General features: G+C 41.9%; 5 protein-coding genes across 6 annotated transcripts; 2 read left to right on the top strand and 3 right to left on the bottom strand.

Moving 5' to 3' along the window:
* The first annotated feature begins 1,299 nt into the window (after positions 1-1,299).
* LOC119723448 lies at positions 1,300-40,441 on the top strand. 2 transcript variants are annotated; one of them, XM_038194111.1, is made up of 4 exons: positions 1,300-1,540; positions 25,100-25,175; positions 36,292-36,405; positions 39,754-40,441. In XM_038194111.1, the coding sequence occupies exons 3-4, from the start codon at positions 36,292-36,294 to the stop codon at positions 40,414-40,416; spliced, it is 777 nt and encodes a 258-aa protein (XP_038050039.1). In that variant the 5' UTR covers positions 1,300-1,540; positions 25,100-25,175; the 3' UTR covers positions 40,417-40,441. The 2 variants fall into 2 exon arrangements, with proteins under 2 accessions (XP_038050039.1, XP_038050040.1); XM_038194112.1 differs by lacking the exon at positions 1,300-1,540 and adding an exon at positions 24,629-24,717.
* A 533-nt stretch (positions 40,442-40,974) lies between these two features.
* On the bottom strand, positions 40,975-45,707 carry LOC119723447 (UDP-glucuronosyltransferase 2B20-like). Its single transcript, XM_038194110.1, has 4 exons — positions 44,602-45,707; positions 44,113-44,335; positions 43,439-43,658; positions 40,975-42,703 (listed from the first exon to the last, which is right to left on the bottom strand). The coding sequence occupies exons 1-4, from the start codon at positions 45,541-45,543 to the stop codon at positions 42,445-42,447; spliced, it is 1,644 nt and encodes a 547-aa protein (XP_038050038.1). The 5' UTR covers positions 45,544-45,707; the 3' UTR covers positions 40,975-42,444.
* Positions 45,708-49,339: 3,632 nt separating this feature from the next.
* On the bottom strand, positions 49,340-54,378 carry LOC119723446 (UDP-glucuronosyltransferase 2C1-like). Its single transcript, XM_038194108.1, has 4 exons — positions 53,292-54,378; positions 52,803-53,025; positions 51,906-52,125; positions 49,340-51,147 (listed from the first exon to the last, which is right to left on the bottom strand). Exons 1-4 carry the CDS (start codon positions 54,231-54,233, stop codon positions 50,889-50,891), a joined length of 1,644 nt encoding a protein of 547 aa, XP_038050036.1. The 5' UTR covers positions 54,234-54,378; the 3' UTR covers positions 49,340-50,888.
* Positions 54,379-58,268: 3,890 nt separating this feature from the next.
* On the top strand, positions 58,269-62,695 carry LOC119723449 (UDP-glucuronosyltransferase 2C1-like). Its single transcript, XM_038194113.1, has 4 exons — positions 58,269-59,412; positions 59,953-60,175; positions 60,670-60,889; positions 61,362-62,695. The coding sequence occupies exons 1-4, from the start codon at positions 58,471-58,473 to the stop codon at positions 61,639-61,641; spliced, it is 1,665 nt and encodes a 554-aa protein (XP_038050041.1). The 5' UTR covers positions 58,269-58,470; the 3' UTR covers positions 61,642-62,695.
* Positions 62,696-66,551: 3,856 nt separating this feature from the next.
* LOC119723450 (beta-4C adrenergic receptor-like) lies at positions 66,552-68,324 on the bottom strand. The gene is given in 2 exon segments (XM_038194114.1): positions 66,552-67,851; positions 67,854-68,324. Coding segments are annotated over 2 exon segments (1,011 nt in total). The 5' UTR covers positions 68,172-68,324; the 3' UTR covers positions 66,552-67,158.
* Positions 68,325-71,690: the final 3,366 nt, after the last annotated feature.

Below are 71,690 nucleotides of genomic sequence, written 5' to 3' on the forward strand. Positions count from 1 at the left end.
AAAACGAGACATCCTATACCCGTGTTTGCGTTAATAACGAAAGTCGACTCTTCTTGTCAACATTTTTGACAGAAATGTCTTGTTTCTATTTTCATTCCCTCTTGAAAAGAATGTCTTCCAAGCTGTCAATTGATTGGTAAAGCCCTGGCAAATATTTCCCCAGTTGTTATGGTAACCATGTACACCTTTAGGCGTACAAGTTTTTTTGATTGTAAGATGCTCCGTGTGAGTTGTCAAAGGATTACGTTGGTATAGGATGAGGGTGAGTGAAATGCTCGAGTAGACGACTGTTTCGTGTTGTGTGAAATAAAGTACAGGTGCACCAGAAGTCTATTTTGTGTCACAACATTTTATGCTAGTTCTACCTCAGCAAATGTCCCAACAACACGGACATGCTCTGTTACGCAAACGTTTTGGTTTGTGGCACTGACAGTACTTGCATAGCGTCCAATTTGCGGGGTACTCCGAGGGCCGGGCCACATTCCATTTTGTTTTTTAAACATTTAAAGCTAGATTTTGCTTCCCAACAAGTTTTGAGCGGGGTGGTGGAAGGGGTGCTTGTGGGCCATGAGGGCGACATGTGGCACAGGCCTAAAACAGGGGCGTGACCCAAGCCCCATGCCCCCTAATGTTACCCTTATGTTCCCTCCAAAACTGTGCTAAAACCACCCAATGAATGATTCCTCCTGTTCGTGCGAATCAACTTATGTGATTTCCGTGTGATTTCAAAACCTCGTAATAAATGGTCCTTGATTAATTTTGGAAAATATTTGCAATAGTGAAAGCGATCGGAAAATGGCGTCACTATCCGGGTTACACTAGTATTCACATACGATTATGCCACTCGATCACAGTTGTGTCTTCCCTATCATGTGAAAGAAATATTATACAGGTAGAGAAATTTTTGACGTTTGTATAATGCATCAATTTCAATTATACCAGTGCGGATGTAAATTTCACGAATTTAAAAATTCGTATGCGCCATTTAATTTTTTTTAAATTTAGTTCGTTTTATCTTTATATGTTCAAACAAAATTTGTTCTCACGGCGATTGCAAAACCATGACTTGACATAAATTCGGAATAGAAAGCTCATTTCAGCTAATCCCGTCAAAAAAATGCAACAGTACCCGTAGGTGGCGCATCCGTCTCCGACCGACCGCACAGTAAGCAGTCGTCGGTAGCCGGACGGATTGTTCGCACCACCGCCAGGTGACGTCCTTGCCGCGCGTCGCGCGCGCCCGCCCCCAGTTGTCGCCGAGCCTCGCCAAAGCCGAACGTCTCATAAGGGCCTCTGCGTGCATTGCTTCAGCTCAGACTGGGAGGCAAACCTCTTTGCGCACGGACGAACTCATTCTCCAGTGTTGTGCCACTTTGAAAAGCAGTCGAGCCGTAAATCGGTGTTCACCAACTGCCTTCCCAGCCAAGTGGAAGAAATCGCTGGCTTTGGAAGTTTCACTGCGGGTGCGGTTTTGTGTTATTCTTTTGCAAGCGGAAGACATAGTTTTTTGGCTGTATTACATACAAGTACGTCACTGAAGGTAAGTGCAACAAACACCCATTACACTGTTTTCCATGATGCAATATTAACACACCCACCTTTACTAAGTCTTATGGAGACCAGGTAAAGATGCACGGTCGAGTCACCTTTTCCTTGTATAGATTAAGTCACAATGCCACATGGATTGGCATTGTTGGTCTTCTTGTAGACATTACAGAGGTTTTAGATGTGTTTCCCCTCAAGAGAGGGCTCATTGTGGAACTTGACCAACAATTTAAGTTCTTGTGTATGCGCGATACCTAAACCATCGCTTGGTATAAGCCTTAGGTTGCACACACTTTTTGTTAGCTTGGTATGTGGCATCTTGTAGAGTTTATTCTAGACATTGATCATGAGGTTCAGCGAATTGGATGACGAGACAGACTCCTCCGGGGAAAACGATCACGATTAAAGTTTGGATCAAGATAGAGGCATCGGCCATCCCTTATTCACACTTTGTTCATTTTCAATCGATGTCTTTCGTTCAGATTATCGGATAGAATGTTTTAACGTAAAACGAAACCAATTTTGTGTAATTGCCGACGGCTGGACGGTCATTGTAAATGCTGATTTGTGCAAAGAAACCCTCAGAGAATTAATAAGTGGGAAAATCCACATTGCCACTAATCGTTACGAGCTAAAAACTGAGTGTTAAGAGCATCTTTGAAGAGATGTTGAATAGGGTACATCATAAAATGTCCGTAATACAACACCCCTGTAAAATGTGAGTGACACTTGCAAATTGGCAGCCGTGTATAACTGATCACTATAATGTAGGCATTTTTCAGTTTATTTCCATATAATTGAAACTTAATCTTTCCTGCCAATTGTGAAAAGGGTATTTGCGACACGAAAGGGGCTATCAAATAGCACGTAAACCCCATATGATGAAAACAGACATATCCCAGAGATACGGAGAAATTATTGTCATTACCCCGTTGCCTAGGTAACTTAACGCATCAGGCATTTCATTGCCTTTGGCGAGTTGCAAATTCTGTGCCATTTTCACGGTTTTTTTTTATTTGGTCCTCAACGGCCCTCGTGATATACCGCCTTTTAAAGGGCCGGGGAAAAAAGGCGTCCCTCTTTCTCTCTCTCTCTCTCTTTAACACACATTTTCTGCACCAATTCGCCCGAGATGTAATTTCATTGAAGATGCTGCAGCCACACAATTTAAGCAGAGACTGGTATAGAATTGAAATATGAAGTCAGTAATTGTGGTCGGTGACCGCAATAATGTCTGACTCCACCCACGTTTTGGAAACCGTATACAAGCGAAACCCGCACAAAGCGACTTTTGATAGCCACCGTCGGTTTTCCATCACACACCGGGGTGCTAAATTGTCATAAAATCGCACCGAACATCGCACAAAATGGGCTTTTAGATTCAGTTACAATTTACCCATCAGAAGAGGCTGTAGAATTACTCGCATCCTGGCGCGAAGTGGGATCATATCATCGAGGCGATTCAGCGCGATATTGTCCAGGAAATTGAATACTGCGGCCAAAGGTGGGCATAGCAATATGCATATTGTGCCATCAGAAGTAATAATCGCATATAGGGAACCTGTAGCTTTTCATAATTGGATCCGTGCTTGTCGAGGGTCGCTTGATAATCGTTCACTTCTTCGAAGTACCTCAGGGGACTGATTGTCGTTCTTAAATCAATCCAAAAAAATAATTTGCACCGATGATATTTTTCTAGACCCCCGTGAGCCTTAGGGCCACACACCACCGCCACGTTGTTTTTCTTTTTTTTTTCACGGCGTCAATTTATTCATAGAAACAGGTAACTTGGTGTCAAATAATTATTTTTTTCTATCAAGCTATATACACAATGTCTTATGGGTACACGGATGAGATGATGATTCTAAAATTAATGAAATGCCTACAAGCATTGTTGTACATGATTGCGATAGGATTACAGAAAATATCGTAAATGTCATGCCCCGAGCAAAACGTTTTGGGTTCATATTGTGTCTCATCAACGAGCTATACCAGAAAATAAAACAATATTATTGATGTGCATTGTGGAGCTGTATCATTAGGTTAATAGAAATTATTGTCAGAGGTTATCGACAAAGTTAAACTATTATTGTCTCAAAGGTAAACACAGTGTCACCACATGCAGTAATTATTTTTCCAAAGCTCCTTTGAGGATTAATATATGAAAAGACATCATCTTCGTTTTTGGTGTAAATTTATCTAGGTTTCCTTATCCATCTGGAAAAAAAAGGAAAAGATGCAAAAAAGAAAAAGAAAAGATGGTTCAATTCAGGTGGAATTGTAATGATCTGTTCTCGATGTGTGATTTTGTAGTTATGCTTTGCAGTGCGATGTATTCTTACCAAAGAAATGAGTTGAGATACTTGGAATTTATATGTACCGATAGAAGGGAGGGAGCCATAACGGACAGAGACTCTATTTGTTTTCTCCGGTTGCAATTAAACAAAATGCAAGGCCATTATACAGCGCTGTGCTAACGAGGCATTTTATAATGCACAGGCCTTCGCGCGCGCGCGCTCTTTTCTTTTGTGTTTGGCGATCAATGAAGTAAAGAGTGAATGGTGCGCGAAGTATTTTTTATATTAATGAGAAAAATTTGAGTTGTTCTTTTCGCAGCGATTGCGATATGCACGAATGAAGAATTCCCTTGGAGCCGTTTAATTAGCAATACATGTCAATTTCCATATTTTCTTTTGAAATTTAGTGATTTTTTTTTTTTTTTACAGAAGCCTTTGCAAATTTCTCTAAACACCAACTTTCATACGAAACCGCGTTTAAAAAATACGACCTTTATAGTTATGCTTTCGTTTTCGCTGTTAAAGCAAAATAAAGCAATTTTCCAACTTTCCACTGTAGTTTATCATGAATAGAAAAAACTGAGTTTTTTTCTTGATTAGAAAAAAAAAAGATTTTTTTTGTGATTTAAACCTTCAATGGAATCACATTACGGTACTTTTTTCAGTGTTCGACAATTTTATCTAAAAAAAATCACGCATGAAAAAATGACAGTTTCACATGAAAATCCAAAGACTGCTTCGAGCAGTTTATGCTTTGGCAATTGACAAATAAAAAAATATACCCACAGATTTAGCCGACTCGGTGAAAAAGTGGCAAATCAAATTATATCCAATGGTCTTTGTCTCCGTCGAGAGCTAATTTCATTTTCATATTTTTAAGAAAATGTCACGCGTAGACGAAAATAATAGACAAGATTTGAACATTATTTCCCCAAGGTACTGCCTCACCTTCTCCAGTACTGATTAATAAAATTAAGGTATTTATATACGGTGGCCTATGTGACAAGTTTAACTCCAGTTGATGACTGCAAAAAAAAATATCGTAAATTGCGACCGTTTTGTATGACAGAACTGTCAGTGCTAACGATCATTTAATAAAATCGTTGAAAATGTCGCAGGTTAAGAGACGGAGCTTGGGTTGCGACACAGATTCGCTCTTGTTTATAGATAAGAGAATTTTTTTCCAGAAAATTAGTTAAATTCCTGAATATATTATATGATAGTTGATTTTCCGACGGTTGATTAATTTAGAAAATTGTAGTAAATGTAGTTCCTAATTCAGTCAGTTGTTTTTAGAAGATTTTCTATTCTTTTTTAGGAAAATGAATTATGTGATATTTTATTTGCAGCGTTTTGTACAAGGTCGTTCCTTTTGTTGGTAAGGTCATCTGTCTTTTCCTGAATTTGTTATGTAAGAAAATGCATATTTTTTCAAGATTAAATGGGAAGTGGTCATATGAGCTGTTTGCAACAGTTAGTGATATGACATTTACAAAACTATCCCCACAATTAAAGGCCTTCTTGCACGAGTTCAGCCAATTTTCATTATGTGGTATTTATGACAAAAATATGGCAAATCTAGTTAGATTTAATGAAAACGAAAACATAGCAGCATTTACTGTGCGGCTCACTTCCCGTTAATCAAAATGATGTTTTAGCTGAACGAAGTGGAAGCCACTGAGACGTTAATCAAAGGCAAAGGGACACTTAATATAACCCGAGGACTGAATCTCTGAGATACAATCGCGGGTTTGAAAGGCCTTTCTTGTAAAGTACAATGACATGCTTTCAACTATACCTCAACAGAGGTGTATGGAATCGAAGAGGGATTTGATTGGTTGTGTAAAAATAAGTAACGAGGAACAAAGATAGTGAAATCTTACACAACGCGGACCAAAATAATCTCCCTGAAAGTGTTTTCATTGGAAGTGATTGCAACACGATACGGGGAGACTAGCCGAGTTATACAGTTTGTCACTAGTAGAAATTGGTCAAGCCAGACACCGCGATAGAAAAACAAAGTCGATGTCGATAGTGCTTGAGGCTCGTGTCACGAATCCGATATGAAGTGTGCGTCCCCAAGAAGTTTACCTCTGGTGCACCCGAAGTCGTTTCTCTTCGGCTACGATTTGTTTTCTCGAATGTTGCCTTCGAAGCGTTTGGAGATACCTTGGCCTACACGGGAGAGGGGGTAAGCTATACTCGCAATAGTCTCAAGGGAGACAGAAAAGCAGAAGATATATCTTGTTGACGGGAGCTTTTAGTGGTTTGTTTGAGGTTCAAAGCAAAGTTTTTACCGAAAAAAAAATCACTGGTTTCGTCTTGAACGTGTACCGCAAATGATTTCTTTTAAAGCTGAATGGTTGTCACATGTATTTTGAACGTCTTGGTAGATTGTTAGGGAGTATCCGGTTTGATTCACCATTGCAAACCAAATGCTGTGCAGCGTCAAACCATAATTAACCCTGAGAAACGATCCCACGATCTCAAAAAGAACAAGGATGAATAGGAAATGTAATCCCAGACCTCTTCTTCAATAAACAAAAAGAGGTGAGATTTAGAGCTATAATTTTATTGCTTCCGGCCATATAATGCTCCAATATGCCCTGCAGGAAAATATCCTCAGACCGCAAGCTATACAACTTATACAAGTATCCCTTTCTCACAATTCAAGTGCTAGGTATCGAGTTTCTTTTCTTGGTTGACTGTCCCGAAACTCCCGACTTGCCACCAATATAGCGTTTCATCAAGTTCTTTGATGATGATCGATAGTGCTTGAATGGGTTGTAACAATTGAAAACTAAAAATCCCGATCTTAAGTCTGTTACTAGCTAACATAAATTTCTAAGATTAAAGTATGTTATTTTGTATACGTGTTGTCAGATTATGTGGAGGGGTTAAAATGGCCCCCGTTCCCCCTCCCGTGATCCCCCGTATATACGTCACTTAAAATCCGCAACGTCACTAGATTTGTAAAATGCATGCAATGCGCATAATTTCAATTCATGTGTATACATTCGAATACCGGGGTAGTTTGTATTGGTCAGTATGGAATTGTGCACGTCAGTAAAGATACATCCATCATAACTGGCAGCATTAAATATGCATGTACGTCACTGAATACGGTGTATACGTCACTGAAGTCAAAATGTACTTATTGACGTGAACACCGATTAAAGTCGAACACCTGAACTGGCAGCTTAAGTCACAGTTACCCCCGCATCCCGAGTTTGTCCGACTGACCTCACTTCTTGCGCTTGAAGAACAATTATCTAAGAAACAAAATCTTCCTCTATCGTCACAAGCTGTAGCATTTTAATAAGGAAATTGGAAACAAAGATATGCATTTCCACGATGTTTTGTGAGGAAAATATCGTTTGTTGGTGTCAGCACGAATCGTCAAGTTTGACAGTCTGAAGTGTCGCGTTCTAGCTTTACAACCGTGATTGAAACATACCCTTCCATTAAATGTCAGACGACAATATTGGGTAACAAACACCGTCGGTTTATTCCCTGGCATTCAAGAGAGTATAAACCCTCCATACTTATAGCGAGTTCATCAAGTGACAATTGTGGGACAAAATTGACACGTGTTAATTTTCGCGCGCAATTAGGCAGCGAAACACTATCTGGGAATCTGACAGTTACTAGAAGCACATCTGCATTAGCGCGCCCATTTACAACTCACCCGCAACGAAGTCGCTTCAAGATGTCGACAGACAGCAACACCGCACTGCGCGTTTAGGGTTTCTTCTCCCTATTTGAGCTGTGATCATTAAAACAGAATACAGCTTGCAAGGTTGTTACGAGATCTGTGAGCCCGGGACGTTGCAAAGAAGAGTCATCACTCCATAATTGACGTTCTCATTGACTTTGACTCGTGTTACGTGTTTGCTGATAGTAATGCCATCAGGTTTTTGGAGGGAGTGAGTTAGATGTGTATCCAGTCGATGTTTGCACGGTGCCGTTGAAGATTACGGCGCGCCGAAGGGAAAACATTTCTGATCCGCTGATGAGCTATTACACCCTCGAGGCGTATAGCTTGTCACAATTGTCATCCAGGGAACAGAAAATGGTTTTGTGTCTATACACGAAAGGGGGAGTGTTGACAGATTTGGCGTGCCAGAAATCTGCGCAATTCCCAACGAAGCGCGGCTTACGGTTTGACGGGGATCGGCTCCTGGAAAATTAGCCGAGGGTCGTTGACTGGGTGTCGGCCCTATAGAGCTAGAGGCCACGTTACGTTCCTATCCCTTCCCGTCACCGTTCGGCTTGGTCGTAAGGTTATTCCTCGAAGAAATTGAAAATGAAAATGAAAAAAGGTAGCTTGATGAAGGAAAAATCGAAGCAACATTACTACGTCCTCTGTTTGTCATCCTTGAGGCTAAATGTCACCAATAAGGGCTAAATAACAAACAAGGACGGCTAAATTTAGAAAAAAAATCCAATATCGAAACTCTAGGTTCGCGTTTGTTGAGTTACAAACGCAGAGTGGTCGGGCAGTCAACTTTTTCATAAGACACTGCCCAGTTAAATTATGAATATTTTTATGTCAGAACAAAGGATCGCGAAATGTAACCTTTACAGTACAACCAATTATTTTGTACAAAAAAAATGCATCTATTACGGTATGATAAATTTCAGTATACATTTTAGATACACGTAGAAGTTATTTCCGGTTTGATGACGTCATCAGTCAAAAAAGGGAAGGGAACACTGATTTAGTTCCAGTAGGATACTCATTAAATTAAAATATCATGCCGTCAGAGTAAAATGCACCACTAGGGATGAGGGTCGATATATGTTGAAAGTTACAAGTTCATATCATAAACCGTTCAGGAGAAAACCCGCGGAGACGTATTGTCCAGAAAAAAAAACATAAAGAAAGATTAATCGTAACAACTCCAAAGAGTGGTCGGGTTGTGCCCGACCACTCAATGAAAATTGATCAGAACAATTGTAAACAGTGGTCGAGCTGTGCCCGACCACTCAACAATCGCTGCTACGGTCTCGACATCAGCCTGATCTCGTTTATATTATTATGATACGATGCTACTATTCCAGACTTTAACATTTCGAATCTTGAATCTTTTACATTTCATTCATAGTCAGGTGTGGTGCATTCACGGATCGGTTTTATTGTTGAGTAGTATATTTTGATCTTTCATCCTGTAAATATAACTCATTGCTTTGTAGACAGTAACAATCATCTCAACGATTGAACGCCGTTCACAAGTTGGGCGCCGTTGTCAAACGGCGCCCTGCATGTGATGAATATCATCACGAACTGCATAACAAATAAATCGGACAATTCGTCATGACATATGGAGGATTGGGGAATTACCGTCTAGTGCGGAGTGCCAAAATGGAACAACGTACTTTCGGATGCCCTTGCCAACGTAGTAAAAAAAAGAACAAAAAGAGTGGAGCACAAAATGGGAATCCGAGGCCGCCTTAATGACTGACAAATTGATTGAGTAACGCGCAATACCTTGGGTTCAGAATTACCCAAAGAGAACATAATTGCTTGTTTTGATCTAGAATTACTGATTTTAGAAGAGCCACCTTTCTCCAGTGCAGCAAGGAGCGATCGAATGTAAGTTATCGCAACGGCTGTTTTAAGCGTTATTTCGTGCCATTATGGTTGTTATTTTGTTTTAACTTGTCCAAAAGAGTGTTAAAGTAATTTACGATCCTTCATGTGTTCTTATTCCTCCATGCTCATAGAAGGGGCAAAGTGCCATAGGCATTTACCAGTGCTCAGAAAATATGTCCATGCACGCGCAAGGCCCCTATCCATGCAAAGGCGTAGGCCTACAATCGTTATTTCAAAAGATTTCTTCAGCGTTGAGCTAAACAATATTTGGGAGGGCTCATTTCACGCCTCCCTCGCCTCCCTTGCAGACCTCGCTTGTAATTTGCTGGGGCCAATTTGCGCTCGTTTACCCTTTGCGATCGATTTAATTAAACTGTGGTCGAGAGGCTGGAGCCAAATTGAATCGCAGGATTAGTAGAAGTGGAGAGAAGGGGTAGAGGTACTCCGGAGAAAACGAGATTTTTTTTTCTTTGACCATGGCTGGTGACCTAATAAGAAAAAGAAGGCCTTTTTTTATTGGATTCACAGTGGTGGGAACATTATTGCGTTTGATTTGAGAAAGCTGATTAATTTGAATAGAATTTGAAATGAATAGAATTTTTTGAGCGCTGACACGCGTCTACGTTGGACGACGCCATTTGGTATTCAAAGAGCCTTTCACGAAACCCGGGCTTGAACTGCGGTTACTCTCTAAATTCCAAAGAGTGAAATTAGGGACTAGACGTTTTAGAGTGAAAATCACCCTCATTTTCGATTGAAATAGTCAGAAAAATGAACCACTTCAGTCGAAGCTCGAGTGAAAACTCGATCTTTACGATTGAAGGAATTTCACTCTAAAACGTCTAGTCCCTAGTTTCCGACTATGGTAGTGAATCTTCACTCGAATGGAGTGAATTTTCACGGAATTTAGAGAGTATAGGTTGCATCTTCATCTGTCATTTTTTCGAAGCTATGATGTTAAAACCGAAATCTTCGGTGTCATATACGCAGATATAAATTCATTCAACATGTCGTTTAGAAATGAAAGGTTTACATTGACTGGGTTAGATTGAAACAAGGCGCGCTGGTCAGGGCTGACGTCATTTGAGCTCTCATTGGATAGATTTGCGTGACATGTGACGTAGAACGCGTCACACAAACTAGCTTCCGGTGTCCATCAGGCGTAGCGCGCGCTAGCTGCATGCGAAGGTCAATCTGTACTTCCTTCACAAGATTCTGTGAAGCTCATCAGCCCTTACCAGCGCCCTGTTTGCCCTGTACGAGCGAACGCTGATCTGCGCGTACACTACACACTACTTCCGGCACTGAACGGGAGTAGCTTAACTGAATAACGTTTCCAATCGCAAGAGCGACGGACATAAAACAGATACACTTGACCAAGACCGTGCTTAATTTGGGCATTTTGGGCAATAACGCCCACTTGCCTCGTCAGAGGGAATCCAACCATTGACATGAATCGCGGTTGTCAGTGGACATTTTGCCTGAAGAATCTTCACAATGTCCTGTGCTGTCTATTCGAAATATTCTGTAATCTAAGATTGTGTGGGAAGCAGAAATCTTGTCAGTAAAACAGACATCGATGTGACATTTCCTGCCCTCAATGGTCGAAATTGGCCATTATTTTGTGATTGTTAGCCGTCGAGACACATTCAATCCTTCCTCTTTAGCTCGTCTGCGTCGTTCGGATGCGTGGCTTCGGGCCATCAATCTGAATGGACGCCCGCAATTTGATAGCGTTCATTGATGCCTGAGGAGCCTGTAAAATGTCACAGTCAAAATTGTTCTCCCTCTACTTTGGCATGCCTAATATCTTGAACATTATTGACTTCACGGTAGCCATGGTTATGAGTCCTCAGGAAAGAAATACAGTCTGCAGTTGTTGGAAGATTGTTTGATTTTTTAACAGAAATATCAAAGTTAAGATCAGTAATAGTGCAGAGAACGGAAACCAGATGGCGCGCATTTCAGACGCAAATTTGAGACTTTGATATTGTAAATAATTAGTCCAGGATCACCTTCAGGATTTGGGATTGCTTTTGCACCGTTTGGATAAACATATGTAGGAGCTTTGTGCATTCATTGTTAAATCAAGATAACATAGAGCGCCCTTTGAGGTACCTGCTGTTCACCTCTATCAACCATAACGAAAAAGGGACGAATTGCCGTGTTTATACCTGTCCATTTAGGCGGCTTAGCAACTACCTGTTGGAACTCGCAAGTCACGTCGGCCTTATCAAATAAATCTGGGGCACCAAACTGCGTGATAAGTCTTTGAATATCGCGACTGACATGCCCTGAAGCACTGCGTATCGATTCTACAAAACCACCAAATTCTGTCAATCTCCTCTGGGACGTGTAAGCGTGCACTTTACGCAATATCGTTTGCGCAGAGTACTCGTGTATACCCGAGTATTATTAGGCTAATATCCCAACGGACAGCGCGTATGCATCTTGACCGATGCACGCGTTCAAATCTTACAAAAAAGGAGAGGTCACGCGAACTCAATACTATTATTGCGCGTATGATTTTCTCCATTAAAATTGGAACCGAACGAAGTATAAGCCATGGTTGGAGATAAATTAAAACAGGTTGCCGGCATGATTCCGTCTGTTTTGTAGCCCGAGGGTAGTGCCATTTCCCCTTTTCCTACCCACCTGGCGTTTGATCACCCGATCATCCATCACGCACGCTCGTCCTAACGACACAAGAGCCCCCTTTTTTTGTTGTCGCTGACTTACGACATGCAATATGTCATCGTCTAAAGGAGTCTCAGCCGTCGTAGCTTTTTGTTCCACCTGCCCGCAGTCACATTTTATTGAAAGGTTCGGGAGCACTTTGCTTGTCACCGGTAAGCGTCTGTGAGATACCTCAATCGCAAGACAATAAGGACAACATAAGCAGTGGATAATGGATTTGTATGGTTATGAAGCTTTTTGAAATCGCATTTGAACACTTGCCCCAAAAAACACATGTAGAGCCTGACTTCTGTGTTCAGTGTGTTGCCTATTACACAAGCGTCGTTCTGTCTTCTTTTCCCAGAAGTCGAGAAAAATACTTTACCTAATGCAGCGACACACAACACTGGTAAACATCATTGACGTCATTTTGAGTGATGTTCAATTTTTTTCAACTGGCAATTTTGAACTGTTTTTCAAAACCTCGCTTTGTCTCACACTATGTTGTGATCTCACCTCGAAGTTCTAAACAGAATCAGTGGGAAAGAAAGAAAGATAATACGACCCACCATTCTTGTACCATTTTCAAATATCTCGCAAGTATCTCTAAACGTATTCTCATAACCATCAACTCAGTGGGGCATGTACTTAGATCGACGGAGACAAAAACTATGTCGATTGAAATATATCGAGACAGACAATTGTATGAAAAAGCATGAATAGGTATCAGGCTCTTAAGTGCCCATGTCAGATCCTCTTCCTGCTAAAACCACGAATGACTAATGGAAACCTTCCAAGGATTTGAACAGCCGCTGTTTTATTGGACCGTCTTAGCCTAGCGGGTATCGGATTGTCCACTTAGACCATATGAGAGTAACATCGCATACTTTGGAGAGTTATGAGGCTCTATTCTTAGGGGGAAGATACAAAAGGGGAGATAACATTTACATGGCTTTAAAGACTACGAAATGTATAATTTCATGAAATTGGAGAGAGAGGGATTATTTTACAATTAATATTACTAACAATAGAAAATAAACATAAAAAAAGAATAAAAATGATATTAAAAAAAAATAATATGTTTTTGCGAGGCTCCAACGTCAGCGCAGAAACACGTATACTGCCACTATTTTTATACCATTTTAAAGCTTGGAATCTTAACTTTATCCCTGGCGAGTATTGGTTTGATATTTAAAAGAGTTTAAAATGTTTCGTGTTAAAGGCATGTCGAAAACAAACTCAACCGATTTTAAGGAAAATCGATGATGCGGTACATCAGATGCAAACTCGAGTCAACAAGCTGTTGAAATAACAAAAACAAACAGTTGGTTTATATTAAAAACACATTGAACTCGTTACGAACAATATTGTGAATGTATTTAAGGTGTAGTCTACGTGGATCGAAGAGAAAAGCAAACACAGAAAGTAAAATAATGGCGGTACGTGTTTCCGCGGCGACGCTGGAGCCTCGTAAGAAATGTTGCGGGTATTTTGGGACGCGCTGTAAAATGACTTGGATGAAAATGTTACTATGCAGTATTATAACTCAAGTTAGGTTGCACCTCTGAATGTTTTGTTTTGCCATTTTTTTCCCTTTTAAATATCTATTTGATTCATGACGATTCACAAACAATTGCGAAAGTGCAGGCGATATGGTCAAAGACAGACAACTTTAAGAAGCTTTTGTCCAAAATCTAGTACACTGCTGATGATATCTTTATAACAATTTTGAATTCTCAGTCACACACTAATCCCGAGAAAGCAGGCAAAATACCCGACGCTTCATCTGATGAAAAAAAACAACCCATTAATCTTGATAGCGACATAAGTCCACGTAAGGTACTTTCTTTGAGAACCTACAATTCACCCCGTTGCTTCGTGTCGTTGCGTTCGATAGACACTGGCCTCCCTGAAGGGCCCGACATTTTCAAGATTAGCTGGCACAGTCATCTCCAACTAAAAATATCATCTCTTATACCTTTAGGGAACGGTAAAGACTGCGGAGGCTGATTTCTGTTTCCATATAGAGTCTCAGCACTTCTGATCCTTAGCATTAAGCTCCTGCGCCGTTGGGAGTCGAGAATGGCCCCAGTTAAAGTTCCTCAAAATTTCACGCCCGAAGCAGGGCATTTGACGATCGATCATATCGTCGACCAAGTCACATCCCTCTGATCCGTAGATACGTGGAAAAGACACTGTTGAATACCGACTCGTTCTTCTGGGTTTCAAACCTAAAAATCCGCCGGTGCTGCGTGGGCATGAAGCAACGGACGTCGGTTTAAGATACAGGAGTTTTGGTGGGCTTTGTATGCAGTAAAAACAGGGGGGGGGGGGAAATCTTCTGAATGGCTGCTTTTAGGGCCTTTGACTCCGGATTAGTTGAGGGAAAACATCGATTCGGGTCAGTATTTTTTGTGACAAACCGGTTTATAAAAATGATTTTTCAAACATACGACGCTGTGGAGGGAAACCTTTCCATTTTGAATTACAATTGTGTTGAAATGTCGTCTTCGGAAAAAAAAAATAATTTGAAAGTTTAATGAAATGTCACTTATGAATCAGCTGTCATATTTGTTATTTTCGAGATAGGATGAATGTTAATTGAATCATTTTTGATAAGGTTTTATGTTAATTAAAATGTTTGACGGTTATGTTTTTATCGGATTTGGTTAGTTTGTTGGTTGCATGACAAATAATTTACGGGTGGTTCTTGGTAAAAGTACAAATCGATTAGATTTTGGAAGTGATCCGGATCTGGGTCTGGATTCAGGATTTTTTTAAAGGATTCTCCACCATTTATGCGAGTATTTCTTTTGGGTGTACTGACAATATGGCGGGGAATTGTCTAGCCTTGGCGGAGGTTTGCGCTCTCTGAGTGCTTTCTAGTTCCTTTTGTGTTACGGTCGTTGGAGCTCATGAATATACGAGCTATGAAACTTGGTGTGAACATAGAGTGCTCAATGGTCTGGAATACCTGCCTTTGACTCCGTTCACTTTCTCAAACAAAACAAACATAAATTTTAGGAGACTTCATAGGTTATTTTATAACCTTTTTCACAATTTTCAGAAACTTGTGATGTGGGCGGTGGTAAACGATCTCGGTGCAGCAGTCTGTAATGGCTGGTATCATTAGCAATCAAACAAATGTTCACTGAGCGTTGCGTTATTTGTACCGGTCTGATGGTGAAGAACATAACATGTAGGCCTATGCATATTGAATTAAACATTAATGGTACTTTTGTACCCGCCGCCGCGCTGTGAAAATGCCCCTTTTCGTACAAATCCACCAAGCCCATTTATATTACTAATGCAAATTGGTGCTTTGTGTACGGTATATAGCGTGCTTGACAATTTGTGCATCTATGACGAATTGAGTTCTTAATATTTTGAGAAAGGCCTATATCAAAAGCCGACCACACAATGTGCATTTGGTAATTCATCAACATTATTTCAATGTAAGCATACATCTGTGTGCTTCTTCGACTATTGAAATCGTAACTATGCTGTGGAGACATTTATCAAAACCCCGACATACATCGGTGCCTTCGGTAGCAATTGCATCAATATTTGAACACCACTTTAAGCAGGATATTTTGTCAGACAGTATATGTTTTATTAAATAAAGCAATTTCATCACAATGATAGCAGAGAAAGATGCCAGACAGCTCTCAAAAGACATTACTCACAGCACTCGTTTGAAGTGCTATAAAGCTGATGTTATTGTGGAAACTAGCGCAATATGTGTTTGTTAAAATTTAAAGTTCAAAGTTCACACAGTGGATTGTGGTTTAAGTGCACTCTTCACATAAGTCGCATGAATATGGTTATTGTGCGCTTTTCAATGGTTACAAGTTTACATCCCGATCATTCCTATATTTCTTCCTTTTTAATAAAATGATGTTCTTGTTTCTCGTTTACTGTCAAACCGGTTTTGTTTAAAACGCAGTTATTTTCGGGGGAAGCATTGAATACGTGTCCTCCCACGGCCTCTTTAAGGCATTCGTGCTCGATCCCTTGCCATCGCCGGGGGTTTTGATAAGAATCGCCCCACGACGATCGAACCAGTCCGCGCTCACTCTCAGTCTTAACTCGGTAATTCTCTTTTTCTTACTTTCTGCTTCATGGTGTGGTCCCCTCCGGTGCCGATTGGCTGATAAGGTGCTCCTTCATCCGGTAAGGGTCATAATCCTCTGTCTGAAGAAAAGTGACTGTGAAACATTCACAAGAGTCACGCGTGTGGCACCTAGATGGGTAGAGTTTGGAGTTGGACAAAGCACGATTCTGAACTAGAAACCTCTAGAGGAGAGTTTTACAGTTTTGGGACCTTATGTTCCTCACGTTCAGTCGGCCAAAGACCTATCAATAAACTCTGACTCATATGGTGCAGCTACACATTACGTTATGTGTCTTGTTCCAGTGGTGATGTGATTGATTTAATCATGAAAGCAAATTCCTTCTTTTTTATCATCAATTTGCATTTTTTTCCTGTTTGATGCAATTGCTTCCTTTTCTGCAACACATCTCTTTTTCGTAGTTCTTCATCAGCTCAGAAGCCAAAATAAGCTGCATTTAAATTAGCTATAAGCTACTACACTAATTTCAGCGAAGATGGAATATTCGAGTAAAGTCTATTGCCCAAGGACTTGCACATACACCATGTTCCTATGAAACTGCCTTCGATAAAGTACGCAGCTGTAATAATATGAACTTCATGTATCGCTTTCACGGTTGTTGTGTTTTATTGACAAAACATCTTTGGACGGCCTTTTCGCCCGGTGCACTCGTCTCCGCGAACCTTAGAACATCCGGCTGATGCGCGCATCCGAGCCAAGAATGTCGCAAGGATGCCACCTCATCCTCTTGATGTAACGGGAGCTTACAGCAAAGTCAAGCTCCCGAGCGGTTTAGGAGAGAGAACAAGTGGACAAGCTGAAGGGGTTGTAGCTCTCTCTAGTGCAATGCCCGTGCGGATTACGGGTCCAGGAGGAAAGAGCTCGCGGCTCTTGTAAGATCGGAAACTCTTGTCCAGATGTTACTTCAAAATGAAGAGCCTCTCTCAGGGCACGCAATGTGTTTTGCCTCGGGCTACTAAGTCGCGTGTGGCAGGTGCGATAAAAAGGTGGCTGCTTGAAAGGACGACAAATACACTAAGAGAGAGAGAGTACCCTTGCGAAGGTCAATTACAGCTTGGTCATCGTGTGTTTTAGCTGTAGTTACAGCTAAACACTGTGGGTTCAGAAACGAAACATGATTTTGCTTTATAGCAAAAGCAGCCCCCAAAATGTAACGGTACCAGTAACGTCATTTTCGAATACCTTTTTTTCTCACTGTTGATTTCGATTGGATAGAACAAGTCGTGCTGGGTTTTTTTCCGTGCCATAGTTTTTAAGAGAAAGTTCTGTGATGAAACAAAAGATGTCTTCTGTCTTAACAAGTAGAGTGAGGATGCCAAGATAAAACAATGAAGTTTCTTTACCTAAAAAACAAATATTTGTTCTTACTTGGTGGTTATTCTCTTCAGAACTCCTAATGGGAGTCTGACGAAGAGGCTTTAAATTCTTCTCGAAGTCAGCGCACACTGGCTGAAGAAACAAAATCATATATTCGATGTCATTTACCTCCACCTAGTACTTATTATCAACTTACATCCTAACCGCTCCACCTTCAACCACCTTCTTCCAAATATGGAACAGAAATTGAATTTAGTCAGGAGGGGGAGAAGAATTGCACAGTGCTACATTACTTTGTATGGAAGGCACATTAACATAGGCCTAGTATACAGAAGGTCGTTGGACAGCAAATTTAGAAAACCCTTCTTCGTAATAATAGATCACGAACGTGAGGAATTACTGTAAGCAACTCAGACGTTAGTAATAAAATGACTTTTTTAAAATATTTTTTAATTCACTGAGAGATTGAGGTCCCTGGTTTAATATAATTACCGTCCAGGTAGCCACACTGTTCGCAACCACCTTTCGCCGGATTTAGTGTTTGAAGTGTGCCGGGTAAACTGTCCAATCGTTTTGCCCTGCGGCAATTTCATGGGCGTTTCCTGTTAATAAAAGAATGGCCGGCGAGTGTACGTCCATACCAATATTGTAACCGTTGCGCAATACTTAACTGCAACCCTGTTATTTTGCTTGGGTTTTCATTAACAAAACAAAAAAGCAATCCCAAGGTGCAGAGGGGTAAACGCTCTAGATTTATTTCAGTGTGAAATTACATCTGCATACAGCTTATCAGATTACGGGTCCGGCCCTATTGTCCAACGGTTATTCTTTTGTGTCGTTCAACTTTGGCGCACTTTTTTAATACCAAATTGGAGGTTAGTTCGAATGCGAGCAAATCGATTTCTGCCGTAGATTTTTGATAGAAAAGTCATCCCTCGTGACACCAACAAAAAGGAATAACGATGGCGAAATGGATTTTTTTTTTACGCAGTAGAATTCCCGTGAAATTCATTGCCTTTTTTTGTTTGCACTGCATTCTGTTACTTCTATTTTCCACCGTAGAATTTAGCTTTACACTTCTTCAGACGGATTTCAAGTAGATTCGAGTCTATCATTTTTTTTTTAAATTGTGTCTGGTCATGAAGGCAAGGGGTTCTCAAAAGTGCATAGACACTGTGGTTGGAAAGCCTGATTAAACCTGAAGGAAGAACACGATGAACTAGAGGTATCATCTGTATATAAGAGGTGGGAGGGAGAGCCATGAATGGATGTTCCATGGATACCCATACCCAATCCAAACCATTATCCTCGGCAGTGTTTTAACCGGGGTCATACAGGTGGAAGGCGAGGACAGTGCCACTGTGCAAACCGCAATATTTTTTGTATATGGCCAGTGGCAGCTGATTCAAATGATTCCCGATCTAAAACATGTTGATTTAGTTAAACCACCGTGGGGTAAAATATGTGATTCATGCAAACCAAATTTACAGCTAAACCTTCCTCTATGGATCTACATATCAATAAAATAAGTAAATTGGCATCAAGGAGCACATTTCAAACCAGAAAGATCACATGACGCTGTCTTCAATTAAACAGCGTGGCAAGCAGCATGATCTCGCCCCGGGGCCTAAGGCGCAGATAACCCATCCACGAGTAGCTAAGACACGCTGATAAAACCCGTACTCGGTGCTTAATCAGGTGTTACCATCACCGAGGACGTATTGGGTTTGATGTGACTGTCTTTCACCACAAGCTCTTTTTTCTTCTCGCTGATTGGGTCATGATAACGGGATACAAATTGTACAACCATCCCTGGTAATTCCCGTAGAATCATGTAAAGCTTCGAATTAGGCGCTGCCTGGGGAATTCTTGATTAAATTTTCTTCTTTTTGTGTCAACGAGTCTCGTCACTCCTTATGGCGAGGGAGAGGAGAAATCCTTCAAGTACTTTTTCAGTCACGCAAGTCAGAGCATTTTGGTGGTAATGGTGAAAAAGTCCTTGAAGCGTCATCTTTCTGGGGGTAAATTCTCTCAGAGAAACTTAATTCTTGCACCAGGACTGTCAGAGTTTGCTGTAACATTTGTGATTCTTCCAAGACGTTATTTTCATTTTAGGTCTGCACTTGCAAGCGAAATTACGTAATAGCTTAGCAACCTTCAAAGCAACGACGCCAAAGAGTCTTTGCAAGGTTTGCCTCACTTTCGCTCGAAAATGGCATTTCCTTGCACAGCGCGAATATAACGGACTGGAACAACATGCAGGAGCGTTTCATATCACTGTAGTCACGATCTCAGAAATTGATTAGTGTATTGAAGGCAAAAAAAACAACCCAAGATCCAAAATGCATGTTTAGGGAAAGTCAAGTAGTCAATCTCGCAGGTGTGAAGACTGCAATTTCTGGAGAACTTCCTATACCGTCTCAGGCCGTGTCTCTATTGGCGTCGATTCGCGACGCGTCCATTACAACCATCTCACGCAACGTTACCCCGCACCACACCATTTTTATGTCATGTTATTTTCAGCCAAGAAAACGTGTCATATCATAGGGCCTATACATGTTTGCTGAGGCAAGTCGCGTATTCGCTCGCCGATTAAGGAGCGAAAACAATCCCGTTAAATCTCTCGATTTATGCGTCTAACGTATGGCTTGGGCAGTCGTGCGGTAGGGTGCGACGGGCTCCAGCGGAGCTGAGATTTTGCTCCTTGATTCATTCTAAAAAAATATTATAGGCCAATTAGCGTCCTGAGCTGAAATGTGTTAACCATAATATACCTTTTTATTATCTTTATTATTATTATTATCATTAATTCTGGTAATGAAACCAAGGATTTCTCAAAAGTGCCCTGGGCACTGTAGCTCGCAAGCCTGAAGAAACCTGTAGAGAGAAGACAGTGAGAAGAACGTACAGTTTTAAAGGTGGGAGGAAAAGCCCAGAAGAATATTCTGGGGAAAACCCATGAAATCAGGTATTGAAAGCCCAATCCACATATTGGCCCAGGTGGGATTCGAACCCGGGTCACAGCAGTGAAAGGAAGGCGAGGAAAGTACCTTTTACGCCAATCTGATTCCACCTATTCATACTGCCACCATTTCAGTCATGTTCCCTGTATCCAATAACAGTACTGAATGATATTTTTTTGTGCAAAAAGGAACCAGACTATTTTCCCTTCCAGCCTCGCTTTGGTTACGTTGATTTGAATGGGGGAAAATGGCCGCAACATGATAATGGTTTATTATACGAACACTTCAAATGGTAACTATAAAACTAACGATTAAGCACCAAAACTGTAAATAGGCCTAACAAATACATATGCACCTACACGTTTTAGACTACCCAGGTTTCATAATAGGTGTATGGTGTATAAATCTGTCAAAAGTAGCACATTGCATTGAGATAAAAATGTTTTATAAATTGTCATCTAGTACCACTCTAAACCTGAGGGCATTTTCTTTGAATGTCAAGATGACTGTGCATCATTTTGGCTGTCCGTTTCGTGGCGTTATTAAAATAGGCCGTCATGCATTATGACGACAACTATAGCTGAACAGTTGATAACAGCCAATAGAGATATTAAATGTTTTCCGCTTGAATCCTGTTGTGATAATAGAGGTATAAGCTTTTCATAATTGACAGTATAGACTTAATATCTGGGTCCATTATAATGAAAACTACTACAGGGCGTCGCAGTTGTCTGGCAAGCATCACTGTTGCCATGGAAACCTTGTCTCCTCATCATCCTCATCCGATATTTTTGTAGGAGTCTTCACACCCTCCTACCACCTCGCCGTTGATACAGCTGCCATAAGACGGAAGGAAGTTAATGAAAAATAATGGCAACTTGTCACAAACATCGTAGCAATACACGTCTCGTTATGAAGCAATAATTGAGCGCATTTGGCTGCTTTGGATACAATGTAAGCGGTCATCGATGTCTAGTACCCTTAATGGCATGCTCAGACATTTCTCGTGGTGAATCGGCATACGTCACGGGCTTAATTACGTCACAGGAGCCAGTCTTCTTAGCTACGACTTCACTTTATTGCCATAATGGGTATTTGATATTTTCAAAGGGAATACATTTTTTTTTGGGGGGGGGGATGTTAGTACACGTTCACCTCATGTTGCAATTTCCAGGGCACGCCTGATTCAATCCGAATTTAATATCAGTCAGCAGTTGTGTTGAGGAAAAGGGCTAGGCCAGTGAAGCTGGTCCACTGGTTATAGTGACTGAGATAGCTACAAAGAGCTAGGATACAAGACTTGCCCCCTGCGACGCGGAAAAATATACATTTCAGGAATGTTTTGTTGCAGCAAAACCACTTTAACGCCATCCAATTTCACACGAAAGCAAAGCAACTTTTTATTTTTCAGACAGCAGTCTTTCCGAAAATTGTAATATATATCCTGACAGAAACTATAGACGTATTCATTTAGAAGAGTCAATAGAAGGAGGGAAATGATAAAGTGTAAGTCACTCCTTGTATCAGCTGTAGCAACCTATGTCAACTGGGAGTTTTCGCACTTACTGACGCCGTTGCTAAGAACTTGACAAGTGTCGTGTTGTAAGACACATCCTGAGAAGTGCATTCCAAACATTAAGAGCAAACCTTGCCAAAACGACTCTATTTAGCACTTGTGAAATCTTACACACGAGATCCAAACATCCACTTACCAAATGAATGTTCTCAACTCGTTGGCGCTTGCTGAAATAATAGCTGGCCCCATCAACGTGATTTTCAAATTGGGATTGACACGTCGAGGGTAAGACACCTCAAGAGTCGGGTAAATACATTCTTCCGTACCGTGGACTCGCGCCCAAGTGGATTTTATTTCAGCTTTCGAAATTGTCCAGTTGCGATTTGAAGCACGTCACAGGTGCCTTCGTTCCCGCGTAAGACCCCCTCCACCTAAAGACAGACACGCAAGTATGTGCCAGTCCTTCTGGTAGCTTTTAACGTATAATGTTCGCACTCGGGCGTTTTGTCCCCGGTGTCGAATTAACGTGGCGTTAGACTCCAATCACTCGGGTGATGGATGGGGCGGGAGAGGCGTTATTGAACCGTTTAGAATTCCCCTGCTGCCGGGATAATCCTCCCGCTGCTGCATGGGATATCAAACCACTTCATGGATGGGTGCCTGAATGGCACGCATTGAATTTGGATACGGCAAAGACTGAATCGGGCCGCGGGTTAAATGTTTATCTTGCTAATGTCAGTTGTGCTTTTATCAATACATCATAGAAAATAACTTTCAAGCATGGATTCCTGAAAAATGGTTAATCTTTCCACAATTTCTCCAATTCAAGACCGATAGATGAATTGCTGACCCATTCTTGATCTTCTGACTGTTGAAGCATTCCAAAAGCAAAAAGAGATGTAATAATTATAGGCCTATAAAAGCAATGTGGATATACATTTCAATTCAAGACGACAACAATTACAACTATGCGTGCTAAATCGTGGTCATCTTACCGTTAGCTTGTCTTTGATACCGAAACTTTATTGAACAGTTAAACCTGACTTTACTAAATATACAAATAACTGCCTAACTAATCGACGATAATTTTGTTTGGCAGGGCAAGCATTTTGAAGTTTTACATTGTTGGTAAAAGATTTACAGCATATCAAAGTCATTCGCTGCCTCTATTTCTCAACTAGGCCTGTTCCTGACGATGATAAAGAATGGCGTCGGTTTTGCTGAAGCCCGCCAATATTGAACTAAGCAAATGAACTGACAGCAATTGTCCACTATTGACTGCATCATCTGAACATCCAGCAGTATTTTCACTCTGTATATAGACAAACGGTTTCCTATTTGGACTGATTATTTGGCGATTGAGTCAAACGATCAGCACAAATCATGCCCTAAAGCCGTGATACTGGCTCGTTTGCAGTAATAACAGCGAGTCTTTGGAATAAATAACATTTGCAATTCCTCACAAATCGATGTCGCGTTGGCGTAAGCACGTTTTGTATGGTATGTCGCGTCATCAAATATGGCGTATATTGGTGGTTAGTACCACAATATGATTGGATTGGACCATCGAGTTGAATGTGATCAAGCTAAAGTGGTTTATGATTGACTCATTAAGTGACTACATATACATTTATATAAACATAAGTGAAAGGATTTCAACTCTCAAAGTTATTGTATATTTTGCTTTCTCTCTGGATCTTTTAGTGTGCCGTTCATAGTTTCTATTTTTAAAGTATCAGAGATGTTTCCCCTATTTTTCTCGTTTTCCTTTTGCTTTGTTTTGTTTCGTAAACAGAGTGCAATTGGAGTTTAGTCAGTATGTACTCTCAACATCACTGTGCAAAGTAACAATTTGTCCCACACCCAACCGAAAATAATTATGATCGGAATTTATCGAGTGTAGTTGAGTTCTTGAAAAGACAAAATACGTTTTGCGACTAGACATAATGAACTTACCAAGAATCTGATATATTCTGTTGACACTAGATACTCTCATTCAGCCATTGGTTCATTTTTTCCCACTGGAGGCACATTTCATCATTATTTTGTTGTAACGCCAGAAACTACAATCAGATTTTCGTTGAGACTGATGAAATGAGATGCTCAAAAATCTGAAGTAATGTTATTTAAGACCCTTTGATTTGATTCTGCGAATCTTTAGCTGATTTTGGCGCCAAAGGCGCTTCTCCCAAAAAGAAATCATAGAAAAGGTCTTCAGGGGCACGCTCAGATGTTTGTCCAACAATCTTGGCAGGAATCAGGTGGTTTCGTAGTCGCTAATGAGTCGTCTCGCAGTCCGTCGATTTGGCGATGAAATTAAGCAAGCCCGCTTGGCGGACTCTCGGCGGACTAACGAGATCGGGCCGCGTGGTCCCAGCTGTGGCGCGCTCCTCCTAAACGCGGCACGGTGTTATTAATTCGGACTGACACGGGCCTTTTAGTGCTAATTCATCACGCGACCAACGTTCCCGTCTCCCAACATTTTGTAATTGTAAAATTGTGTTAGATGTGTCGTGTTAGCTTCATCAAGTGTCAATTATTGAGGATGCTTCGCCTTCCCAGCAAGTCAAGGTTGCATGCAAATATACCCTGTAGTCAGTCAGACTCTGACGTGAAAACACATTGACAGGCTCGAGCATTTCACATCTTCACATCTTTCTTTCCAGAATGTACCGTACGTCTTCCATAATATTCAGTGCGCAAAGCTGTTTTAACGGAATGTTTTCCTAGCTTTGAGATATTTTCACAACGCTGCATTTGTGAATAAATGTTATTCTGCACGTCAGATGTTCTCACACTCCCCCACATGTTCCCGCATTAAGCTGCCACGTCCAATTTTAAGCTTCGCGTTCTGTTTTTACCTCTGTGCAACCATAAGAGACCTTTGTTGCGCATGCCCACATCAAACTCTTGATAAATAACCCAAAAGCGTTTGTTCAAATAGATATTGGGTGCCTGCATGCCTTAGTCAAGCTTATCATGCCTTTCGTGGGCTATCTTATAATAGGTCAACATCCACGTTACACCCATTGACAAAATTTTAAATCCAATTTCAGATTGTGACAGTGAAGGAAATCGAGTCACCGTTGAAAAAAAGATCAGAGACGTCACAGGGGAAATTTTCAGTTAAAGGTAAGAAACCTGTTTTTTTTTTTTAAAGCTTTACTAAAAGCCTTTTAGCCTAGTTGTTTTTGATGAACAATCTGTAGCCTTAATACAAAGCTTTGCATCAGTTCCTCTATAATAAAGTCAGCGGACTTGACGTTTGGGCGGTGCACGCGTTTGATGTGTGAGCAAAGTGTGCCTCCGGAACGTTTGGCGTCACTGTGTACGCTTTTAGCATTTTTAGTGAAGGAGACCCAAAGCCGCTTCGCTTGCTTTCAACAGGTTCCGATCGCACATGCAGAGCCCGCCAAAAAATGATCTATCACACCGGAAATTTGGTACTTTAATTAGAGAGAAGTCTTTTAGAAGCACTTCTGATAGCTAAAACGCTACCTCGCGAATGAACTTTGGGTACGGGTTACCATATTGAATCGGTATGCCCTTTGCTTGAAGTTTACTTGAAATCAAATGCTGCTAACGTAATAGCTTGGAAAGACATTTATGCATTTTAAATATGCCTCCCGGTACAAGCAGGTGGTCTATTTTGAGACTCATTGTACTAAACCTCTTACATGATCCCAAGAGATCTCAGATCCGGCTATTAGACCCAACGGCCAACCCCAATGTTCTTATAGAATTTCCTTACAATTCCTAGTTCCTCTTTTTTTTTTTTATTCTCTCCGTTCAACGCATTGTCCGCAAGCCAGACACTGCAGAATATAAAGAACGAAATGAATCTCAATAACGTGTTCATAACAATCATTCACTCCAGTAACATTGAGACAATTTGAGTCTCAATTTTGTTTTATAATTTTTTTTTTAACATTTGTCCTATTCACTTTTACTCTATGGAATTAAAATATGTCTGGAGGCAGCCTAATGGTGAACGTTTCCCTCTTCTTCGTTTTGTGAAGCTCCTTAATAAAACAAATCTTCGAACCAAACACAGCTTATGTTATCAGTTGATAATTCGTTATACGAGATACATTTCTAAATATTTCAACAGTGCACCCCAGGGATTAATTAACCTAATTGTTTGCATAGCTTGGCATTTGTTCCCCTGGCAATTAAGCTTTGTAATTTTAGCGACCAATTAAGCAATTAAACCTCGTCTGTACATCCTCCAAAGTCCGGTGGTTGTTTTCGTAAGGCAAGGTCGTTTTGGGTCGCTTTCATCCTTGTACATCGACTGTGCTACAGAAAGTAAGACGACGACTTGGCAAAACTCCCAGTGCGGTGCAGCGAACTATTAGCCCACTTGTTTAATGAGTTTTATTAAAGGGCCCAAGCTATGAATTGTTTTAGGAACACATTTTGTGCAACTTTCAACTCCTCTTAAATGTATGAAAACTAATTGACATTTCTTTTTGGTTAATTTGATTGAAAAGTGCACTCCGGACAACTGAGGGCGCTATTGCTGGGATTCGTTTCAGGAAGACACTGTCCAGTTTAGGGGTTTCTATTCAAATTGTGAACCCAAAATTTGCCCATTGAAAACTTTTTGTGAGAAAGGCTAATTGGCTTACTGCAATGTACTGACACAACAGCGAATCACCAAAGAAATGAACATTTACGACAGCAAAATCGCCAAAATTCTAGCAACTTTTTGTGCTGAAATAGCTGCAACGATGAGGTTTCTGCCTGGAACGGCATCTCAGTTTCCATATTCATTTTCATGAATATGGAAATAGGCATTAGCATAAACAACGAAAATGCACCAAAATACCCTTGGAAATGGCAAAATGAAAATTGATAATAAGGCCAAATGGGACATAAAGGTAAATTTTATAGGATGGCATTACAGAAATTACATCGCAATGACCCTTTAAGTTTTATTCGGTTTGGAACTAAACCTTGCCTCCCTTCTAGGTTTATATATCTTGCTTGATAGTATTGGTATTGCGAAAGCAGAAAGGGATGAGAAGAACGTGAAATGTATGGTTTTATCGAACCATTATACTCGTGTTTAGAGCTGAGACCGTGACTACATGAAATGTGGAAGCATTACATCGTAAACGTTTAGACCACAATATTGATGAGACAGGGATAAACTGGACAAATTATAACTTGAAAGGAGTTTATTTCCCAACCACGATAGAGGCTTTGATAAAAATTCAGGGTTTGTTTTCAGAAAGGAATTAAAGTTTTGTCTACTTAAGAGATCACCAGTAAATGTTCTGTTTTTCCATCAACTGCCGTGATCCTAGTCTATGTTTCGTTAGCCTAGCCAATTTCAACAAAATGGACCAGGAAATCCCGACCGTAGAGGCGGGGCGAATGCGGTTAATCCCTTGGGGTATAGCTTGTTGATGTTATGAGTTGGATGACGATCGGGAAATAGACCGAGTTGACTCGGTCAGACTGCATTCAGAGTGAGATCTCTGCATAATAGCAGACAAGTAATCTGTCAGAGAGCTTTACAGTGTCTGCTACTATATCAGTCCTTACGCCAGCCCAGGTTCGATTCGAATCGCAGTCATTATGTGTGTAACGGGGAAAGGACCATCCCTAGGCTTCTAGTTTCCTCAAGGAAAAAAACTCTTTCTTGTCTTGAGTTTAAAGTAGATCTAGATCCTATGCATGTTCAGCAATCTCTCGGTTGATTGGTGGTTGCTTGCTTCGCCTCTTAAGTATTTTTACCTACACTCACAAGAGATTTGTGGCCGTCTTACACGTCTTAACCCAAAGGGAATATACTCCATTTACAATATCCCGCCCGAAGGGGGTAGCAAAAGGCCAGTGAATATTTCTCGTTAGTGGGAGATTGGTAATAACTAACACGCACCGGTAATGACAACAATGCAGTATAGGCCGTGTTGACCTGATTCTTATTCTGGTCTTAACTGGAGAACATGGGGAAAATTGAAGTCCCAATGAGCTTTTTTCCCCCCACTTGGCGAGGCAGACTTGGTCAATTGGCGTGTTGTCGGCTGTAAACACCACCAGTTTGTACTGCGGCATCTTGGTGAGGACTCGTACAAACAAGCAATGCTTTAACACCCTTGGATGAAAAGACATAATTGCATTCGCGCGTGCGGATCGTGCGATCGATCACCGCACGTAGACCAGACCACTTTTTGATTACGCTTTGGTGGGGATGTGCGTTGTGTGTGCAGAGGCTCACATTGGTAGCTTGTTATTTGAGGATGTCGAGATTCACAGACACTTTTGGTGGTGGTTAACTTGGGAAGAGATGTACGTCACTTGATTGATTGAACGTGAGACGAGTTTTGGCCCACGCAGAGAAAAGTTAAATGTATTCATTCGAATACCTTATCACAAGAAACTTTATAAACTTTAATAAATGGAAGAAATTCTAAAAACAAAACGAAAACAAAAACAAAACAAACAAACGATAATCGGTATCTAAGCAATTGAGAGAAACACATTTGTTTGTTCTTTTGTCAAATTTGTTTGTTCTTTTGGTTGTCGCAGGGATTTCTCGTTATCAATGACATTATCAAATCTGTCAATCTCAGATATTTGCCTGATCGTGTGTGCTTGATCTTTTTTAATTTGAAAAAAGGTAAAATTTTAAGTGAAGAGAGACAGTAATTTGTGTTTTTCAATTCTTATCTCGTGGTTCACTCAAGGTTGAATGTCTCGTCAGAGGAAAGCAAACATGTTCTTGGTCTCATGCTCGATGTGTCACTGCCTTCAAGTAAACTGGTCGATCCTTGCTTCTTGACCAGACGCCAAATCAGATCACTGAGTGCGATTGCGATTGGCTGTTCATCCGCCCGAGAATCACCTTTCCAGGCCAGAAGCTATGTGACTTACCTTCACCCATCAGGCGACCTAGACTTTAGGATTTCAGTTCATTCTTATCATGGAATCAGTCCTGGAAGTGCCGAGGCTTGGAGGACTGATGACTTAGTTCGAGCAAGGTGATCCTCTTCTTCTCAACCTCAATTCGGCCCTGGATTTATTCAGCTATTTCCCCTAGAAGAGATTAAAACGGACTCACAGCTAAAATGTCAAGGGCAAACTCATGTGTTCCTTTCTCACTTTCACTCATGTTATCTGACAATTCTGCTTTCGGAATGACATATCTGATTATTCACATTCTGTATGCTTGCAAAAATTGTTGTTTTGATATATTATTGTGACAGTGAAAATCCTTGCAAGGGCAGTGACGTCGTCTCTTGGTGTGGATTATTTTGATTCTGCGTTGTCTCAGAAGTTGTTGACCGTGTGGCTGTTCCGGTTACTTGGCCGTTGCTTCCATTGTGGCATATAGGTACCGTCTGAAGTTGGGTAATTTGGCATTGTCGTCGTCATATTATTGTTTCGCCAATGGTGCCTCTGTGTACCTTGCTGATGTCAATACTATAGCTCCCTTCATTCGAGTCAATGAAACGCGAGATCTGCTGTTTTGCTTTTCCATCTCTTTTGGTAAAGCATTAATCCTTTTTGGATAATTTTAAGTGCAAAATACAAGTTCCTAGCAGCTGAAATCCAACTCTGACTATATCTGAAAAAAGTCTCCACATCTGATAATTATCGTTAATTAATTTCAACATTGGGTCATACAATTTATTGAAGATTAAAAGACAAATTAATTCTAGTTTGTGTCACGCGGAATCCTGCTTGCTGAAGATAAGCACACAAAAATGTCCGCAAAAAGTTAATGAACAAATCACCCATAGGCCTAATCACTACACGCCATCGTCAATGTAAATAATATTCACTAAGTTAGAATATTTATTCGAGAAGGGATAATAAAGACGGTAGGTTCAGCCGTTTGGCTTGGATTGTCACCAATCTGGCCAGTTTTTTTTCCTTTGGTAACTAGATGTTATTTTTTAATTTGCAAGGCATCTGATTAGGGCCCACGTTCGCGGCTTCAGAAGCGTTGTCTTTCACGGCCCAGAAGGCCTCGAACCAAAACATGAGTAACGGCGTCCTCGCCGTATCGCAAGCATTCATCGCAGAAAATGCTTGTCTGTCCACCTGCGTCATATAATAAAGCCTGGCCCAACTCTGAGAGAGGCACTACCAGTCTGAACCTGCACGCAGGTCGCCAACAAATATTGTCTCGCCAGTTTTATTGCCCACTCGAGTTGAGTGCGGGGCGTAATACCTGTCGATAAACTCTTCTCCAGCTTTTGAGGAGGGGGCGGAGGGTTGGTACAAAGCGCTAATATAACGCCCTCTCCACGAGTTTTTTAATAAACGCCTGGAAATTAAATTGTCTAGTCTTGTCTGGAAAACTGGGTCATGACGAGGTCGTTATGAATTTCATGATCAGATTAAAAGTTATTGATAAACCGTTCGCATGTTTTTATTACACCTGTTTTTTTTCAATCAATTTTGAAACCGACTTTTAACAGGTGTGCATATTCGTACTGGAAACGAACATCAATACATCATTAGGCCTATACGCGTATAAATGGTCATTGTTACAATTTTTTCCCCTCATAAAAACATCTGACGCATTTCCTTCTGTTCAGAAGCTCGGTGCCAGTGAGTGCTCATTAGTCCTTTTGAGTGTTAGGTTGTCACAAAATATAAGTGTTTGCATAATTTTTACATTTTGATGACTGTATGACGACGCCAACGCAGCGATTGCTATTTGTTAGTGTCATGTTGTACTGTTCGCCATCTTTAACTTTCCACTTTTGTGATCGGCAGCAATTTATGTATCTGGTAATGGTAGAATTTTTACCAGAAGGACATTTTAAAAGCTTTGCGAGCTAGGAAAATAATGACTGTCGTTGGTGAGCCTTGGGCATTCCATCAACGGATGAACAAAACGTCATCACCAACACATATTTTATTGTTTGAGAGCTTTTTATCATGACATCGCATGAAGTAGACTTTTTTCAAGAAATAAAAACTTGAAGGGTGATGGACTTCAACCTGCTAAAGGAGACTTTAACATGTGACCAAATAATTATTCTAAAAGAGAGTAAAACCTAAAATAAAATCCTCCTACCATGCTGTTAGTTCTTATTTGTAGACCGATCGTTTTCTACTAAAGCCTCTTTATTGACGGGTTCGAAACTACTTGTCGCCACGGGGCTTAGAAAGGATCAACCTTACCCGACAGAACTCCCCCTTCTGTAATTTAGAGGTTGAAGGTGATGCATCGTGCCAACACTGTTTGCATGCTGTCTTTGTTTCTGAATAATTACACAGAGCTTAATGGAAAGGACGTGAAAAAAAATCTCACGTGTAGGCTTAGGTTTATATTTTGGGTCTCCAATGATTTTTTTCTTGATGTCGAAGGGCGGCCTGAGCGTGTGTCGGTTAATTTTTCCCGACGTATGTGTCTCGAGCACTCAGGCGGCGATCAGGTTGAAACGGAGGTAGATTTTTTTTAGAAGCATAGGCACCCTATTTGCGATTGCTTCATATTGAGGGCCCGACGCGGGATCGCAGGTTTCGTCAGCAAAGCTGTTCGTTTTGTAAATGTGTTGACGCTTTTCGCGTTGTTGCCGGAATCAGCACTCACTGTACAATTAATCATACCAATCACTCAATTACAGGGTTTTTTTTTCTCGCTTGGTATATTATGGAGTCTGCAACATTCTTACGAGCAACATGCGTTGTCGTTAGCTCTGTCATCACTGATCAGAACTGCAATTGTCAGCTTTGAGCAGAGTTCGCTATCACCCACGCTATAGTCAACCACAGTTGGACTAGTCTAGCCAATTTTCAGGATAACCTATACCGAAATCGGTTACATCGCTGGTTTAAGTATAGCGAAAAGTATCATACTGTAGGCCTACATCACGGGGCCATAGTTTCATGATGACGTTTTGGCCATGTTTTTTCACTAAACAAAACCATTGTTCACGTGGACAAACTCGTTTCACAGTGGGCAACAAAACGCCACCCTAAACAGCGCCACCTAGTGTCAGCTGATGTCCCGTCACAGCCCTCCCTGTATTTAGGCTGCACGGTGGTATGGTCACCCCTCCCTTCAAATTAGTCTGACCCTCGTCACAATCGTAATAACTGTCACCTGCTCATTCCTCGAACAGCATCCATTTGAAATCCGACAAAAACAATTCCCAATGACATCTTTCTCGATTACTGCATTAAATCATTATCAAATCAAAATGTGGTTATATCACAAGCCAGTAAATGAAAAAAAAAGGCCAAAAGTCAGCGGCACTTTTTGTTCTCTCTTCTTCTCCGCCATTTCATTCCGGCCATTGCTTCACCCCAGTTATAAAGTCACCTTGTGTAAATGGATGAGTGAAGTGAGGCCGTGCGCTTCTCAGGCGTAAACGGAAATGTCCCCTCGTCTAAAGGACGGCTTTCCGGCACTTACTTCACGAACGATCCCGTTGATAGAAACAAAAATAAGTCTGACATACACTGGCATGGTACAGACGCGTGGGAAATGTTTTACCGGTCCTCATCATTTATAGCAAGTGATTGTAATCCCGAGTGAGCAAGGAATTGTTGACACTCTCAAGCTGGGGTGGATTTCTCCTCTTGAACAGACATCGACTTGTTGATGACAGACTTGTCTGAATGTCGGTGTATACGCACAGAGTGTTATCAATACTTGCCTGGTGCATTTACATTTAGCCAAATCGGACAGAGTGTTTTGCAATCTTCGTCAATTCACACTTCGCTCCGTGAATGAAAATTTTTCTCCCTACAACGCACAATCTATGAAACTGTTTAATAGCACACTATTATGAGCGTTTATTTTACATTTTGAGAATTTTTGAAGTAAAATATTATTTTTCATTATCGTACAGCGGGAGATATTTTGCATTTCCTATCACAGTTATTTTAATGAACTAACAATGAGAATTATTTAAAAAAACACGAAAAAAACATTTAATAACTGAATTAAAATTTAAGTACTTTACCAGTTTTGAATCCGAGTTGTTTCATTCAGTTTAAAGAGTTTTATTCAATAATTTCTAGCCAAAAAAGGGGTGAAAGTGTCGCAATTGCAATATTAGGAGGACAGAGCTCCCGCAAACGGTTATTTTTTTTTGTCCTCGTTCAAGATACACTTTTCGCCTTAAATTCACTCTCCGCGCATCGCGCTTGATTGGCCAGGCGAGACTAACAAAAAGAGGCAGCCGCTCGGCAACAACATGTTTGCTCTCTTGAAAGGTTTTTCCCTCTTCTTTCTTTTTCTCCTTTTGATCGTATCGCCGTTATCGATTGTGTAACGCTAGCCCAAGCGATAGCCATCTCAGCGCGCTTACGGCTCCCCGAGTATATACGAGGCTACAATATAAGGCCGATCGGTATCAACCGACCATGACTAGGGATTGAGAGACAGAGAGGACACATTGAGAGATGGATTGTTGTTATTTTGTTGTCCTGATGTTAGTAAAGTCAAGTTTGTTCCGAGGCAATATGGCTCACGAGGCCGGTGTTTACATTTTTTTTTTCAAGACTGAGAATACTATTCCCTATATCTATGGATGGGATGCCAGTCCACTATCGCTGGTAACTCCCCATGTTACTCCCCGGCTAATGTTGGTAATCATTTGTATTCCTTGGTGGAGAGAGGCAAGTTACGATTAAGTGGCTCGCCCAAGGACACAAAGGGCCAGCGGCTGAATTCGAACCCTTGATCCTCTGATCACAAGTCTTTATCTCCATAATGGACACTTGGCAACAGGCCAAACTAATTGGCCCATGACCATGCCTAATGACTAAGGCAATTTCTCCTATATGCCGATGTGTTTTGAAGTGATTGTATGTATTCATTTTGTTGAGATCAGGAACCAGACAGCTGTATTCTCAACAATAGTTTTGTCGAGCTCGCACTCAGGCTTTGAACTGATGGGACGCCTTCCCCGTAGATTGTTGCAAATTCTCGAAATCAAAGTTGTTCCAGACGTTTACGAGCAGTGTACCCTTGCTGTATCACGAACAGGATAACAGCCACCCCTCACAAACATTCACACTATTGAAGAAATAGAACACTACTCCGTTTCTGCTTGCACTTGATCTTGTGATCGTACTCTGTTATCGTAATTTATTTGGAACATATCCCCGAGGAAACTCGCGAACACGCTGGAGGTTATTGCAACTGGAACGGACAATGTTCATTCCGTATTACCAGCAACACTCCTTCCCGGATCCCTCGGAAAAAAAATGATGTGAAACCTGACACCAAAGATTAGAATTTTTGAGAAAAAAATCATGTCATTGCACTTATTAATCCAGATAGCGCAATATCGTCAATTCCCCAGAAAGCAGTGAGGTTTGTCGCCGGTAAAGTCGGACAGGTACACTGGGCGCAAGCAATCAAAACACGGCCCTAGTTATCCAACAACAACGGTCCCGTCTTTTTAAAGGTCGTGTTCCCCTGGTATTAGCCAGGAGCACAGGTTCCCTTTTCTAATAAAAATACTCAATGTTGGAGTAGTCAAACCGTGAATAACAATTACAGATCAATTTGATTTTGGACCGATATTCTCCCTTTTATTTAACTTTCCAAAACGAAATAACGCTTGCTTGTTGTTGGAATAAATGATAATGGTATAAAACCTGGAACAATTATTTAATCATATATTTCTTCTTCTTGACCCACCAATTATAGTAACACCACCAAAGGCATTTAACACACAACCCGTACGGTAAAATTACAATTTAATCAGTGTCGGATAACATCTACCACCTTATTAAATTTGTCAGGAAAAAAAGAAGAAGAAAGAAACTTAGTTAACACCAACTGGGAATTGATTTGGATGCCGAGCACGGTTCTCAGCGCGGAGTTGCCAGGATTTCCCGCGGTGGCTCCGAGCTTTTTGTCGGCCTCGGTTCTCACTCTGTCGCCCGATGAGCTTGGGAATTCCTGAGACGATTTCCGAAAAAAAAGCAGAGCAAAAACAATGATTTCATTTAATCGAAAAATAGGTCACAGGTTCTCAGCGTCAACCGTTCGGGAATAAAAAAATAATTGAATTTGTACAAATAATGCTGATGTGGGTAAAGTGCACATTTGCATCTATTAGGGCGTCGTCATGGTTACCCAGGTCCACTATTCAATTGGAACACTCATACATACAGAATGCATCGGTATTCAAAATTGCAACTTGACATTGTGCACTGAATGATAAAACAGTGAAAAAGAATTGTCAGCCTCATTTTTCTTCATTCAAACATGCTACGTATAGTAAGTTGCACATTCAGCTGCTAAGATTCGCCAAACAGCATTAAAAGCCAGCTCCCATTTCAAGTGTATCGATAGACACAGCACATTCCAATTTTACAAGTTCGTGACGGACGTGCTTCAAGTAGTAAGGAAGCGATTTGAAAATCACCTCCCATCATTTAATTATGCCGTGATACCATTTGGAGTCGTCTCGCCAAACTCTCGTGATGTTGGTATTTGATAAGCCTTTCTTCGTGACAAAAGTCATTTAACATTACAGTTTTTAGGGTAATGTTCGCCAAGTATATATCTCATTGACGTCATTGGGTGTCATTTTTGCTTCCTGCCTACTACTTTGACTCTTGTTGATACCTCTTTTGGTATCTAAATATAAAAATAATGCTTGTAGCACTCACAACCACGCGCGAGTGGTACACCGATAATATCGATCGGCTTGGCGGGCGGATTACGCGTGGATGCACCGGCGCGGCTTGGTAGACGAAAACCCCGGTGTGAGGGGTTGGGGCACAATCTTAAAAGTTACCGGTGTAGAAGCTCCACATTTATTGCTGCAAGTCGTGCGTGACTTGTCGAGAGCTGATAAGCGAAATATTACAGGAAGACCTGAAGGCCGATAGGCTGACTAAGTGTGACATGCGGGCAACCTCCAAAACAAGCGGCGCGGAGATGTATTTGTGACCGAGGAATGATACATTTTGACATTAATGTTTCATGGTTACTCTGAAGTTTCGCTCAGTTGTTTTGCTCACTTTTTTCAATCAATACCTTCATGATATTGTTGATGTGTGGCACGAGATAACAAAAAACAAACACAAAAAATTCGTTTTAAGAAATATTTCTTCATTTTCGTGTTTAGCCGGTATGAAACCTCCTCTTTACTATAAAGGAAAATTCATTCCAGGATTTCAGAGCTGTCCATGCGGACCACAACGGAACTGCTCTTGCCAATTATATTATTAATGGCTTTATTACAGGTATTGTTGCCAACTTGACAACACCAATCCACCTTCTTTCACCTTTTTTTTTATTTCTCAGATGTTGCGACTCGTAGCCCTTCTTGGAATAGCTAGTCTGCTAGTATGCCAGTCGGCCGGTCATGATGCTGCAAACGCGGAGGAACAAGAAGACTTTTACCCTGCTGAGAGGACGGTAAGGATGGTGTCAGAAGTGGGATTCGATATAATAGGCTCGCATGTGAAATAGACAAGAACAGGTCCTCCGAAGTAGTACACACAACACACACAAATTATATGCGGTCTATAACAGCAGAGATCTTTTTGCGACCGGGAAACTTTACTTTGAAGGCTCACAAACCTTTATCGCAATTGGTGTCAGAAGTGGGATAACATAAAATCACCTAATTAGCTTAAAAGGGTCTTATGGGCACATGTAGTATAAAAGTAATGCGGTGATTGCAGAACATTTAGCCGTGCTAAATTCGATTAGAAAGCTCAGAGTTCTCCCATGTCGAAAGAAATTGTGAAATCGTTGGTTAATGGTTGCAAACACAATCGAAATTGCATTTGGTCGAGTCACGGACAAAATAATGTTTTGCAAAACCAAGACAGTTGCTTCTGCCTATCCATCGATGATATGATAACAGTGTACTAATCACTTCAACGCGCCATGACATTTCGGTGGAGTGTGTATAATCACCCCAATGGCTCTCTATAGTCACTCGAGGCATGATATATGATAGGGTCATTCAGGAATGATTGCAGATCTCATGTCGAATACGGATCTCTCTCGGGGAAAGTAGGGGCAGTCCCTCCCAGAGAAAGTACTGCGCATGGTACATTTTTCCCCTTGACTCTTTAATCTTTCCACATAATATAACGGTCCAGATGCGCTATTAGTTTTAATCTCTATTGTTTCACTGTCGATCGCCCACGCCAGAAAAAAAAAACCTCGATTGAATCCGCGACCACAACACATCGATTAGTGCTAATTTCTTTCCAGTTTCAATCAGGAAAACAATCCTTTCATCTCTTATTTAGTAGTTCTTGAAGCCTTGAAGGACATTTTAATCGTCACAAATTATTCACACCGGCAGACTAAATGATTCAGGGCGACTGTAATGCGCCAAAATTTAATGAAAATAATTATGTGGGTGGACTCACTAACTAAGCTAAATGAAAACAGTTGGTCTGGAACAAATTAGACCAGTCCTATGTCGTTATTTCTCAGCGGCGACAGTAACTAATATTTCTCCAATTAAGGAGCAACAATACTCGTATTAAGGATGAAGGTAGCGAATAACAGAATGAACCTAGGCCTATATCATTTCAGTGTTTGTTCTGTAATACTCTCTATTAGCCAGGGAAGCCTAGCGGCGCGTACAGGCGCTAATAACTGTGGAAGTAAGTGAATAAATCGCCAATGAAACCAATGATAAGTGCTCTTATGCATACTTCCAGCCGGGGACAAACACTTAAAAGTGACCATGGTGTCCATGACACATTCACTTTCAAATTGTTTGGGTAAAATTTCCCTTAATAATAGCCCTACGTCCATTTATCTGCACTTAAAGGAGAGGAGGGGTGGGGTGGGGTACGTTCAGGGTCTACTCCATGATGTAGACAAAACAAATAAACACACTTCACACGCTTGCATGAACCCACTTTCATGAGTTCTACATGAGCTGCATTGGTTACCAGTTAAATCCCGGACAACTTTCAAATTACTGGTTCTGATTTACAAATGCATACATGGATTAGCACCAATTTACCTCCAAGAATTAATCAACAAATACCAACCACCAAGAACCCTCCGCTCTATAGTTCCACTGAGATCTTCTTACTCCTTACCCAGTTACCACCAAATCATACGGTCAACGTGCCTTTCAATTCACTGCTCCCAAACTATGGAATGATCTCCCTAACCATATCAAAACCTGTCCCACCTTGGATCAATTCAAACAACTTGTTAAAACTCACCTGTTCACCAGAAGCGCATAGAGACTTAATGTATTATGCGCTATATAAGAACTGTTTATTATTAAAGCTGAGATGTATCTCTGCGCCCCTTCGTCATTACAAAATCTTTATCTCTAGATAGAGAAAGTAAGTAAATATATATTTTTTTTCGGCGGAAGTAATTTTGGACCTAATTGATTGTCCTTACCTCCGGCATCTTGGTCAGGTTCCCCGAAGTCAAATTGTGATGTTATTGGCCACTCTTGCCATCTTGACCAGCGAAGAATTCAATTCATTCCAATGATATCAAGCAACAAACACACGTGCGCTATTAACAGCTGTCGACTGCTTCACTGATGTGCCGCCACTTTTAACCATGGAGTGGGGTCAACTGGGGTCACTTCCTCTCTCTACTTATAGGCCCACATCCTTTAAAAGCATTCGTTCTAGAGCTAGAGGAACAGGATTTACCTTAGGATGCTTGCTGATCAAATGAAAATAGGTTTGGAGGCTAATTCAAAGCACCGCTAGCATCCAGCGGGGCCCAGACGGATATTGTGTTGATTTTAATTGGCGTGGTGCGGCGGTGCGGCGGCGCGGCCCGGGCAATGCGTGTAATTTCCCGGCGATTCCCAACGAGGTCCGAGGGGCCCCGGGTGGAGAAACTCCCACTAGACCAGACGACTATTCGCGAGTCATTATAAAACAGATCGGCGTGTTATAGTAATAACGTTATGCCGTGGGTGTTGGAGGGGGCAAAAACGTGTTATTATTTAAGCTATCCCTCCTATTTACTGCTATCATCTAGGTTATCTCCAAAGCAAAACAATTGTCGATTGCTCCGAAATTTAATCAAGTCATTCCGGAGTCCTCAGAAACACTGAGCGCCTCAGACGCCCTCAGGCGGCAGAACTCGCTCTTATCACCCTTCGAATGTTTGTTAAAATCCGGGTTTTTTTTCAATAAGAATTATTTGACGAGCTGAACACGTACTACACCTCGTCGGCTAAAGTACCCTTCGGCATAAGTACTGACTGCGAGAGAAGTTAATAAGCGACAAAGGCCCTGGGACTCATTTTACATTCGCCATTATTTTAGTCTGGCTCCCTCAGGTTTAGCCAACACATCCGGGCTTTGATAGACCGACACCAAAACAGTTACTCGTCACATAAAAGGAACCGCTTAGGGCTTGACAGATACCAACGAATAATTATAACTATTTCAGAGCAGAATGCGGAAGGAACAACTGCAAGTATAACGGTGAAATAACACAGTCCATACTGTACAGATAAAATATGGTGATAGGCATCTCAAACTGCGTTAATGTTCTGAAGTGTTGCGCAAAACGTGATGAATTTAAGCTCTTTTTGGATAGCAATTGACGTCCAATAGACTGGTGACATACGGTACCTGGGATGCCGGTTAAACTGCAAATATCAGTTTGAAGTCGGGGAACTGGACAAAAATGGTTTAGCTCCCCGGTAATCGTGCGTAAAGTTGCTTTCCTCTTCCAAAAATCTGACCCTGTTGATTGACGTGTATTATTTCATGCTTTCTTTTTTGTGTGTGCCTTGTTTTGCAGAATGGTTTTGACAATTTAAAAGGAATCAGGGACAGTGATGACCAGCATCTACACAGCGCCACCAAGCGAGATGTTAGCGACAGGCAACGTGAGATTGATCTGGCAGCGCAGCAGCCATTCTACCCGTACGGCAGGAGAACAGACGTACCGGGCCGGCCCAGCGGCTTCGTATTCGGCAAGAGAGGGCAATTCTTCCTCCCTTACCAGTATCAAAAGCGGGAACTAGATGAGGTCAACCCGTACAGCGTAGCCAAGCGAGACGACGAGTTGACCGGTCTGGAGGAGGAGCTTGACGCCAGCAAACGGTCCAATGGACCGTATAGCATGAGCGGGCTGCGCTCGCTCACTTTCGGCAAGCGTGAAGACGCGTGGAGCCCGGAAAAGAGAGCCGATCTGTTCCGCTCCTACGCATTCGGCAAGCGGGCCCTTGGCAGCAACTTTGCCTTCGGCAAGCGTGGCTACTCCTCCTTCGACTTCGGCAAACGCGCGGGACTCGGCAGCAGCTTTACCTTCGGCAAGAGAGGGGTCCCGGATGTGGACAGATTCGCCGATGAGGACGCCCTCCTGCAGGACAACAAGCGCGCCCTCGGCAGCAGCTTCTCGTTCGGCAAGCGGAGCGGTCTGTCCAGCTTCACCTTCGGCAAGCGGGCGGGTGAACGATAGAACACTGAGGGCGTCCTATCGCATACCCAACACTTGTAACAGATTCACTATTATTCTTATTATTTCAACTCACGTTTGATTGACCACTGGTTTATGTTTTTACGAAAAGACCAGAATGCTGGTCATTCAGTTTTTAGCCTTAAAATAGTTTAGCCCTGTCAAGGGACATTTAATACAGGAGAGAGAAAAAAAGGAGAAAACTAAACAGTTGACCATGGAATACGTTTGTAAATAAAGATAACAGTTACAATCTATACTAGAAAATGACGAAGATTTCTTGTAAGAAAGGTCATTAAAATTTATGACCAAAATATATTTTCTTTTTTCCTTTTAAAGTTTTCGCCAAATTTTCAGATCCCTTAAATAGTGTTTCTACTCGGGAGTTATGTTATAGCTATGTGATGATAAAGTACTTCTTTATTTGCGTACTTTGGATAAACTATGAAGTGCAAATTGCACATATTTGGCAAATCATCCAATTGTATTTATTTACTTCATTAATAATAGTTACAGTAGAAAGTGTTAAAGCAAACAACAGTAAAATCAAGACGGATTTAATGTATTTACTTTAGGCTTGATGATTTTTATTAAAGTCGGTTACGAGACATTAATCCTATTCTAGTCGGACTTTATTGTAATTACCAGAAGAAAAAAAACCCAACCTGTTGTGTGAAATCAATGTGTCGAAAGCAAATGTTAGTGGACAACTTAAAAACATGAAATGCCTTAGAAAGGATAGATTAATAAAGACAAAAAATGCATTCCATGCTAGCGTTTTAATCAAGAGATGGAAGTAAATTATTTTTTCCTTCCAGATCCGATTTGTACATAAAAAAAATCACAAAATATCAACTGCTACTCTTTGTGAAATTCTGCGAAATAAAATGATTTGACTTCTGAGGAAAAAAACCCGAGGCATCCGTCTGATTATATACGTGTTCCAAGATTTTATGTTTTTGTTTTTGTTTTTGTTTTTTGGGTTTTTTTTGCAGAACGAAATAATTGAAAAGCGGGGTTTAAACCTGCAACCTCCTGAGTTTCCTTTTTCAATTTTTTTTTTAGAATATATACAAAATTGTGTTATCTTGAGTAAGTTCAGTCCGTTGACTTGCTCGTATGCAAATCTTCTGTACGTTTTTCATACCCGCAGGCCTTCATTAACATCCCCCTAAATTATTAATATTGACAGGCTCACGCATCAACAAACTGGCAATAATAATCCTTGTGGATGGTTGTACGGTGTACCATCTTGGTGCGCGTATAGCGCCCTCTATTGACCTAAATGAAGTTGAAGATAGGATGCACTTAAAGGTGCAGAAATAAGAACTGTAATCTCACATCTTTAAATTAATATTCTCTTTTTTTTAAGCTTTAATCCGTATATTCTCGAAAGCTTCGTTGGCATTAGGCATTATGTTCGGATAATCCGGTATTTAATATCGTTAATTGATTAATAACAAGATAAGCATATGGTGATCCTACGTTTGAATTTTTCTGGAAAATCAACGGTTAAAACATTCGAAGCTTATCTTCTCGAGCAGGCAGGGGCGTCACTAGAGGGGGTGAGTCATTTTAGCTGGCATAATATTGTCCTGTCGACAAAAATCGTGTCGGGAAATAAACCGCTTTCAACAGCGCCACCTAGCGGCAACTTTTGTAAGACGTCCAGTCCTGTCCGCCTTGAATAGAGCCCCCCCCCCCCCCCCATTCGTCAGCTAATGTCAAAATCCTCCTCCCTATACACCCCTAAGCGCCCTTCCCCAGCGTTTCGATTTCGCGGCGGCCAAATAAACGGGGGAAATGCCTGGCTATCATAACCACCCTCCCGGACCCGTCTTTGGAAAATTTCATTGTCCCCCCTCCTCCCGGTCCCAACCCCACACTTGAATTAATTCAGCGACGCCCGTGCACGCAGAACCTACGATTCTGACTGAAATGTTGGGAGTAATAATACCGTCTTCGATGTTCATCGTTTTTCCACTGTTCATCATTGTTACATTTGTCTCAGTCTTACAAATATGAACCCATTTATGGACTTAACTTTCTAAATAGTCCACAGCAGATTTTGGTAAGGCACCAATATATGGCTGCAGCCATGATGGCAGTGACGCCAATTACGTCCAGCAGGTAGTTCTGAACGAACGACAGGTGCATGGAGCGTGGCTTGAGATGATCTGTGCCGTGTTTGACGGCGTACTCCACCCAGTAAGCGACCTCTTCCAGTGGGGTCATCGGCATGACGCGGTCGCGAGCAATCGCTGAGTAACGCTCGACTGCCTCTTTGTACCTGTAACATGGTGGACGCAAAGACATGTTTTTGGCTCACGTAATTTTCAAGTCTGTCACAAGTCATCGATTATAAGTAACGAGTCAAGTCACAAAAGACGTTTCAAAGGCATTCTATGTATTGTTCATTATCTTCTCCTACTGACTTGTGACTGGACTTGAAACGGACTTGTGATGGACTTGACTACACGGATAAAAAAACAAGACGCTAAGGCCAAAAAAAAAAAAGTCTCCGGTTTCGGGTATGCGCGCGCGTTGCCGTAGCCATGCGCGTCGGCAAAATGAAAAAGTTTGTTTTTCAATGAAAGATGATGTCCCAAAACCGCCAAACTCACTGGTTTGACTGGAATCCTGCTGCTGCACAATTTTAACGTGTTTTTAGATTGGGTTATGGTCGAGAATAAGTTTTATGTGGCCTCTCTGGACTCCCATATATTTGCACTAAGTTTAGTCGGGCACCATTTGCAGTCATCAGTCGACATTTGAAGCAAAAAAATCAGGTAAAAAAAAAAAAAAAAGCCGCGTCGCCGCACCACTTTTTGGGCAAGCTCCATACCAGAAACCGGAGACTTTTTTTTGGCCTAAGAGATTCTAACAAAAATATTGCAATGGAAATCAATTTGATCACTTTACCTCTAAAGTTTTGCGCGGCGTATAAACTAAAGCGAAAGCGAGCGCACGATATTAAAAGAACAGCAACCGTTTCTAATGGGCTTGAATTCAGCCTTCAACTCACGTTTTGTTATAAATGACTTCCACCGTGGCGTCGTAGATGGAACGATCAGACAGACGACGAATGTCGAGTAAGATGGACATTCCTCTGGCGCCGAGACGAATAAAGTTATCCTTCTGATCCCCAAAGACTGGGATTCCCACAATTGGTACGGCGTGGTAGATGCACTGATGGATGCTGTTCAGACCACCGTGGGAAATAAAAGCTTTGGTCTTCGGGTGACCTAAAGGGGGACAAAGTCGAGGTTTGAGAAGAAAAAAAGGAAACAAACAAACTATGAGACCTTCTTGCATTTACGTTACAACTGTATCGGAATAAAGCACTGTTGCAGATATTTTACAACGTGTAAAGTAAGTGTTTGTTTTGAAGCTCGGGGAATGCTGCCTTTCTATAGGTGCCGAATGATTAAAGTCCAGTGCCCCATTCACGAATTTAACATGTAACAGCCTTCGGCTGCCCGTAGTCTTTGTATAAGTTTTAAAAAATGCAAAGCATAGGCCTACTGGCTTTTTAATATAGGGCTTTTATCAAGCCGATCGGTTTGCGGCTGTCAAATTGGACAAAGGTTAAATCCTACACTATGCCTATACGTTTGGTACATCAGTACCTGTACATTGTTATGCATAGTAAAACTAGTTGCCAAAACTATTGTAAAATATATTTACTATTCATCTTACCAAGCAGGTCGTTTTGCGGCAGCCATTTGACAACCTTGGTGTTGTTACCGAGAGTCTTTGGTAGTTTACCGCCGTAACTCCAAGCCACCTTCTGAGAGAGTAGAGCCAGACTGGAGGCGATGTTCTCAGCTTGTTGCTCCGTCAGTTCATCGTTGATGAGAGTTCCCAGTGCTAGAATGACTATGCCGTGGTCGCCCGAGCTATCAACAAACGACTGCCACTCCTTTGTTGGGGAAAAGAGATTTTTTGATATTAAAACATTATGATTATAACAACTATTGTTATTTCGTCATCTATTTTGCGTTGTTTTGAACTGAAGAGGCAAACACTGATCACTCGTCTCCAGTGTTGCAGTCGAGTCCTTACAGGACGTCTCGTCTTCGAGACGTCCTGTTATTATATTCCTTTGACCATAATTGTGATTAACTTGACTACAGCTCTATTTGTTTCTACATTGATTGTTTGGTCAAATGAGGTTTCGAAAATAACCTTGTTTAGTGGTTTGGCGGGACCAGTCAGAAATCCACCAACGAACTTGACTTGTGGATTCAGCGGACGTGGAAAATCCACGACGAAGTCGGAGTTGAAGATCCACAGCTTAGCTTCCGACAGCAGCTGACCAAAGTTGGCATCGGGCCTGATGTTTCGCTTAAGTAGGACCTCGTCCATTGGCGTCAGTATGTACTTTTGGTAGGTGTAACTCATGACCCAGTACAATAAGGTGTTTTTAAGACGTTCCCGGAAGGTCATGGTATCGGCGAGCGCGCTGAATCTCTCGGGGACATAGGCTGGATTGCTCGGCGTGTGGGCAAAGTAGTCGTGCTGCGACGGCGCAATTGGCGTCAGACCAATATGAATGTATGGCACTTGGAGAACCTGGCTCAGAAACACTTGATAACATGAGATAAAATCACCGACGATTATATCAAATCCTACTGTCTTTAGCTTCTCGATGAGTTCGGAGTTTCCCAGCATGTCATCGTTGACGAAACTGGACGCCTTGAAGACGTCCATTTTCCGTCCAGCCAGGCGTGCTTGTATCTCGCGATCCTCGGCTTCGATGCGGTATTGCAGGGCCGTGCTGGCGCGCTCGTCTCGCAACTGTTTGGAGACGTACCGCCGGAGGAACGTGTCGCCATCTTTGTCGGTGACAGAGGTCTTGAAGAGCGCGAAGTGGATCTGGTCCGGGATCTCCATGCGTCCCTGCACGTACAGGCGATGGGTCTCCTCATTCATGACGACCCATACCTCGTTCCCTCGCGAGGACAAAGTTTTGGCGATCTCGATGCTGGAAATCATATGGCTGCACATCCCACTCGTAGGAGCCACCAAAATCTTGCCTCCTAGAACTGACTTGAGGTGCAGCATCATTATAATGCTTAAAGCAAGGAAAACTGATGCCCCAAAACATCCCATTTTAGGTTTATCCATTAGTGCGAGTGAGGTCCGTCAATTGATGTTTCGACACCAGATATGCACATCTTATCATGAGATGCTCGAAGTGTTGACTTATATAACATAGAAGTGGTCGTTAAATCACCTTGATTGCTGGTAGCCTCGTCATTTTGCTGCCCAGTGCCTAACAATTAGGTAAAGAATGTTTGAACGTCATCGACACCACGAAGTAACACTCATGTACATACCAGTAAAAACTAGCAATCGGAGAAAACGGCATCTAAAGTTGAATGCCTTCTAGAACAACACTTTGCGCCAAAACTGCAGAGTAATTTCAGTTGGGTTTCTCGTTGTGGACACTTGATGTATTTATGTTATTAAATTTGCTGTTTTTGACCCGTTTGTATATTAAAACAACAAGAAATAATAGAAAAAAATTAGTGCTAGTTCGTAACACCAAAAAAAGCTGCGAAATTGTTTCGTTTTCACGAAGTAGCACGCTTCAATGTATTACAACACTAGGAGAGTGTTACTTCGTGGAAACGGAGGTCAGCGCGCGCGCGCTGAACAAGGTGAGTGTTTCTTCGTGAAAACGCTTTTGCTCGCATTTGAGTAGTCTTGGTTCCAAGACGTTACTATCTGCGTTGTTTGTGTACGTGTGTAATCATACCAATGAATACTTTTGTAAAACAATTGTTTTCACTCAACAGAGGGCGCACTTCACAGGACCACAGCGCGCATATACGGACGATATATTATACGCGGTACCAACCTCGTCCCCAGTGCTTTATTTCCAACCGCGTTTCCAGTAGTAAACCCTGGATAGTAAACGTTCTTCCTGTATCCTGATTGGATACTGCAATTGGCTAGTAATGGATTTTTATCGTGTACTTGGTGCTATTATTCACAACGTGCAGTACGTGTTTTTGCGATCATTCGTCCACGCCTTCTCGAAAATACTAATTTCCTTTCCAATTTGCTCATATTTATATGAAATATGATACTGCATGTTGTCTCGATAAGATCGTTACAGTTTGATTTCAAAAATCGTGTTTTCGTAACTCACGCCGTGCTCGCGCTGCTACGAATTGACTCTGTTTTTACCCCAGACACCGCATACAAAAACAAACGCTAATGTGTAACGCATATCCAGGCACCAGACTGTTCCTCATTTGCATACGTGTTCAAAAATCTTGCAAATGCAAATGATCCAATACCAGGGTGAGAGAGCAGGTAGTGGTGGGCGCGTACTGCTCGACACCCTGGGGACGAGGTTGACGCGGTACATTACAGAAGTACAGAATCGTTTGCGCTAAAATCGATACTCGTTGAATAAACACAGTGAATAAGTATCGAGTACATTGCAGAATCGATAACAGTTTTTCATCGCGGGCTGCGCCTGTACTAGTGCAATATAATTTTCGCACGCCGGGAGAAAAAGTATTCAACGAAGGTCTTGGAACCAAGACTAGCATTTGAGCAGAGTGCGCGCCATGCATTACAATGGTGAAAACGAAAATTGTCACTTTCGCGCAAAAGTTGCCATGGATAATAAGCGTAATTATTAAAGTAAAGCTCTTGAAGCTTTAAAATTTCGTGCAATGGCAGGCCTTGATGAATGAGAACCGGGAAAAAAAATGTGGTTTAACACGTGGAGTGTAGTACTTCATGGTGTCGGTGATAGCTTAGCTCATTATGCGTGGTAAGATTGTTTGTATTTGTACGGGGAGGGGGTAAGGCGGCAAGTTGCGAAAACAACCCCCTCAAAAAAATTTTTTCTAAGATCTGATGATGAAATTTAGTGTTCACTGATTTGTACTTAAGTAATCGAAATATTCGCCTTGTAGTTTGTGCGATTACCATCACGTTGATTTACCAGCAAAAAAAATCAAAATCTTGGTTTTCTCATTTGATGCTACATTGCGTTTCAGTGTAGCTGTTCTTGCAAGTATAGCGTTGTGATTTGTTTGAAAGCCTATGGTACCTGCACTTTTACAGGTAGCCTCGTGAATGTTCAGCAGGACAGGAAACAGATTTTGCATAATTATGAACGCATGCGACTAATTTGAGACTAAGCACGTACTTAACGCAAAAGGGCGGAGTACCGCGGCTGCCAACAGACTGCCAATATCCCTTTATAAGGAGATTTTTCTACATTGCATTATATTTGCCCATCATTCCGAGGTGTTTTAGATCACATAATTATTTGACACTTTACATCTTTTTGGTGAATTCACCAGTGTGCCTGGTGATATAAATGATGGAACCGACAAAAATTAATGAAACATGTTCAAGATAAAACTCATAGCATAGATACCATTCCAAATATAGGGCTCTCAACCATGACTGCTGTGTCATTAACCCATTCACTTCCATGGGCTCCATTTGGCAAGGGCGGATCCAGAACACAATTTTTTGGGGGGCCAAAAAAAAATTGGTCCCCCCAAAAAGTGGGTCAAAAAAATTACGGCGTGGGGTTCAGGGCCCGCTTAAGGGCCCCGAAAATTTTGGATTCTAGATGCTCTGTGGTGCGATCTGAGACAATTTCTGACCACTTTAACCAATGTTTTTTTGAGGAAAAGATGGTGGTGTACTCATTGCCTGCCTTTATTGCGATGTCACATAAAAAAAAAATGGTTTCGTTTTTTTTTTTTTAGGGGGGGGGGGGGCATGGCCCCCTTTGCACCCCCGCCCTGGATCCGCCCTTGCCATTTGGCACCAAAAGTCGAACGCCACTTCTTCCTTTTGGCACCAAGCCACTCTGCATTTTGCGACAATGTAAATAGCGCCTCCTCTCGACGAAATGTCTCCTATTATGCGTTGTGTATCTAACTCCATGGTTGAAGCATATCAAACAGACTACTCAATTATGTGATTATAAACATTATTCCTCCCGCCCCCCCCCCCCCCATTGCAATGTTGCTAGGGGAATTTGCCAGTTTGCCTGCACGCCCGATTCCCAACAACATTGAACTTGGGGGGGGGGGGGGGCTTGAACTACATGTAGTTCCTAAATAGATTGCATTAGCGCGTGTCCGTTTACATAATCATGGCAAACACATCAAGGGTAATAAACATGCAGGCGGTTTACTAGTTCACATATTGTTTACATTTGCTGGGCAAGCAATGGGCTCTGTCCTCCATGCATGTACGAGGGCGCTATACACAATTAAATTTTTTCTCCAAATGCTCCTGGTACCGGAGAGTCATCAGTACTTTATTCTCCTGGGAGCCAAAGGGTTAAATCATATAAAAGCAAACATGAAACAGCCGTCGCGCAGAATTTATATCTTCGTCCACTAAATATACTTTTTTTCTACCAATCTCTATTTTCAGATTGATTAAAATTGAGATACGTTAGTGAACACGGTCGTAGGATGCCCCTGGGATCAATCTTCGAGCGCGAGCTCGTCTTTTATATGCGATAGCGCGAAGGTGCATTATGAGAGTTTTTAAATCGGCCTGTGAAACCCCCTTTCCGTCAGCTTAATCCCCTAAATCCCCTCGTGTCCTCTTCAATCTAGACAGGGCGTTTAATTTATCCTTTTCTGCACTACGTATCGCAGCCTACTCCAGCAAATAAACATGAACCTGTATAGTCAAGCTTCTATGAGAAGTATTACTTCACTCCCTAAATTCTGAAGAGTGAAAATTCATTCCATTCGAGTTGAAGATTCACTCCCACAGTCGGAAACTATGGACCAGACGTTTTAGAGTAAAATTTCTTCAATATCGTAAAGATCAAGTTTTCACTCGAGCTTCGACTGAAGTGGTTCTTTTTTCAGACTATTTCAATGGAAAATGAGGGTGATTTTCACTCTAAAACGTCCGGTCCCTGGCAAATCATCCAATTGTATTTATTTACTTCATTAATAATAGTTACAGTAGAAGGTGTTAAAGCAAACAACAGTAATATCAAGAAGGATTTAGTGTATTTACTTTAGGCTTGATGATTTTTATTAAAGTCGGTTACGAGACAATAATCCTATTCTAGTCGGACTTTATTGTAATTACCAGAAGAGAAAAAAACAACCTGTTGTGTGAAATCAATGTGTCGAAAGCAAATGTTAGTGGACATCTTAAAAACATGAAATGCCTTAGAAAGGATAGATTAATAAAGACAAAAAAATGCATTCCATGCTAGCATTTTAATCAAGAGATGGAAGTAAATTATTTTTTCCTTCCAGATCCGATTTGAACATAAAAAAAAATCACAAAATATCAACTGCTAGACTTTGTGAAATTCTGCGAAATAAAATGATTTGACTTCTGAGGAAAAAAACCCGAGGCATCCGTCTGATTGTATACGTGTTCCAAGATTTTATGGTTTTTTGTTTGTTGGAGAACGAAGTAATTGAAAAGCGGGGTTTAAACCTGCAACCTCCGGAGTTTCCCTTTTCATTTTTTTTTATAGAATACATAAAAAAATTGTGTTATCTTGAGTAAGTTCAGTCCGTTGACTTGCTCGTATACAAATCTTCTGTACGTTGCTATACCCGCATACACCCGGGAATTAACATTCCCCTTAATTACTAATAATGACAGGCTCACGCATCAACAAACTGGCAATAATAATCCTAGTGGATGGTTGTACGGTGTACCATCTTGGTGCGCGTATAGCGCCCTCTATTGACCTAAATGAAGTTGAAGATAGGATGCACTTAAAGGTGCAGAAATAAGAACTGTAATCTCACATCTTTAAATTAATATTCTCTTTTTTTTTAAGCTTTAATCCGTATATTCTCGAATGCTTCGTTGGCATTAGGCATTATGTTCGGATAATCTGGTATTTAATATCGTTAATTGATTAATAACAAGATAAGCATATGGTGATCCTACGTTTGAATTTTTCTGGAAAATCAACGGTTAAAACATTCGAAGCTTATCTTCTCGAGCAGGCAGGGGCGTCACTAGAGGGGGTGAGTCATTTTAGCTGGCATAATATTGTCCTGTCGACAAAAATCGTGTCGGGAAATAAACCGCTTTCAACAGCGCCACCTAGCGGCAACTTTTGTAAGACGTCCAGTCCTGTCCGCCTTGAATAGAGCCCCCCCCCCCCATTCGTCAGCTAATGTCAAAATCCTCCTCCCTATACACCCCTAAGCGCCCTTCCCCAGCGTTTCGATTTCGCGGCGGCCAAATAAACGGGGGAAATGCCTGGCTATCATAACCACCCTCCCGGACCCGTCTTTGGAAAATTTCATTGTCCCCCCTCCTCCCGGTCCCAACCCCACACTTGAATTAATTCAGCGACGCCCGTGCACGCAGAACCTACGATTCTGACTGAAATGTTGGGAGTAATAATACCGTCTTCGATGTTCATCGTTTTTCCACTGTTCATCATTGTTACATTTGTCTCAGTCTTACAAATATGAACCCATTTATGGACTTAACTTTCTAAATAGTCCACAGCAGATTTTGGTAAGGCACCAATATATGGCTGCAGCCATGATGGCAGTGACGCCAATTACGTCCAGCAGGTAGTTCTGAACGAACGACAGGTGCATGGAGCGTGGCTTGAGATGATCTGTGCCGTGTTTGACGGCGTACTCCACCCAGTAAGCGACCTCTTCCAGTGGGGTCATCGGCATGACGCGGTCGCGAGCAATCGCTGAGTAACGCTCGACTGCCTCTTTGTACCTGTAACATGGTGGACGCAAAGACATGTTTTTGGCTCACGTAATTTTCAAGTCTGTCACAAGTCATCGATTATAAGTAACGAGTCAAGTCACAAAAGACGTTTCAAAGGCATTCTATGTATTGTTCATTATCTTCTCCTACTGACTTGTGACTGGACTTGAAACGGACTTGTGATGGACTTGAAACGGACTTGTGATGGACTTGACTACACGGATAAAAAACAAGACGCTAAGGCCCCCCAAAAAGTCTCCGGTTTCGGGTATGCGCGCGCGTCGCCGTAGCCATGCGCGTCGGCAAAATGAAAAAGTTTGTTTTTCAATAAAAGATGATGTCTCAAAACCGCCAAACTCACTGGTTTGACTGGAATCCTGCTGCTGCACAATTTTAACGTGTTTTTAGATTGGGTTATGGTCGAGAATAAGCTTTATGTGGCCTCTCTGGACTCCCATATATTTGCACTAAGTTTAGTCGGGCGCCATTTGCGGTCATCAGTCGACATTTGAAGCAAAAAAATCAGGTAAAAAAGAAAAGAAAAAAAGCCACGTCGCCGCACCACTTTTTGGGCAAGCTCCATACCAGAAACCGGAGACTTTTTTTGGGCCTAAGCAATTTCTAACAAAAATATTGCAATGGAAATCAATTTGATCACTTTACCTCTAAAGTTTTGCGCGGCGTATAAACTAAAGCGAAAGCGAGCGCACGATATTAAAAGAAACAGCAACCGTTTCTAATGGGCTTGAATTCAGCCTTCAACTCACGTTTTGTTATAAATGACTTCCACCGTGGCGTCGTAGATGGAACGATCAGACAGACGACGAATGTCGAGTAAGATGGACATTCCTCTGGCGCCGAGACGAATAAAGTTATCCTTCTGATCCCCAAAGACTGGGATTCCCACAATCGGTACGGCGTGGTAGATGCACTGATGGATGCTGTTCAGACCACCGTGGGAAATAAAAGCTCTGGTCTTCGGGTGACCTAAAGGGGGACAAAGTCGAGGTTTGAGAAGAAAAAAGAAAGAAAACAAACAATCTATGAGACCTTGCTTGCATTTACGTTACAACTGTATCGGAATAAAGCACTGTTACAGATATTTTACAACGTGTAAATAAGTGTTTGTTTTGAAGCTCGCCGAATGCTGCCTTTCTATAGGTGCCGAATGATTAAAGTCCAGTGCCCCATTCACGAATTTAACATGTAACGTACAGCCTGCGTAAGTTTTAAGTTTTTAAAAATGCAAAGCATAGGCCTACTGGCTTTTTAATATAGGGCTTTTATCAAGCCGATCGGTTTGCGGCTGTCATATTTGACAAAGGTACTCTCTAAATTCTAAAGAGTGAAAAGTCACTCCATTCGAGTGAAGATTCACTCCCACTTTCGGAAACTAGGGACTAGACGTTTTAGAGTGAAATTTCTTCAATCGTAAAGATCGAGGTTTCACTCGAGCTGCGCTTCGAGTCAATCGAAAATGAGAGTGATTTTCACTCTTAAACGTCTAGTCCCTAATTTCACTCTTTGAAATTTAGAGAGTAAATCCACCACTATGCCTATACGTTTGGTACATCGGTACCTGTACATTGTTATGCATAGTAAAACTAGTTGCCAACTTACTATTGTTCAAAACTATTGTAAAATATATTTACTATTCATCTTACCAAGCAGGTCGTTTTGCGGCAGCCATTTGACAATCTTGGTGTTGTTACCGAGAGTCTGTGGTAGTTTACCGCCGTAAGTCCAAGCCACCTTCTGAGAGAGTAGAGCCAGACTGGAGGCGATGTTCTCAGCTTGTTGCTCCGTCAGTTCATCGTTGATGAGAGTTCCCAGTGCTAGAATGACTATGCCGTGGTCGCCCGAGCTATCAACAAACGACTGCCACTCCTTTGTTGGGGAAAAGAGATTTTTTTATATTAAAACATAATGATTATAACAACTATTGTTATTTCGTCATCTATTTTGCGTTGTGTTGATCTGAAGAGGCAAACACTGATCACTCGTCTCCAGTGTTGCAGTCGAGTCCTTACAGGACGTCTCGTCTTCGAGACGTCCTGTTATTATATTCCTTTGACCATAATTGTGATTAACTTGACTACAGCTCTATTTGTTTCTACATTGATTGTTTGGTCAAATGAGGTTTCGAAAATAACCTTGTTTAGTGGTTTGACGGGACCAGTCAGAAATCCACCAACGAACTTGACTTGTGGATTCAGCGGACGTGGAAAATCCACGACGAAGTCGGAGTTGAAGATCCACAGTTTAGCTTCCGACAGCAGCTGACCAAAGTTGGCATCGGGCCTGATGTTTCGCTTCTGTAGGACCTCATCCATTGGCGTCAGTATGTACTTTTGGTAGGTGTAACTCATGAACCAGTACAATAAGGTGTTTTTAAGACGTTCCCGGAAGGTCATGGTATCGGCGAGCGCGCTGAATCTCTCGGGAACATAGGCTGGATTGCTCGGTGTGTGGGCAAAGTAGTCGTGCTGCGACGGCGCAATTGGCGTCAGACCAATATGAATGTATGGCACTTGGAGAACCTGGCTCAGAAACACTTGGTGACATGAGATAAAATCACCGACGATTATATCAAATCCTACTGTCTTTAGCTTCTGGATGAGTTCGGAGTTTCCCAGCATGTCATCGTTGAAGAAACTGGACGACTTGAAGACGTCCAATTTCCGTCCAGCCAGGCGTGCTTGTATCTCGCGATCCTCTGCTTCGATGCGGTATTGCAGGGCCGTGCTGGCGCGCTCGTCTCGCAACTGTTTAGAGACGTACCGCCGGACGTACGTGATGGCATCTTTGTCGGTGACAGAGGTCTTGAAGAGCGCGAAGTGGATCTGGTCCGGGATCTCCATGCGGCCCTGCACGTACAGGCGATGGGTCTCCTCATTCATGACGACCCATACCTCGTTCCCTCGCGAAGACAAAGTTTTGGCGATCTCGATGCTGGAAATCATATGGCTGCACATCCCAGTCGTAGGAGCCACCAAAATATTGCCTCCTAGAACTGACTTGAGGTGCAGCATCATTATAATGCTTAAAGCAAGGAAAACTGATGCCCCAAAACATCCCATTTTAGGTTTATCCATTAGTGCGAGTGAGGTCCGTCAATTGATGTCTCGACACCAGATATGCACATCTTATCATGAGATGCTCGAAGTGTTGACTTATATAACATAGAAGTGGTCGTTAAATCACCTTGATTGCTGGTAGCCTCGTCATTTTGCTGCCCAGTGCCTAACAATTAGGTAAAGAATGTTTGAACGTCATCGACACCACGAAGTAACACTCATGTACATACCAGTAAAAACTAGCAATTACATCCAAATTACACAGAACTGCAAGCTCCCAGTCCCGTGCACGACTTCCACCCCTATTTTTTACAAATCCTCAAGTTCATGGCCCACAGCATGCTCAAATACTGAAGATTTGAGGGCATGCAAATCGTGATTTGGCCGGCGTAGGCAATTTCGGACCGATTTACTGGTCTGCACCCATATACGGACGATTATACGCGGTACATTACAGAAGTACAGAATCGTTCGCGCTAGAATCGATAATCGTTGAATAAACACAGTGAATAAGTATCGAGTACATTGCAGAATCGATAACAGTTTTTCATCGCGGGCTGCGCCTGTACTAGTGCAATATAATTTTCGCACGCCGGGAGAAAAAGTATTCAACGAAGGTCTTGGAACCAAGACTAGCATTTGAGCAGAGTGCGCGCCATGCATTACAATGGTGAAAACGAAAATTGTCACTTTCGCGCAAAAGTTGCCATGGATAATAAAAGCGTAATTATTAAAGTAAAGCTCTTGAAGCTTTGAAATTTCGTGCAATGGCAGGCCTTGATGAATGAAAACCGGAAAAAAATGTGGTTTAACACGTGGAGTGTAGTACTTCGTGGTGTCGGTGATAGCTTAGCTCATTATGCGTGGTAAGATTATTTGTATTTGTACGGGGAGGGGGTAAGGCGGCAAGTTGCGAAAACAACCCCCTCAAAAAAAATGCTAAGATCTGATGATGAAATTTAGTATTCACTGATTTGTACTTAAGTAATCGAAATATTATTCGCCTTGTAGTTTGTGCGATTACCATCACGTTGATTTACCAGCCAAAAAAATCAAAATCTTGGTTTTCTCATTTGATGCTACATTGCGTTTCAAGTATGTTCTTTGCAAGTATAGCGTTGTGATTTGTTTGAAAGCCTATGGTACCTGCACTTTTACAGGTAGCCTCGTGAATGTTCAGCAGGACAGGAAACAGATTTTGCATAATTATGAACGCATGCGACTAATTTGAGACTAAGCACGTACTTGACGCAAAAGGGCGGAGTACCGCGGCTGCCAACAGACTGCCAATATCCCTTTATAAGGAGATTTTTCTACATTGCATTATATTTGCCCATCATTCCGAAGTGTTTTAGATCACATAATTATTTGACACTTTACATCTTTTTGGTGAATTCACCAGTGTGCCTGGTGATATAAATGATGGAACCGACAAAAATTAATGAAACATGTTCAAGATAAAACTCATAGCATAGATACCATTCCAAATATAGGGCTCTCAACCATGACTGCTGTGTCATTAACCCATTCACTTCCATGGGCTCCATTTAGCAAGGGCGGATCCTGAACACAATTTTTTGGGGGGCCAAAAAGTGGGTCAAAAAAATTACGGCGTGGGGTTCAGGGCCCGCTTAAGGGCCCCGAAAATTTTTGGATTCTAGATGCTCTGTGGTGCGATCTGAGGCAATTTCTGACCACTTTAACCAATGTTTTTTTGAGGAAAAGATGGTGGTGTACTCATTGCCTGCCTTTATTGCGATGTCACATAAAAAAAAAAAATGGTTTCGTTTTTTTTTTTGGGGGGGGGGGGGCATGGCCCCCTTTGCCCCCCCCCCCCCCCGCCCTGGATCCGCCCTTGCCATTTGGCACCAAAAGTCGAACGCCACTTCTTCCTTTTGGCACCAAGCCACTCTGCATTTTGCGACAATGTAAATAGCGCCTCCTCTCGACGAAATGTCTCCTATTATGCGTTGTGTATCTAACTCCATGGTTGAAGCATATCAAACAGACTACTCAATTATGTGATTATAAACATTATTCCTCCCGCCCCCCCCCCCCATTGCAATGTTGCTAGGGGAATTGGCCAGTTTGCCTGCACGCCCGATTTCCAACAACATTGAACTTGGGGGGGGGGGGGGGCTTGAACTACATGTAGTTCCTAAATAGATTGCACTAGCGCGTGTCCGTTTACATAATCATGGCAAACACATCAAGGGTAATAAACATGCAGGCGGTTTACTAGTTCACATATTGTTTACATTTGCTGGGCAAGCAATGGGCTCTGTCCTCCATGCATGTACGAGGGCGCTATACACAATTAAATTTTTTTCTCCAAATGCTCCTGGTACCGGAGAGTCATCAGTAATTTATTTCCCTGGGAGCCAAAGGGTTAAATCATATAAAAGCAAACATGAAACAGCCGTCGCGCAGAATTTATATCTTCGTCCACTAAATATACTTTTTTTCTACCAATTTCTATTTTCAGATTGATTAAAATTGAGATACGTTAGTGAACACGGTCGTAGGATGCCCCTGGGATCAATCTTCGAGCGCGAGCTCGTCTTTTATATGCGATAGCGCGAAGGTGCATTATGAGAGTTTTTAAATCGGCCTGTGAAACCCCCTTTCCGTCAGCTTAATCCCCTAAATCCCCTCGTGTCCTCTTCAATCTAGACAGGGCGTTTAATTCATCCTTTTCTGTACTACGTATCGCAGCCTACTCCAGCAAATAAACATGAACCTGTATAGGCAAGCTTCTATGAGAAGCATAACATCACTCCCTAAATTCTGAAGAGTGAAAATTCATTCCTTTCGAGTTGAAGATTTACTCCCACAGTCGGAAACTAGGGACCAGACGTTTTAGAGTGAAATTTCTTCGATCGTAAAGATCGAGTTTTCACTCGAGCTTCGACTGAAGTGGTTCTTTTTTCCAGACTATTTCAATCGAAAATGAGGGTGATTTTCACTCTTTAACGTCCGGTCCCTAATTTCACTCTTAGGAATTTAGAGATCAGGTAGAGTGTGGGTCGATTCAAACATGCCTGTAAAACAGCTCTAATCTCCAAATATAGTCTGACAAAGCTTGCTTCTCATTTGTTTTGTTTATCAGCATTTTTTCTCTTTCAATACGTGTACTGTTCTGGTTTATCCGTAGGTTTTCATGCTTAGCTTTTGTCTTGGTCCAACTGTTCGTGTATACTTGATCTAAGCAGAGCGGATCCAGAACACAAAAAATCAGGGGGGGGGGGCAAAAAAAATTGGTATCCCAAAAAGTGGTTCCAAAAAAATTACGGCGTGGGGTTCGGGGCCCGCTTAAGGGCCCCGAAATTTGTTTTTGATTCTAGATGCTCTGTGGTGCGATCTGAGGCAATTTCGGACCACTTTAACCAATGTTTTTTGAGGAAAAGATGGTGGTGTACTCAATGCCTGCCTTTATTGCGACGTCACATTAAAAAAAAAATTGGTTTCGTTTTTTTTTTGGGGGGGGGGGGCATGGCCCCCTTTGGCCGCCCCCCCCCCCCCTGGATCCGCCCTTGGATCTAAGTGTTTCTTTTCTGTGTTAGTCCATCCAAGGCATCTCGCCACAAGCCTAGGCTTCTAGAGAATGCCTCCATACCTACCTGTATAAAATTTCGCTTCGTACACCTTTTGAACTGTTACTTTTACTTATTCGTTTACTTATTCATGTATTCTCTGCTAATATATTTCTTATTGGGTACGGAAATAAATGTGAGTTTGAACTGAATTGAATTGAAATTGAAGACCTGACCAGTAGCACACGAGTATTTGAAGACGGGCAATGGCCTTGTGCTTCTATTATCTTATTGGTTGCTGTGTATCATGGCTGGGTCGCGCCTCCCCTTTAATTTGATTGGCTATCCAGTTCGTAAAGTGACTGCGTCATACACGCGCGCGCACCACTGATTACTGGCGCCCATTGGCTAACACGCAACTTTGCACTATCCTTCCGATTCCAGTGGTTCCAATGCTAATGCAGTGGACGTGGTTTACTAACGAAAGTGACGTCACAATTACGAACCGGATACTAATCCATGCATAATCATGAACTGAGATATGATTTTACACATTTATTGACACTCCCTTTAAGGGTCTACCAGCAATAAATATGATCATAAAAACACAATCTATAAAATATAATATTTACAAAAGCTAAAGCCATCGCTAAGAGAATTTTGTGTTAGGATGGGCATATCTGCATCCAAGACATTCAAGTTGCTGGTCCTCATTTGAACTGATGAATAAACTTAAAATGGGATGTTTTGGGGTATCAGTTTTCCTTGCTTTAAGCATGATAATGCTGCTGCACCTCAAGCCGGTTCTGGGATGCAAGATTTTGGTGGCTGCTACAAGTGGAATGTGCAGCCACATGATTTCGGGCATCGAAATCGCCAAAACTTTGTCCTCGCGAGGGAACAAGGTATGGGTCGTCATGAATGAGGAGACCCATCGCCTGTACGTGCAGGGCCGCATGGAGATCCCGGACCAGATACACTTCGCGCTCTTCAAGACCTCTCTCACCGACAAAGATGGCGACACGTTCCTCCGGCGGTACGTCTCCAAACAGTTGCGAGACGAGCGCGCCAACACGGCCCTGCAATACCGCATCGAAGCCGAGGATCGTGAGATACAAGCACGCGTGGCTGGACGGAAAGTGGACGTCTTCAAGGCGTCCAGTTTCGTCAACGATGATATGCTGGGAAACACCCAACTCATCGAGAAGCTAAAGACAGTAGGATTCGATATGATCATCGGTGATGTGGTGACTTTATATCAAGTGTTTCTTAGTCAGGTTCTTAAGGTACCGTACATTAATTTTGGGCTCACTTCAATGGTACCATCGCAGCACGACCGATTTGCTTTTAATCCGATCCACCCGGCTTACGTCCCCGAGCGTCTCAGCTCTCTCACCGATACCATGACTTTCCAAGAGCGCAGGAAAAACACACTCCTGTACTGGATCACCGGCTACTTCTACTACAAGTTCATGCTGACGCCGATGGACGAGGTCCTCCAAAAGCGGAACATCCGCCCAGATGCGAACTTTGGGCAGCTTCTCTCGGAGGCCGCCATGTGGATTTTCAACGAGGATTTCGCGTTTGAATTCCCCCGGCCTCTGAGTCCTCATGTCAAGTTCGTCGGGGGTGTCCTCACGGGTCCATCGAAACCACTGAATGAGGTATTGGACTTGATATGCCACAATTCAAAGCATCGTTTAGAGGACTGGAAGTAATCGTTAGATGGCGACGCGGCGCAATAGAGCAAGCAATATGTCATCGGGATAGGCGGTAAATAATGCGTTGAGCGTCAGCATTTCCCTCATAAAAATTGAGAAAGAAATTGAGGTGTCCAGCGCCGTTGGCTAAGGCAGGGCCGGTTGCACAGCAGTGCTAGCCAGCAACAAAAACGAGGGCTAAACTATCAGGTGAGAAAATGCGGATCATGAAGTTTCTCTCGTCCTCCGCTGAAAATTGGAGGAGCGCGAGTCCAAGTTTCGGGAGCGTTCAAAGTGGACTCGGGCCCATAGGGAACCCACGGAGTCTCATTTGACTTTTCACGTCTTTAAATCGAATCATGTCTTACTTCTATACCAAGTACTGATGATATGTCTCCTAATTAATCCGAACTAGGCCTAATTGCCCTTTGCTTTATATTTGAGGCTAGTTGTATAATTTATGCATAGTTGTATCAATATTTTATTGTATTACTTTCGTGGAAGGAGTGGCAGTCGTTTGTTGATAGCTCGGGCGACCACGGCATAGTCATTCTAGCACTGGGAACTCTCATCAACGATGAACTGACGGAGCAACAAGCTGAGAACATCGCCTCCAGTCTGGCTCTACTCTCTCAGAAGGTGGCTTGGAGTTACGGCGGTAAACTACCAAAGGCTCTCGGTAACAACACCAAGGTTGTCAAATGGCTGCCGCAAAACGACCTGCTTGGTAAGATCATGTAGGCCTAACGTAACTTTAAATAAAAATAAAATGGTAACTTATTAACAGGTTAGTTTTGCTCTGGACTATTAATCTTTGGAATACCAAAACTATATGGTAGGAAAGGTTATGGTGTAGCTCTTACTAACCATTATTAATAAGCTGGAAAATATGGTGAAGTAATTAACTTACGCAGATTGCGGAGTTTAAGTGGTTGTCAACCAGACAGTAACCAGGTTTAAGCCTACCTATGGTTAAATTATACCATGCTCATAATTATCTTCAATGTAACAAAGGTGACCAAAAGTATCATAACGAAATATTAATATATCGTATTTGCCATACTTTTTAAAACTAATTAGTTATGGTTAACTGCTATATTACTAACCATACTACCAAGTATAACTAATTAGTATGGGTTATAACTACATGTAGTTAATTGATTGCAATGTCTGATCAGCATTCGGTGCACCAAATTACCTTGCCCTCCTTTCTATTTACAGGCCACCAGAAGACGCGGGCTTTTATTTCCCACGGCGGCTTGAGCAGCCTTCATCAGTGCATTTACCACGCCGTACCGATCGTGGGAATCCCAGTCTTTGGTGACCAAACGGATAACGTCATTAGACTACGCGCCAAAGGGATGGCGGTTCTTGTCGATATTCGTCGTCTGACTGAACGTTCAATATATGACGCTGCCGTGGAAGTCATTTATAACAAAACGTGAGTTGAAGGCTAACTGCAAAGCAGATTTTTGTGACAATGCATTTGAACCGTTGCAAATTTTCTGTTATTTATTTAAATCCGTCAAAATAAGCACTCAAAAAGCTTCACTAAAAATTAGACCCGCAACAACTTTTGAATATTCTGAGGTATTGATATCTGCGATCGTTGGCGTAACACCAATTTCGCTTAATTTTCTGTCGTCAGAACCCCGAACCCCACGCCGTAATTTTTGGACCCACTTTTTGGGGGACCAAAAGTTTCTTTGGCCCCCCCCCCAAAAAAAAAAAAATAAATATAAAAATGTGTTCTGGATCCGCCCTTAGTCAGAACAAGTTATGATTTTTCTCAAGTAACGTTCTCCTCACAGTAACAATGTCTCGCTATGCAACTGATCGAGATTGACGCACAACAATATTTGATATGACATCTTTGCAAAGTGAAATCTCTTCTTCCTAATTTGGTTCCAAAGGTACAAATTAGCAGCCTTGCATCTATCTGGGATTGCTCGTGACCGCGTCATGCCGATGACCCCACTGGAAGAGGTCGCTTACTGGGTGGAGTACGCCGTCCGACACGGCACCGAGCATCTCAAGCCACGCTCCATGCACCTGTCATCCGTTCAGTACTACCTACTGGACGTAATTGGCGTCACTGCCGCAATGGCAGTCGCCATATGCTGGTGTCTTACCAAATTGTGTTGTGGTCTAGGCAGAAAGATGTGCCAAGCAGTGCGAATAAACTGGAAATAGAACTTAAAAAATAAATTTGATGAATTTTTTGGGTATTTTTATTTCTCAAAACCTCACTGCTCGTTTAAATTTATTAAATTGGGAATGAATTCCACAGACGAAAAGATGAATTTAAATTTTGTCATTGAAACAGAGGACCAATGACTTAAAATATCCATGCCACACAGTGGCATATGGCACTAATGACAACATTCGGTACTGAAATTCGACAATAGAATGGCTTTTTGCCTCTTACAACATCATAATTATGCTACAATACCTTGACGCACTGTAGACAGCATGAACTGTTTTTGCTGCGGCCCTTAACCCTCTTGGCCGCGGCAATACATTTTATAGCATCTCATATAAAATCCAAGCGTGGCGCGATTTTTGTATGGTACCCTGACTTTGAACAGGTTATAGTAGCCTGTGTCCCGTTTGACTGGCTCCTCCATTACAAACTAAACTTGCTGGTAGGCAAAATCAGTGCTGCATGACATGCTTTCAAACACTTTCTTTTATTTTTGGATGATTGTACCATTGAGATTCTTGCGGGTACACATTGTACATAAACTAGCAGTGTTCGAATGATTTCTCCATCTTATCCACGCTAGACTGATATTTATTCACTCGAGTAATAAAAAAAGATTTTACCCCGCGCTTACTTCATTAGATTCTTGCGTGTACCCATAACCTAGGCTGAATGATTTCTCCATTATATAAACGCTAGCAGGCCGCGGAACCAGGATTTTCCAAAAGGGGAGGGGGCGTGAAATGTGACGTGCAGCCGTGGTCAGGGCAAGTTGTGGCGCCTACGCCGAAGGCCGGGGGGGGGGGGCATAATGTCATTGAAAGTAATGCGAGAGCGTAGCGCGCGAAGCCCTAACGGCGAGGGGTCCGATTTTTGGATTCTAGATGCTCTATGGTGCAATCTCAGGCAATATCTGACGACTTTAACCATTTTTTGAGCAAAAGATCATCATTTAAACATCGTTTTTGAGTTGGAGTCATAGAATCAGCTACCCTGAATTATCATAAAACTGAAGCCTACAACATTTATTCGGGGACGAAAAAAGGGGGGGGGGGGACACGACAAAAAGCCCACCCCCCTCGATAGACACCCATGCCCAAGGCGTGCCACGACGCCCTGCTACAGGAGTCTGTGTGCATTTTCCTGTAATATACAGCATATTAATTTCTACAGCATAGGTCTCCTATCGCTCGTCGCTTCCTTTTTTGTCTCGTCGCTTGCGCCCTCTGTCTCGTCGCTTGCGCCCTCTGTCTCGTCGCTTTCGCCCTCTGTCTCGTCGCGTGCGCCCTCTGTCTCGTCGTGCGCGCCCTCTGTCTCGTGGCGTGCGCCCTCTGTCCCGTCGCAGTTATCTTTGTCCCGCCGCTTTTTAATTTGAGTAAAAGTATGATAGACCCCAATAATGATTGTTGTCTTATGTGCAATTAATCCTAGCAGGCTACGGTCTTACACCAACTGCCCTATTAATTGTTTGTTTTAATGAAAGGGGGGGGGGGGGTGCGCCCCACGCCCTCCCCCCGGATCCGCCCCTGGCTAGACTGATGTTTTATTCACTCGAATAATAAAAACAGATTTCAATGAACTATTGGCGTGTTTGATGGAATAATTCCCGGAACTTTCCCGGGGCTGTGTCGCATTAACGAACATCTGTGCAAATCTGTTCTCGACGGCTTGGTGAAAGAAAATTATGCTCGGATTGGGGTGAAGTTTTTGAATATGTCTGTATGTGTAGCCATGGAGCTATATAGCTCCATGGTGTAGCTCAGTGTGAATGAGTGCGGTATACGGCTGTTTTATGCGACGCCAGAATTAAGCGCAAGAATGCATACCTCGATCCCCACAAACTAACTAAAATTTCACGCGAGCACGATTACTTTTCTGCGACATGTTATGAGGACATTAACCTTGGTCTGCAAATTCTCCAAACGAGTGATCCGACAAATATTGAGTGTCACCCAAAATCCATTTATTTTTTAACACCACTTGTCTGATACTGACTTAATGATCATCGATTTTTCTTCCTACATCATCCCAATCATCCAGACAACTCCTTGAGACGTTGCCGTGGCAATCATTGTTCGAGAACACAAGGGGCATGATTGGACTCGAATAGGTCTATTAGTGTGACTTATTACAGTGTCAACTGTGTAGGGTCAATAGCAACACAGTTATGACCCAACAATCAGGTCAACGCAAATTCACGAAGAATCGGTATTTTGGCGATATCACATTCACTTTTCAATTATAAACAAATACAAGAAACAACCACTCCCCTCTGTCCGTCAAAAGAAGTTTAAGTCAAATTGCTTTTAAGCGCCCTCTATCGTTTGGCAGCTGTTGGGAAGAGGAATACTCCTTATGTCCATTGAGAGTTGTGGCAACCGTTACTTGCATGGGCGTCGCGAGGAGGGGGCAAGGGGGGGCACTTGCCCCCCCCCCCCTGGAAAAGCAAAAAAAAAAAAAAAAGGAAGGAAAAAGAAAAGAAAAAAAGAAAAGAAAAAGAGGCGCGAAGACAAAGTGGTGTAAATTTAATGAGTTGGGGGGGGGGGGGGCAAAATGTCCCTGCCCCCCTCTAAAACTGATAAATCGAGAATGTGTTGAGAAATACAAGCATTTTTTGGCAAATTTTGTTTTTGCCCCCTCTATAAAAAATCCTGGCGACGCCCATGGTTACTTGCTGTTGGACACACAGAATGGCCTTGAATCATAACGCACTAGTGCATAACTATGACGCAAAAATGAGGGTTGCATGCCTACTAAGTTTGTCCCGTCCTTTTTGTTTTCGCAAAGCGGTCTTCAACCCGGTCTTCGGTTGTAGCGCCCTCAACCAATCACATTGGAGAAGTGCATGATAAAAAGACGCTCTATGCGAAATTGCTTGGCTTCAATCACAGAGTAAATTTATAGAGCAGGAGCTTCTTCTGTTTTAGTGTTCGACGCAGACTAATGTGGAGTTCATTACGAGGTGTAGAATAAATTGCTCGACATAATAAAGTGACAAAGCATTTTCAATCAGCATTGAAGCAATGGCCCGTCATCAATTAAGGTGGCTTTTGTGTTATAAATTGGCTCCTTAAGGCAAAATGTAACAGTCAACATAATTACGGGCAATAATTGCAATCAAAATGCAAATAATGTTTTGTCAATTGCGTTCACGTCATTCGTTGAGACCAGGAAATAGCCGGCAAATTGAAACCATTCAGTACTGAAGCTTTCAGGCTGATGATATTCTGGGCAATTAGGGGTAGGCCTACGATAATTGTTTTCAAATCTGTCAGCTGTTTCGAATAGATCAAACAAAATTGTCATTTTTGTCGTGGTGGGGAAAGATATTTTCCCGTTTTTGTAGAAGTGTATATGGCATGGATCTTGGCAGCAATTTATACCCATGATGCTTTGCGTTTCCTTCACAATATTTTCAGGGCCGGATTAATTGTCCGTATGCCCAAGCACCAGTGTTTTGAAGGCCCTATTACGCACTAAGCACATCACCAATTTCATGTTGATGGCTTGATGCTAAGCTGTACTAAGCAAGCCTGTCCAAACTGGTATAGCTCTAAATGCCCGGTGTTGGCACACAGTGGTATGTTTCGTAGGCCCTCAATTTTTTGTAGGCCCCGAATTTTTCGTGGGCGCCCTAGGCACACAGCGCCTACTGTGCCTACGGGCCTGAATATTTTTTTGGACGGATATTCCCCGTTCTTTGATTGAAGACGTTTGGTAAAAAAACAGACATTTATTAGATACCTGTGTTCCGTAATCACTTGGAATGCTTGCCGATGGAGTAGTTGTTTTCAGAATTCCGTGTGTGCTTTCACAAGAGTACCAGCTGTTGGTGTAATGAGAGGAAGAGCCGGATATGCTGCAGATAGAACCTCGAGTCACAAATTTTGCAAGGACGTAATCTGTCATCTTTTAAAAGGCGTATAGAAACGGAAATAATGAGATATCATTTTTCACATGTCAGTAAAAACAAAATTGGGTAAATGCAGTTAAAACCGAAATATTCAGACAACAGAAACTACTTTAAAAACATGTTTTCAAGAAGATTTATTATTGTTGTATCCCAGAACGAGGTAGCCAGAATTTGATATCGATACTTAAAACTTCAATTGTACTGAAGCTTGTTTTTAAAAATAATCTCGATGAACAATTTGAACTCTGTGAAGCTATTAAATAAGAAATATGCCTTTGACAACAAAAATCAATAGGGCCTAACCAGTAAAAACCAAAAAGACAGAATGTTATCAAGAGCAAAAATACTACCACATCTGTGACAGATGATAAGTTTCAGAGTCAATGCACCATAGTAAGTACGGTATTAAATATTTATCAATTCTAACTCGCTGTTTCTGAACACGGCAACAAAGGACAGTAGTATTATTGTTACGACAATGACTATGATCTTTAGTTTTGTTCTGCGAATAAAACAGGAATATGTATCTCTTGTCAACAGCTATCAGGTGAAGAGGGCATGTATTATTACTGATATGCCTACGCCGATCGCTGTACAACTGTATCAGATAGCTAGCCACAATACAATACCAGAACTGACAATCATAAACTTGCAGTTTGCAAAGGTAAAACCACGTAAAAAGAAGCGTTCGATCGCCATGGGAATATTTTTGTTTAACATTTACATGCACAGAATATCATCCTACACGGTTCAACAGTATATTGTGTTTACTGATGATACCAGTCTTTTGTTTAAAGTTACCAGGCAGCGTAACTTGAATAAGTCAAGAAAGGAAAAAAAGTTTACGAAAAATGTATGTTTTTTATATAGCGGGTGCGACATCCACGTTAGCTAGGTAAAAGCCTGACCAAAATGAGCGGGTCATCACAGTAATGGGCCTTGCACTGAGTCATTTAAGAGAATAACACAATCATGTCCATTAAATTACCTTACAAGATATTTAATCAAAATCGAATTAGGAAGCCAATCTAAAGTAACCTTGGTAAGTACAACGTTATTAACCTCCTGTGACTCGTCAATGAACCGCATTAGGTACGATTTACCATGCACAAAATATCCGATGCAGGCTAAATGGTAGAGTAATTTGACTGTTTAGGGAGGTGTTTTTGTTTGGTTTTCAAGTTTTGTTATTCTGTTGGGATATACATCGAGATAATATTTAGGTCTACGTCTTTTTAATGTTTGAACAGCCTGGCTTGTAAGTAAACATTAATTTGGTCAAAACAACTTTAGTTCTATTGAAAACCAAGCAGTTAATTGTCACATATTTTGCATTGTCTCATATACATACTGTACGGAAGCCGATTTTGTTTTCTTCAAATAACTATTGAAAACAACCAATTGCATCCACTGCATCTATTTTGTCATGAAGTTAACCCAAACGGACACATCTGAAAACAAATTTGTCAAGGAGAGTGAAGGAGGCCATTCAGAAGTCGACAATCAGATATATCGGTGAAGTGAAGAATATATGTTATGAATTCTAAATATTTAAAATGCTCAGTCTGAAATTGATATACGTACACTGAAAATGTCAGAATCTATTACTAGAAGCTGAATAACGGTGACGACGTCCAGACAACATTCTCTTTGCCGTTGTCCGGAAAATTGCATTGCGGGCGTAATAGACGAGAACGTTTAACCAACTGTTAGATAACGCCATGCACGATGCTGTAACGGTTAAACCTCGTGGGGCTTTTGTCATTGTGAGGTTCTCGTAGATGACGATGCTGAAGAAAGGCATCCATGCCATTGCGTACGTGAGAGTAATGATGCCGAATGTTTTGGCGGCTTTGTATTCGGGGAAGAATCTCCGTCGTCCTTGGTCCAAGCTGACCCGGCCGTTCTCCTGTAGGCTGAGTCGCTGAGCTTGCTCGTACATGGCGATGGCTCGAGCCTCCATATCCTTAGCGTGACGACGAGCGATCACGAAGATGCGGATGTACATCAAGATGAGGACTGGAAAGGGCGCGAAGACAAAGAGAATTACACACAGCGTGCCCATGACGTCCGGCTCACCGGACAAAGGGTCGAAGAAACACGAGTGGAGGTACTCGTGATAGTTGGCAATTCTGCCGGGGAGGAAGCAGTTGGAGAGACCAAGGAACAGAGCAAAGACCCACACGCAGACGACAGCAACCCGGGCTCGGTTGACCGTGACTATACTAGGGTACCTCAACGGGCGACAGATGCAGATATACCGCTCGGCGTTGATCAGGAGGAGCGAGAGAACAGAGACGTAGTGGCGCAGATCTGATTCCCGGAGGCTGAGATGGCACAGAAGACGTACCCATACGGCCAGCCGTGGGTGATGACAGTACCCAGCACCGGCGCAGCGACTACCGTCCCCATGAGCAGGTCTGCCGCGGTCAGTGAGATGAGTAGCACCCGGGTGACATGGTTCATGTCCCGGGCGAGTCTTAAGACCAGGAGGCAAAGGCAGTTCCCGGTGAGAATCAGGAGAGTTATACTCACGAAGGCTATGCCTTCTATCACTCGTAAGCCAACATCATCCTCGACTAGAGTTAAGTTCGTTTCGTTCATCATGTTTCCTTGCAACTCCCACAGTAACACAAAACTGACATTACTGTGTGCAACAGGTATCAGCAAGAGCTCCTGTGTGTAAGCTGTAGTGGACCCATGTGGCGGCGTTTCCGTTGGTTCTTGTTTATAAACGCCCCTTTATTACATGTGCACACTTCTGTTAGGGTCCGATAATCAGTTATGTCGTCATCACCCGCGGAATCACAACAAAAAAGTCTTGTTACCGCTTAGATCGGAAGTAGATCTTGGAAAGAGATAGCTCTTTTTCATGGGAAGCCGGTCGATAAAGTGATGTTGACGGCCATTATATTTGCAACGCACTATGCAGGCAATTTATTTACAAGAAAAATAAACGATTCTGGCTGAGGTGAAATTGTTCTTGCGGCTCACACGTTATTTTGTGTCTTCCAAGAAAGCTAGATAAATTTTAATATGAATTCGGGGAGTTCGAGTAGGGTGAATCAGGACTGTTTTCTTTCTCATTTGTCCCAACTGATTAATGCCGAGCACTGTAGAGAGACACAGTCTGTAGCAAATTACTTTATCGGAGTATTTGATGTCCCCATCTGCCGTGCAATTTCATATAATAATTGCTTTATTGCGACGGTTGCGTGTTGCTTATTACAGCCGCACTCGACGCCAGTTGCAATGGGCCTGAAATGAACTTGATGTCTAAATTGTATTTAAATTGGTTAGTTGCATAAAGCCTTTATTTCTGCCATCGCCATGCATAAAGGCATTTTTTCTTGATCAATATTCTCCCTAAATGGAAAATGCATGCATGGCAATATCCTGAAAATTGCCAAACTATGGGACGTTTCTTGGATGGGCTTTATTCCCTTTTTTTGTGAAGACAAAAAATGTACATGTGTGTATTTTGTAAGATTTCAGAATCACAGATTATGACTGATTACGAGTGCACGATGTTCTAAAAAAAGAAACACGGTTTGGAAAGTTCTTCTACTTAATTTTGTCTTACATAAAATCTCAAATGTCGTGATGCCATTATGTGGCCTGTCATTTCTGACGTCACGAGACCAAGCTGACGTCACTCCATGCCTTTCAAAGACCAGTAACGATTTCGATTGTTGTGGGGTGGGCTGCTGATTCAGGTAAATGAAACCCTTTTGTAACTTTTTTTTTGTCTTCAGAATCACATGGAGAAAAAAGTAGCTGCATGGAATTAGTAACCATATACTACTCGCCGCCTGACCATTATCCCCCAGCCGTCCCAAAAAAAACGCCCCCGGATAAACAAGCTTAATAGATAATCTTCGGACCATTTACACAGATTATCCAACTTAATCCGAATAGCAGAAAAAAACTTCCTCATCTTTAGTGCTTCTCCATCGATTAAACATCATCTTATTCTCCGCTAGCCACTCGCCAGCCATAAGAAGAGGCGAGACGGTTCCACAGTAGGGGTCCCCGAATACAAGCACGTGAAGTAGTTCCCAAGGTCCGTGAAAGTTGCACCCCATTGTTCACCAAGCTATGCTCCAAGGCAAACACACAACGCTCGGCTCGGCATCGCCATTTCCCCTAAGTCTTGAGGGGTGGCTGTTTTCTCGGAAGCTTTTGATGACGATCATATCCTCCTGTTTGACGTGCCGCTGCATTCTGATTTCTATCCGTGACTATTGCAGGATTCAAAGACATTGCTGCCGTGAATCATCGCTTTTAACTGGTACGCGTCGACTCTATATTACGGGCTAGTAATAAAATCAGGATAGAATAGGTCTGCGCGGTGGTCGGGACATAAGAAAGCCAGCACGTACTAATGTGTTAATAAAATGTGCGCCATCTCAGAGTCAGCGCATTACTATTTACAATGTGATTGTTATTGACCCCCCCCCCCAATTTTTTTTTCTAGTCCACTATAATCGTGCCTATATATTAACCATAAATGGGAAATAGAATAAGTGAAACACAATACAGTAGGGGAAACAAATCCACACAGACTAAAACGAAAAAAATTAACAATTAGGTTCTTATACAAAAATGTCAAAACAGAACATTTTTGATATGTTTACACTGTATATATAAATTATAATAGGAGCAAATAAAACTAAATAATTTGTTTTTGATAAATCCATATTAATTTAAAATGCCATTGAACAAACTGTCGTGATGTGGCAATGCATCATTGTACGTGTATTCTTGCGGAAGGCTTGCTTCGAGATATTCGACGAAATTAATGGGTCCCAGTGTTATCAAAACATGCAAGCGAGCTGGCCACGTTGATAATGAAAACGAAGTTGCCTACACCACGTACGAATAGCTGCCACGAGGCGGGATGGAGACAGGCTGTTGCGAAAAAAAAGAAGTGAGTGTGCAAAACAGTCCTAGCAGATTTCTTAAAAAAAATGACGGCATATTCTCAGAAGCTCCGGATATCAACGACTGCGGCTAACAAAAACCATAATTAATTATCTGGAAGCAAACAGATGCGAGCTGTTTATCTTGGTTGGATGACCTACACGAGGCAACCATTCACCGCCTCGATCGTCTTCATATAAATTTTCTTGCGAATGCGATGATTCTGAAGATAACACGAGAACTCTCAAACCATGGAGAAATGCTTGTTCCTCCATGATCAAACCATGGCACACTATATCCGGGGCGGAGCTGTGAGTGCCTCATTTACTGAACACTTCTCGTAGACGGCGGACGTTTAAGATGACAATGGAGGAACTAACTTACAGGCCAAAAAATATTTCAAGTGAACAAACAAACAAACAGCCAAACAACAAACCACATCGATTTCAACTTAACCCATGATTTTTGGAATCATGTGATGTCCAGTTTTTCTACTTGAGCAATCTTCCGATCTATTTATTTACCCACATTCAAATCAAGCGAGGAAGAATGCATTCTTCAAGTAAGGTTCCTCGCTTGATTGGATGAGTACATGCACATTGCGGGATTAAGCACAAATGAAGCATATTTTTTTTCTCACACACGCATTAGGGCCTATATGTCTTGACTGATGCAAACGCTTTACGGAAGAAACAGCCTTCAATAAAGTTGGCTCACGTTAATTCCGCAGTTTTGGTATGACGAACACGCACCGCAAGCAGGAACGCTATCGCTAAGAAAATAATCTGACGACCACGAAGAGAACGCAAACTGATGGCGGGATCTAATATAGTAGATATTTTGCTCAAGAATTTCGAAAGGACCGCCTCTGAAGGCAAACATCTGCTAATAAACCCTTTAACTTTCTGGCTTTCTCTCTTTGTATGTAGACCAGTGACGTCATACACAACGGGCAACCGACCAGCATCTTTTGCATGTTGTTTAATTTGCCCACATTAAACTTTTTACGTCACCACTTCTACACCAATCACATCTTACGAGATGTCATGTGCAAAAGAGGACTGAACGTTGGCATGACGTAATAACAACATCCGATTTGTAAACAATTTCTTTAACATGGTTTATAGGGAGTCCACAGAGTACAGCGATATCATAGCAATAGGCCTATGCATCACATGACGTCAAAGGCTAGGATGGCCCAAA

The sequence above is a fragment of the Patiria miniata genome, unplaced genomic scaffold, assembly GCF_015706575.1.
Source record: "Patiria miniata isolate m_02_andy unplaced genomic scaffold, ASM1570657v1 HiC_scaffold_17, whole genome shotgun sequence".
Lineage (NCBI taxonomy): Eukaryota > Metazoa > Echinodermata > Asteroidea > Valvatida > Asterinidae > Patiria > Patiria miniata.

Coding starts and splice junctions, on each gene's coding strand:
- LOC119723448 (XM_038194111.1), top strand. CDS start 36,292: ATGTTGCGACTCGTAGCCCTTCTTGGAATAGCTAGTCTGCTAGTATGC. Junction 36,406..39,753: donor TTTACCCTGCTGAGAGGACG/GTAAGGATGGTG, acceptor CTTGTTTTGCAG/AATGGTTTTGACAATTTAAA.
- LOC119723447 (XM_038194110.1), bottom strand. CDS start 45,543: ATGGATAAACCTAAAATGGGATGTTTTGGGGCATCAGTTTTCCTTGCT. Junction 44,336..44,601: donor CCGCCAAACCACTAAACAAG/GTTATTTTCGAA, acceptor TCCCCAACAAAG/GAGTGGCAGTCGTTTGTTGA. Junction 42,704..43,438: donor GAAGTCATTTATAACAAAAC/GTGAGTTGAAGG, acceptor ACCATGTTACAG/GTACAAAGAGGCAGTCGAGC.
- LOC119723446 (XM_038194108.1), bottom strand. CDS start 54,233: ATGGATAAACCTAAAATGGGATGTTTTGGGGCATCAGTTTTCCTTGCT. Junction 53,026..53,291: donor CCGTCAAACCACTAAACAAG/GTTATTTTCGAA, acceptor TCCCCAACAAAG/GAGTGGCAGTCGTTTGTTGA. Junction 51,148..51,905: donor GAAGTCATTTATAACAAAAC/GTGAGTTGAAGG, acceptor ACCATGTTACAG/GTACAAAGAGGCAGTCGAGC.
- LOC119723449 (XM_038194113.1), top strand. CDS start 58,471: ATGAATAAACTTAAAATGGGATGTTTTGGGGTATCAGTTTTCCTTGCT. Junction 59,413..59,952: donor CATCGAAACCACTGAATGAG/GTATTGGACTTG, acceptor CTTTCGTGGAAG/GAGTGGCAGTCGTTTGTTGA. Junction 60,176..60,669: donor GCCGCAAAACGACCTGCTTG/GTAAGATCATGT, acceptor TTCTATTTACAG/GCCACCAGAAGACGCGGGCT.